Here is a 71666-nt window from a genome sequence, read left to right on the forward strand (position 1 = left end):
ATTGGCTGACGGATGCCTCTGCAAAGACTACTCCCCCATCCGTCAGCCACGCCTTCCCACGTCCGTTGACTGACGGTGCAGTGGGCACGAAGCGTAACGCCTCATGCCCACTGCCTCCGTCCGTTCACTGATCCCCATTGACTTTGAATGGGGACGGACGTGCAATGCATTGTCGATCCGTGCGCTGAAGGCTCCGTCAAAAAGTTGAACAACTTTTTCGGCAGCGATGGATCCGTCATCCAATCAGATTGCACCGTCTGTCAATGGACGTCTGAAGGCGTGGCTGACGGATGGGGGAGCTTTCCAGGGTCGTCAGAGCCCGAGTAGTCTCACAGTGCTTAAATTTGCATACGCAATCTGATTGGATGACGGATCCATCGCTGCCAAAAAAACGTGAACAATTTTCAACTTTTTGACGGAGCAAAAGGCTCCAACGGAGCGCACGGATCCACAATGCATTGCCGTCCCCATTCAAAGTCAATGGGGATCAGTCAACGGACGGAGGCAGTGGGCACGAGGCATTAACTCTTACGCCTCGTGCCCACTGCCTCCGTCCGTTGACTGATCCCCATTGACTTTGAATGGGGACGGACGCGCAATGCATTGTGAATCCGTGCGCTGAAGGCTCCGTCAAAAAGTTGAAAAATTTAACTTTTTCGGCAGCGACGGATCCGTCATCCAATCAGATCACGTATGCAAATGTATGCACTGCGACACTACTCGGACTGTTTCCCAATGTCAAGGAAGCATGCTCAACGGCCGCCTTTTTAAGGACGCTACGTCATAGAACACCGACAAGCACTGTTCCAATGTTGAGGACACTCGAAATTCACGCCATTTTCACGTCTTTTGTTTTTGAGAATTCTGAGATTTTTCAAGGATGCATCGCTGGATCCGAGACGAGCCAAAACGACCCACAATCCTCTGCGTTCACACGCTGCACGGGATATAAAAAATGGCAGAGGGAAAGCAGGGCATGTTCAAATGTAAGTGAAGTTATATTAAAGTTTTCAGAAATATTTTGGGCCGTATCGGTTTTTATAGATTCATCATGTTAATGCAAACAATCAAGCTTAAAGACCTGTGCCACTTTTCAAACGTTTTTGCAACTTATTGATACGTTGCTATATTTTGCATGGACGTAGCTGGTGTTAAACACCACTGTCACCAATGTAAATTTACTCGCTCACAAGATTACATTATTTATGTATAGGCCTACCTATTTATGTTTGTGTTTAATCTTTTTTTTTAGGGTCAGCTCAGCAAACGGAGGCTTTTATGCACCTTAGGGTGGCGCACAAACATGTTGTCAAATAAATGCACCACCAATCATTTGCAATGTTTGAAATTTGTAAAGAACGTATAGAATTGTATTTTATATAATATACTTATGTGTTCAAAGCACTGGGAGATTGTAGGTACATATGAATGAATGAATCAGATCAGTTAAATAATATATCCAAATAAATACTTGTTTATCATCACTTTCTTTGTCTTTTTCCCCCTGCATAATAGTAATCAACCATACTGTAAATGTGATGCATGAATTAAGTTCTCAGACAATTTTACTTAAAATGTAATGGATTTTTTTTTTAATAAAGACGATTCGATCAACCGTAACAAAGCTTTTGTGACTTACTCAAACAGGCTCCATGCGAAGGAGACATGACCGCATTCATAACAGACAAAAGTCAAATAAATATCGATCAGCTTGATTGCTGCCATGTTTTACTCATAAGCGCACATGTATTTACAAGCGGAAACGCAGTATTAAAAAGCGGTAGCGTAACCTCGGCATAACATAGGCTATTTAAGTTTTGGCTAAATGTAAAATGAATATAAATGAACTCACATGTTCTCTTTTATTTGTTCTTCACAGGGTCAGATGGAATGGCAGGCGTAAGAACGCCAAAATTAAATTCAAAATGATTTGAAAAAATATATATCATAAATTGATATTTGTTAGCGTAGGCTACAGCGTAGATTTTGTGGGTTCTATAAAGGGCAAATGAGGACCCCACCATGCAGAATCGACCTAACGTCCTTGCAACGTTAGCATTCTTTTTGAAGAAGGTTGCTACAATGTGGCCAGTATGTCTTTGGGTTGCCACGACTTCGCCAGGACGTGGCGGTCGAGCAACGTCGCCAAGATATTTTGCGGCAACGTGATCGCGTCTTTCAGCCGCACGTATCGGCAACGTTAAAAATTACGTGGGGGCAACGTATGTTTGGTCATAAAGTAACGTAACAACTACGTAGCGGCGACGTAACTGCGTTAGCTGGGGTGATTCTCCAAGTAGGAGGAAGATTGGCCATTGGGACACCGTAAAGTGATGCAGCTGGCCTGGGACCACTTCAACAATGTGGATATCTGACATGTGCCTCTTGAGCTTTTGTTTTGCAAGAGGAACTGGTCGGGCAGTCTTCCCAGAAAGACACAGACATGCCATTAATGGCCTTATTTGCCATGTTCACTGACACATCTCAAGGTGTTTTTTAACTGTGGTTTCAGTGGACGAAAGGTGTACCAGCGCATAGACAATTAACAAACAATATGAATTAATAATTCAAAATAATACGTAGGCCTACATCAATGTAGCAATAATACGTACGTCAATGTATTGCTGTTTGACACTGAATGTAGCAGCCTTGCAAAAAGGTATCTGCTGTTTGGCTTGGTAACACTGACTCCCAGTGGTATATACTGGCAGTTGCTAGCATAGATCTATTTAGCTAAATGCTAAATATTGTTTAAATATTGCCTTACAGAAATCTTTACTGTATTTGTGGAGTAAAAAAAGTACTCAATAGCTTTTTATTTTTATCTTACATGTCTGGAAAAATGTGGTTCATAATCATTGACACTCTGTTAAGGTTGGCAAAGCAAACATCTTCGTATCACTATTAAAATCAGTTTTTAACTCACCCAAAACCCAATTTGAGCAAATCTTTAAAAAATAACGTACCCGGATTGTTTCAGGACATTTTATATTATGATGATATAATATAATATATTTAGGCTTACTGTAGGCCCTATATATGTTCGTTAGTTAGTTAGGTTCTCAATAATTGTATTCAAACGGTCAAGTCAAGTCGGTTTCAGGGTAGCATACATTTGAAAAGACACAACACAGTGTAGCAACACTGTGAGGCACACAGATAACAAATAAACTATTTTCCCACATATACAACAGATAAACCCTCTTCACACATATACCACAGAAAATCATGTAGACAGAAATAAACGTAGAAATAGAATAGACGTAGACAATATATAGTGATGAAAGATCTACATATTTTTGTTCAGTGCTATGATAGCTGAGGGGACATATCCAGTCTAGTACCCTCAGTCTAGTACCAGTCTAGTACCCTATATCTGTATGCAAACTGCTGAGGGTCCAGTTGTGGTCCGACGGTTGGCGGGATGAGGTGAAGCATTATCTTTTCAATGCATTTCATTATTATGGGCGTGAGTGCAACGGGGCGGAGGTTGTTGGGCTCTGACGGGCGGGTTTTTGGGGTATTGGTGCAATGGTTGAGGTACTTCATAGAGTGGGAACTTTAGCTGTTCTGAATTAATCCCAGAAGATGGAGTGGAAGACTGGGGAGAGCTCCATGGATCAGAGCTTTAGCACCCTTGCCAGGATGCCATCCGGCCCCGGTGCCTTGCCAATTTTGCACCAGGCCAGCTGTTGCCTACATCCTCCTGAGTGAAGGGTGGGTGCTGGGGTTCTTCCAGGGGGAGCACCTTGGGTAGCTCTTCACAGGAGGCGGTGTAGTCCTGGGTGTCTAACTGATTGAAGAACCTGTTCAGGGAGTCTACAAAAATATATATATATCAGGCTGATCATTTCCCTTCACCAAAAAGGAGGACATTATGCGCCATATCGTGAGGCAAGAATAACAACATAGGGCTCTGGTCTGCTCCCATCTACAATACAATTTTGTGTGGTTTATAGATGATGTTTGTGTAACTCAATAGGAAAAAATATGAAAAGTCAAAAAGCGTGTGTTCACTGTATTTTATTAATTTTGTTCAATATATTGTGGTGTTCAAAAACTGTCCACTGAGATTTATCTGTGTGGACCACAAAAGTGCCACAAGCACGTGGACTTAAATGTAAAATACAACAGGTAACATAAATAATAAACCAATAAAGTTTTTGTAGCATAAATAACGTTTTTTGTAAACAACAAAGGAGATTGTAAATAGAAAACGTGGTTAAGATTCAACTGCTCAAAAAGTAAAGCATTTCTAAAGTGATTCAGTCTATTGGGGACTTGTCTTCAGTGTCTTCATCTGATTGTGTGTGTGTGTGTGTGTGACTTGTCTTCAGTGTCTTCATCTGATTATGTGTGTGTGTGTGTGTGTGTGTGTGTGTGTGTGTGTGTGTGTGTGTGTGTGTGTGTGTGTGTGTGTGTGTGTGTGTGTGTGTGTGTGTGTGTGTGTGTGTGTGTGTGTGTGTGTGTTTTGTTTCCAATGATCTTCTTGTACACCTCTGTGCAGGGATAAGTGACATCGGCACACACTTGCAGCTCAGCCTTGACACTGTCCACATCCAGACGATTCCTCTCGTTTCTCCATGCAGTTGTAATCATTGAAAAGACACATTCTGTGTGTGCTTTACTGCAAGGGATGGAGAAAATAAAAGTGCTGACCTTCCTGAGATTCAGAAGTGGTACATGTTCTTTGGAAGACAGATTCAAATATCGTTCATCACTGTGGTGACCTTCCATTTCTAGCGAACTGAAGGAACCTTCCACCATGGCATTTTCCTCCTACAGTCCATCCATATCATTGTCCAGATTGCAGGCATGGACAGCATCACTGTAGTCGTAAAATGGCACAGCAGTTGTGAGGCCAAGCTAGATCAATTTGTTATGAAAGCTTGTGTCAGAGAAGTCATATCTTGAGGAGGGTGATCATCAAGCTTCCAAGATGGACAAGTGCTAGCTCTTTGTTTGTGACTGGTAATGTCCCCACCTTTCATGCTGTGTTAAGGAATTTTATGTACAAATTTATGTGTCGACTTCTAGATTCAAAAAACTAACTAATAATTGCACTCACTGACACTAAACAGAGTGATACAAGGTACTCCTCTGGGTTGTGGAAACATTGGAATCTTATATGTATTTTAATCTGTGTGACCTCGTATTTGTATTGTCATGTAATTTGTAAATGGAACTTCGAGTCCGGAATAAAGTATTCATTCATTCATCAAGGAGAACAGCATCTTCTTGTGGTTCTCTTTCTTCTCTATTCTTCTGGGAGTTACAACTCTCCCCTGCTCTTCAACATGATTTTCCGTCTCCCACTTTCTCCCCTGAGTCCAGCGAATATCCCCGTCAGTTCTTAACCCATATGCTCAGATAGTAACCCTTCTCTGTTCTTATTTTTACTCAAATAAAATGTACAGATTGCCTGTTTCTCTATTAAATGTAGCATGTGTAAAGGTAGCAACATTACTTCATGAACTGTAACATATTGCTTATAATAGGCCACAACTTTAACTTGCCCAAAAAATAACTTAGTGTCTGTGCCTCATTTTTTTATTCAGTACAAGGATACATAGAAGATGATCTAGAAGAGACGGCCTCAACGGTTCTTGGAGTTGTTGAGGTGCTAATAGTGCCGATCTTCGGTTGACCTAGTTGGTCATACGTGTATATACGCCTAGGCTGTTTGGCTCTAATGGGTCTTTCAGTCCATGTTTCAGTATCTGCCTGTTCGTCCTCAGATCCAGCAGGAGAAGTTTCTGCCTGTTCTTCCATCTGGTTTTCGTCGTGTCCTTGCTCCTCTTCAGTGTTTACCTCAGGTATGAGCAGCTCCACGGCTCTCTCTCCCGGTGTCGCTCTCTGAGGGCAGAATTGCTGTGCCTCTGGATTAACTGGAAGTTCAGTTCATTTTGCTGCAGCCCAAACATTATATTCCTCCTCATCAGAGCTGTCTGTTTCTAATGGGTAACGGTCATATTTGTCTTTCTTATATTTCTTAACCTTTTGCTTTCTTCTGTTCTCCCTCTCTTTCTCCTTTGGGTTGGGGTCACTGACCTTTTGCTCTTCAACCAGGGAGGGACACGGCAAGATTAGGTTACGATGCAACACTCGTTTTCTCCCTGTTCCTTGTAATGGCTCGACTGAATATACAGGGCTGTCAGGGCCTTTCTTCCCACTGACCACATGGATCGCATCCTCCCAGTTACTATGCAGCTTTCCTGCCCCCCCACCCCCCCCCCATATGTATAATCTCATCTCATCTCATCGTCAACCGCTTATCCGGGGTCGGGTCGCGGGGGGAGCAGCTCAAGCAGGGGGCCCCAGAATTCCCTTTCCCGGGCCACATTGACCAGCTCTGACGGAGGGATCCCGAGGCGTTCCCAGGCCAGTGTTGAGATATAATCTCTCCACCTAGTCCTGGGTCTTCCCCGAGGTCTCCTCCCCACTGGACGTGCCTGAAACACCTCCCACGGGAGGCGCCCAGTGGGCATCCTTGCCAGATGCCAGAACCACCTCAGCTGACTCCTTTCTAAGTAAAGGAGCAGCGGCTCTAATCCGAGTTCCTCACGGATGGCTGAGCTTCTCTCCCTATCCCTAAGGGAGACGCCAGCCACCCTTCTGAGAAAACTCATCTCGGCCGCTTGTACCCGCGATCTCGTCCTTTCGGTCATCACCCAACCCTCATGACCATAGGTGAGGAGGATAGGAACGAAGATCGACCGGTAGATCGAGAGCTTTGCCTTGCGGCTCAGCTCTCTTTTCGTAACAACGGTGCGGTAAAGCGAACGCAATACCGCCCCCGCTGCTCCGATTCTCCGGCCAATCTCACGCTCCATAGTACCCTCACTCACAAACAAGACCCCGAGGTACTTGAACTCCTTCACTTGGGCTAAGGACTCATTTCCTACCCGGAGTAAGCAATCCACCGGTTTCCTGCTAAGAGTCATGGCCTCAGATTTAGCGGTGCTGATCCTCATCCCAGCCGCTTCACACTCGGCCGCCAACCGATCCAGTGAGTGCTGAAGGTCACAGGCCAATGATCCAATGAGGACCACATCATCTGCAAAAAGCAGTGACGAGATCCTCAGACCACCGAACTGCAACCCCTCCCCACCACGACTACGCCTCGATATCCTGTCCATGTATATCACAAACAGGATTGGTGACAAGGCGCAGCCCTGGCGGAGACCAGCACCCACTGAGAACGAAACTGACTGGCTGCCGAGGACGCGAACACAGCTCTCGCTTTGGGAGTACAGAGATTGGATGGCCCTGAGGAGAGACCCCCTTACCCCATACTCCTGCAGCACCTCCCACAGTTTCTCCCGGGGGACCCGGACATACGCCTTCTCCAGATCCACAAAACACATGTAGACCGGATGGGCATACTCCCAGGCCCCCTCCAGGACCAGGATCCTTGCGAGAGTGAAGAGCTGGTCCGTAGTCCCACGTCCGGGGCGAAAACCGCATTGTGAGGTTCGACGATCGGCCGATCCCTCCTTTCCAGCACCTTGGAGTAGACTTTACCAGGGAGGCTGAGAAGTGTGATACCCCGGTAATTGGCACACACTCTCTGGTCCCCCTTTTTGAACAGGGGAACCACCACCCCGGTTTGCCACTCCTTTGGCACTGTACCCGACTCCCACGCGATGTTGAATAGGCGTGTCAACCATGACAGCCCCTCAACACCCAGAGCCTTTAGCATTTCTGGCCGGATCTCATCAATCCCTGGGGCTTTGCCACTGCGGAGATGTTTGACTACCTCAGTGACCTCCACCAGGGAAATTGACGACGAAACACCATCAACCTCGAGCTCTGCCTCCAACATAGAGGGCGTGTTATTCGGATTCAGGAGTTCCTCAAAGTGTTCCTATATGTATAATATGATATTATTTAGATATAGAGCTACAGGACTCCTGCCGGAGCACCCAGAGTGTTCTAGAATATTTACAGAATACGGCTGTGTACAAAGGCTGTGCGCGCCTCGCCATTAAGATACATCCACTGTAAACAGAGTGCATGGTACCGTGGCCGCAAGCTGCTCAGGGCCACACCCCCACCCTCCACCTTGACCCGCCTCTCTCCTCCTCATTTGCATTAAAGCTACAGACACCTAAACAGCGCGTTTGGGGAAAGCTCAATGTGCGACTGGCTCGTAGTGGCTGTAATTCTTTACCACGGCTGAATTTCGGTAACGTCTTCAAATACTGTGTTAAGGGGCCCTCTAATATCTATATTAAAGCATCCATAAAGTAGCATGCCATGGGACCTTTAAGGTTTTAAAGAAAAATATCAAAATAATAAAATTTTCTACATTTAAAAAAGTACTTGTAATTAATTTAAAGGTGACATTATGATGTTTTGCCAACAATTAAACATAGCATATATGAGTTCCAGAAAACATGTCTCTGAAGCTGTTTGCTGGAAATAGTTTTTAGGAATTTTTTTGCCTACCGCTAATCTCCTCTGTTTCAGTCCCTTCAGAATGTGCTGTTTCTGTCTGTTGCTTTAATGCAAATGAGCTGCTGCCCATTGCATACAAATGAGCTGTCAGTGTGAACCGCAGCATGATTGAGGAAAAGTGATTGTTCCAGTTTGTGGACTCCCGGAGCTCTATATCTATATAATATCATATAATAATAATAATAATAATAATAATAATAATAATAATATAATATATAATATTAGATAATATATAGGTATCTATACATTATAATATCTAATATCATGGCCAAAAGCTATGTGTGCCTCCGGAGGACATTCTGAATCATAAAGACTGCGTCTGACGTCTCTGGTACTTCCACCACAAGTAAAGACTCGTAGTGGGAGTTATCTCGGGCATGGTTGAGAAGAATTGGGGGAAAGGAACTTTGGCCTTGACTCTCTGAAGTCCAGATTGACTGCCAGTCCGGCAGCTCCGGCGGGGGAGCTCCGGCGGGGGAGCTCCGCATAAGTCCGGCAGCTCAGCTCCAGGAGTGCAATCCCTTTCTCCTCCATGTCGTGGTTCAATCTGGACTCCAGAGAATCTCCCCGCTTCTGAAATGCGCGAACATCTCCACCCAGCGCTCGTCTGCTGTTCCACAAAATCGTATTTATATTCTGATGGAAGGGGCATGGGGAAGTGGTTGGTAATATTCAAATGTGCCTGCTTTCTACGTAGGAGTCTGCACCGTAACTGCCTCGCTCATTTGGTAACTGTAGGCGGGGTACTTTCAGAATTCATATCTCAGTCAAAAAATCATGACTTATTACAAAGTTAGTCTCGCAAAGCCAGACCAAACTACAGCAAGTAGAATGGTCTGGAGCCACGCTACCTCGAGCCGTCTATCCGTGGGGAAACTGGGCGGGCCTGTTTTTATTTCTTTAAACCAAACAAAATCGTCTAGGGCGGGGCTAAGCCCGGGAAGCAGCAACGGTGTCCATGCAAAATAGAACATCTTTCTTCCTCAGCCAATGCTGCAAGCAAATCTTTTGCAGTTCTTTGCAATTTTCGACGGAAAGAGCCAAACATGCCAACTTTACAGCGCCGTCAAAGTCCTCTTCAAAACTCGCCATACTGCCTAGTTTCCGAGTTTGAGGGGGAGCAACCGGAAGGGGAGGAGTCGCGGCCAAATCCGACGCTAGGCAATAGACGCTGTCCACTTCCGTTCAGCCAGACTATTTCAAAGTTAATTCCAAATCCCAGGAAAAGCGTTCTTTTCATAATATGTCCACTTTAATTTTTTTTATTAATATCTCTGTGTTTTGCCCAGGTTATGCGCCCCCATTTTGCCTCTCTAAGATCTGTCTCTTTAAAGGGCTATTTAATCTTTTTCTTTTTATTTGAAACGTGGTCATTTGTCTTCTATGATGGTCAACGTAATTATCTTTGCCCTTTCGTCACTGTTACAGCACTATGTCAGTGTTTTAGAAAAAACAATAATGAAATCGATCTTTATTCCAATCAGTTTGTGAGCGTTCCGTTCCACACCGAATGCAAGTGGCTCTTTTCGTGACATCTAAATCACTTTGGGTATGCTCTTCAACATCACGGCAAGGAAACACCGATGTTTTCATGGGGATGTGTGGTGCTCCGTCTCGGCAGCAGTTGATTCACTAACTCTTTTTCTCCTGTTGTCTACTTTCTAAATGAGACACATGGGTGCTCATAATCCTGCAACACCCCGCTGTCTCAGGCGCTCTACACCGTTGAGGACTAGTCACAAATCCGGCCTGGGTTCCTCCACCTACGTTCAGAGCCTGCACAGCTTCTGGGCCTGAAGAAGCTTCGGACCACTGGCTTCATGGTGGTCAGCCTGGCACAGTAACTTCGCGCAAATGTACACCTGTACGGATTCTGGCCCTTCAACTAACACCCACACTTTCACTAGCCCCTCACCCACAACACACCCACAATATGACAACAGACAGAGTAATGGGAGGGCTCATGCAATCCCTGTCGAATTACACGTCCAGGGCGTACTGAAAATACACCTGGGGGAGTGTAGGCCATCCAGCAGGTAGGCAGCCCTTCAACTGATTTCATTGGATCATGTCTGGTTCTTAACTGTATTATTCACAAAGATTGCAATATGTGTGGGGACATCAGTGAGCCATGATGTTTTATTTCATATATTTATTCTGTATCGAGATCAAGCCACCACGAATTAGTTATATAATAGGGTAAACTGGGAATGCACTGCACTGAATATGCACTTTTTTCTCTGATATCATACAAAATAGCTTTTGTCTTTTAACATTATGCATAAATAATGCTTTAAAGTACGACATACTATTTTTAATTTTTCTTGGATTGGGATTGTTCAGGCTAAGTTTTGTAAATGGGAGGCCGTTTTATGCCGTGTGTACACAATGTAAATAAATATAAAACTGAATTAACTGAGTTGATTAAAAAACTAAAAAGAATTAAATCATAATTAACAAATGTTTAATACATTGTTTAGGTTAAACATAGTTTTATTTCCTGTGAAAGGACACATTTTGGTATACATTATTAGAAGTTCAGAATAAAAATTATGAGCAATACTATTTTCTAAAGGGGTCCCTCCATATTACTCAAAAATAATAGCCACTTATGCTGTGATAATAGCAAAAAGTGTTAAACTAAAATATATATAAGCAGACAGTTAAAATAGATTAGATTTGTTTGTCAATGAGATAATTCTGGGGCCTTTTTTCTCACTGACATGGGATATTATGGTTGGACAAAGAGATATCTATTAGAATATCATAGAAATGCTCAGACACATTCCGGGCATGTTTTTTGTTGATTTACTCTGATGACGTATTTTGAATCAAACTGGGCTTCGTGTTAGTCGCGAACTGATTTGAATGGTGAACCGTTGAGATTATGTACTTTGATTTTTATGAATTACAAGTAATGTTAAATAATTTGTCTTAAAAGTCTTTCAGAGCCAACCTTGAAATGTTGTCAATGATTATGAACCACCTTTTCCCAAACATTTTTGATACGATTAAAAAGCTATCGAGTGCATTACGCATAACGATTAATCTTCATCCGTATGTCAGTTTGATTTTATCACATTAAGAAAGACAAGTGTTAAGGTTCTGTAGTTGCAAGCTTTAAAAACAACCAAGTTTAAATACTAGCCAATGACATGCACCGTCCTACCTTGTTTCAAAAGCAGTCTAAAAACATGAAGCCACCAAGAACCGGTAGTGAATTATTATTTTTTAAATGTAAATAGGGTGGTTGACTTTGTCGGGAGCACAATCATGATAAAGCCGTTACAAATTGGGCAATCCTCATCTCCTGGGACTGTGGGCACCGTCCTGGGATTGAGGTCCTCCTGGGGTAGTATTTGAGGAATCTGGACCCTGTTCTGGCCTCATTCTAGGTCTGTAGCCCATCAAAAGTAACCCTAGGCTCACATCTGGAGAGCTCTGACCAAAGGTGGCTCTTGGCTTGTATTGAGAATATGGGCCCTAAAAGGAGATCCTAACTTTAGTGCAGTTTACGTCCAATTCGTTAGTTCAGGATTAACATGAGCATTTAAATATACTACCCAAGCATCCATTTTGTTTGTACACACTTTAGAGCCATTCTGAATACATTTAGGATTAAATGTCAATACACCTGCCAGTACTTTAAGGGGCAGCAAAGGTGCCACTCTGAGCTCAGGGCTCCTACCAACATCCATGACCGTAAAACCCACCTATAAATGACTCACTTGCAACAGTTGTCAAAATAGTCTGCAACCAACCAAACAAAAAAGTGCCCTTAAAATGACCCATCTCGGCTCGTCTAGTTTACTGTAGTGATATAACAGAAATATATTTAAAGACTTGGTGAAAGGCAAGTGCTACAGAAACTGGACAGAAAAATACAAATCATGAATGGAGTCAATTTAATGTTTATTTTTTGGGTTTCTTTTCCTCTAGAAGTTTCTGCTCTTCGGTTTGCTGGGCCTTCATTGTCATATTCTTGTACTCAGCCCGGCCTTCAGGCTGGGGGACTTGTGTTTCAGGCTTTGGCAGGTCTGAGGGCACGCTAGGTAGAGGAGTCGCCTTCTGTGCCACATCAGCTGTAGTCACAGCTTCATCATCACCACTGGTCTCATCCTCTTCTGCCATAAAGAAGAATGGTACAACTCATTATAGCAAAAATATTGCTAGTTCCAAAACCTCAATCAGCCCTTTATTTACTGTACCTTGTTTAGTAGTGACATATTTCTCTGCTTTGTTCAACTCCTTGTGGACTCTCTGTTCCAATGACGGCAGCAAGTGCTCAGGTACCAGTCCTTCGTCTAGATCTGCAACAGAAAAATAGATGCAAGGCAATTTGTAGGGCCGAGTTCAAGGTACAACCTCTGTTCATTTGATCTTTCGGATTCTTACCCTTTTGAGACCCCATGCCAATCTTTGGGGCCATGCCACTCCTCCACTGGCTTCCGTGGAAAGCAGAGCTTCCCATTTTGGAGATGATGGAAGGGACATCCTCTTTAGGGATGGAGCCACTTTTCTTGGTTGGCAACACCAGGATGGGACCCACACGTTCTTCATCGTCATACACTGGACAAATACCCAAATGAATAGTTTCAGAACCATATGTAAAGTTTAATCAGAAGCTTTTTGTAGAAAAGCATGTTTTATACCTTGTTCTTTCAAGCCACTCTTCCAGGAGCTGGACGCTGCAGAGTTTGCATGACTAAGAGGACGAAAAGCACCATAGCTCCGGGGTTGACCGATCTCATTCTGCCCACCACAAGCGCCGCATAAGTAGTCATTGCCATCAGCAGAGCGCCATCTTAAAAAAAGCAAAACATTTTACAATCTTTTTACTTTTTTAAGTGCACAGTATACAGCGGGCAACGGGATCAGATTAGGCTTGCCTTCCGTTCATGTAAGTGCACGCCTTGGTTTGCAGCATTGGTTTCTCAGCATCAACAGTTACGGGTGTAGCAGTTAGCTGGCATGTAATGTAGAGCTGTGGAGAGTAGTCAATTACTGGAGAGATTAACATTTGCAAACTACCAAGACTTAATTTAGCATGCTAAATGTTTGACGTCTTACTTCTCCCTGTTCTTCCTGGTGAAATCTGAAGGCATCGATGACCATGCGAAGCTTGTTATCCTGGGTCCTGGGGAGGAACTGGGAGTGGGCCCCCTGCAGCTGAGAGTCCATCAGGCACCTAAGACCGACCACGATCTCCAGTCATGAGTTGATTCTCTGGGTGTCGTTTTAAAGTTCAAGATTGAAAGTTCTCAGGCACACTCACCCGTTGTTTTCAATGAAGTCGTATCGGGGAGTGGATTCCCTGGAGGGGTACAGCGTGGCCACACAGCTGCTCATGAACACCCTGAGGTCCATGTGATTGCCCACCCTGATGGATGCCTCCAGGCAGATGGGCTCGCTGAGGTGGAACACGTTGGAGCTCCTCTCATGCAGCCAGTCACCTACAAACACAAGTAAACTTACGAGGGCTGACAAAGACCAAGTGGGATAGGATAATGTAGGGGCTAGGCTGTTTGCCTCCTAATGAAATTAGTACTGGTTAGATATCCCCGAGCAATGGTACTTGAGGAAGCCTGACCTAACGACTAAAGCGTTCCTTAATGACATGGATCTCAAGTCAAGTCTTTTTGTAAAAGACTACAGAATAGTAAACAGCAGCCAACCATGACATTTATATAAAATGACACCCAAAAGAACACACTTGTCATGATCCTGAGGTTGAAGTCAAGGGTTTCCACAGCTGATTGAGTGGCGATGAACGGGATCCAGGTAGGTTGGAGAGGTGAACTGGATAAGCTGTACTTCCTGGGGAATCAGAACAAAGAAATGCCTTTACAGGGTAGGCCTACAACATGTTAGCTAATGAGTCATGGTAGAGGAGTAGAGATGTAGACCTTTTATAGTGGCACTCAATTGGAATAACTGCCTCCTCCATTCGGATCAGACCGTCTTCAGACGTCGCAGGAGTGTAGATGAGAAGGTTTGTGTAGACCAGGGAACTCTCAGTCATCTGTGGGAAGCCAAGAAAGTTATTCATTGTATGTGCCCATTACAAAAACGAACACGTTCATACATTTAAGTATATGCTAACCCAGTGCTTGGTTCCGCAGTCTGAAAGTCCAACGACAATTTTGTACTCTTCCTTGGATGTCTCCAGAGCGCTGCAGGCATGGCTATAGACCACGCCGAGACGCAGCTCAGCCGACTGAATTGGAGCTCCGATTTCAAACATGTCAGCTTTCACGGTGATTTCCATTAATTCCGGATAGCACGACACTGCAACAGTTTCAACATGTTCACCTTTTCCGTTGAACGTTTCTTGCTGGGTGAACGTTTGTTTGCCCTGCAGAGGTTGAAGGGCAAGAGACGGTGGTATGCAGATTGCAGAGGACAGTAAAGTAAGGAGCAAGAAAGGTGTGGCGGTCTTCATCCTGTAAATCAAACTTAACACTTAAGTTAACAGTTAAGCTGCTTGAAGTTGGGGACCAGACACTCTTCTGCAACCTACTTGATTTAAGTATCCACTGCTCAGGCTATTTAAACTGAACAATCAGACAAGATGACAGTGGCAGGCTTTCAATTGCACACCTGAACTTACTTAGCATTAATCAGTCACACACACAAACACACACACACACACACACACACACACACACACACACACACACACACACACACACACACACACACACACACACACACACACACACACACACACACACACACACACACATTATGTAAAGCGCTTGGGCTGTCTTGGAAAGCGCTAAATTATTAATATTTGGCCTATATCAACTTAGAACCGTATAAATATTGTGCCACTGTTGAGGAATATAAACGTTTACAAAGAAAGAAAATGAATGAATCAATGTTTATTTAATGTTTAATTCAGTAAATCAATGTTCAATAAAAACAATGGTTTCAATCAATTGGAATATAAACATTTGAAGTTCAATCAACAGCCTCTGAAGAGCACTCCTACAAGCTGACCAACGGTTGATTGCTGGATCGTACGTTACTCTAGACTTGGTAGCCCTGCAAATTCGGCCGGCGATTTGAGTTCGCCCTGCAGAAGGGTCTGGAGAAGAGCAATACATTTCTTTCTGCTTCTGATACGTTTTTGACGCAGCCAATCACCAAGCTGGCTTTTCCCCCTGGCGCGGTATTGGCTTGTTTAACACAATGACGACAGGGAAGACATTTCCCTTAAATAGAACCTGTAGAAAAGCTGTAACTTATTGAGAAAGCTAATATATTCACATCCAGTGTTGGGAACGTTACTTTAAAAAACGAATTAGTTATAGTTACTCACTACTTGTTCCAAAAAGTAACTGAGTTGGTAACTATATTACTATATAAATAAAGTAACTATTTGCGTTACTGTAAAAAAAAAGTTGCTATATATAGCAACTTTTTTTTACACAAATTCTTTGACATATATGTCAAAGAATTTGTGGTGGTGGGTATCGGTGTTTTTGGCCACTAGCTTTGTAGATGCGTGTGTCATTGTGAGATGCTTCATTAAATTTGAGTTGTTTACATCCACGTTCTTGCCTTTGACCTCAATGAATTTGAAGTAGTGCTTATATCTCCACCTTGAAAATGCCAACTTTTCATCGGACTCGCCATTTCTGCTGCTTCATCGAAGCACGTGTGTGTGTGTGTGTGTGTGTGTGTGTGTGTGTGTGTGTGTGTGTGTGTGTGTGTGAAGCGCGCGTGTCCTGGCTTGTGTGTAAAAACACTGGCTCCGATTGGACAATCATAATTGCTTATCTCGTTGTTAACCCACCCGGTCTCCTCAGTAGCAGTTTGTGTGTGGAGCCAGGGTTGGTGTTTTTATTCAATCAATTCATAGTAATGCACCGCATTTAACATTCAGTAACGGTAACGGCGTTGTGATGACGGAAACAGTAATTAGTTAGATTACCCGTTACTGAAAAAATAACAGCGTTACCTAACGCTGTTCTTTTAAACAGCGTTATTACAAACACTGTCTATATCAGATCACAAGGCGTCAAAAGGATACCAGCACCAAGGCTTCATTTACTTATTTTCTTTCATTTTCGTGACATCGGAAAGTTCTCGTGAACGACACCTCATGACGCTGTTATGATTCTACTACCGTTGAACCTTTGTGGTATGGTCATCTCGGGCAAGGCATGACTCGGAGAGTGGTAAATGTTAAAAACGTGGTTTATTCTAACAGAGACACAAGGTAAACAAGCTTGCGTTCTGGACGTGGTTCATGAAGAACACAGGTAAACAAACTGTTTATATCGGGAGTGGGCGGAATGGTAAATAAGCCCCACCTACATGTTCTAATTTAACAAGGTTAACCTATTGTCTTGGCTTTAGCGAAAATTGCAAAGTGGCCATGTTTGTAGTCTTCAACTTATCTACAAAATCATAAAACCTTATATGGTGTTGTTCATTATGTGGAGAAGAAACCATTCATAACTGCGAAACATGTCATCAGAAATAGCATAGACTAAAATAATTAACATCAATGGCGGAACATGAAAGTTTTACTTAATATAAAAGAATCAACCATCATATCACATACTTTACTATTGATTGACGTTGTAACCGTGTGCATATATTCCCAAAGCAGTGCACATGAACGGTCGCTGTCATCACTGACGAGGCGTCTCGTTATCACCAGGACCATGAACGCGCCTTTACTGAAGACTGAAACTGAATATTGCGTGAGATAATAATTATCTATACTTTTCTGCACATCTTGGAGTGGATAAGAATTAAAAGAGTATATTTAAGTGTATTTAAATTCCTAAAACATTGCGCTTCACGAATGTCAATTATCCATGCAAATGTTTGTGGTGGAACCAATGACTACAGTCAATATTACAGTCGGACACTGTGATCGAGACATTAAGACGCATGCGCGGACCGTATCCTCTGCAAAACATCACAGTCTATTTACTAAGAGATGCACTAGTGTCGTAATTATATCGACAAAACTCACGTAGACAGCTCATTCATAATTGAGCACGTTTCACCTGTCAGTTAAGACGTAATTTAACAGCGTACTTGTTAGCCAAATCCAGCAATGTTTACGTCTCAGACCTCTTCCTTCCAAGATTCAATTGATGTAGAGGAGCGAGATGACTTTGACAGCGATGACATTGCAGGCTATAACCAGAAGACACAGCTGAACTGTTACTATGCCATCTATCTATATCAAGGCACCAGGTAACCGTTAAAATTCAAGATTTTTTTTTACATAAGCATAATGCAGATTTTGTGCTCGAATGCATTCCAACAACACAGTGGATGTCTTTGATCACGTCGTTTAGCTGTACAATACTATCCAAGGCAGGGTTTGCCTTGCTTTTCTGCTTGCTGTTAGTGAGGAGCACATGTGCACACACGTTTTACATGTTTTGGGCCTACATTTCAACATATTTGACCCACAGAACAATCCACACATTGCAATCTACAATGTTATTCAATCGACTGTGAAATAACTGAATTGTCTTAGATCTGAGACATCTGAGGAAAGTGTTGCATGGAACAAGAGAAGAGCAGACTCCACCACCAGTCAGGACGACTTTAGGTAACCAAGGAAACCACCGACTGGTTTTCCTCGCTGTCCATGGTCGTTCCGTGGTCTATACATGCTGCTACCACAGGAAACCAATCAAGATTGGAATCATCCATTCTGTTTGTCAAGCTGATTGTTTTGCCTCCTAATTTGACGTCATGGCTGTGCTTGTTTGTTTTTTCTACACTACTATGCTACCACGCTCTCATAATATTTCCAAGAGCTCGTCCAGTCTGTGTGACTTCTCCATTAGACTCCATAATGTGTGACTTGTGAAAACGATGCCTTTGTGTCTGTGCCTTGCAGCAAAAATGAACATCCAATCACACACACATCTTAATGATGATGTCATTATTAGGAACACATTGGGGACACAAGGGCTGTGCGGGTCTCAGTCATTACATGTGTTATCGTTCCGTGTGTAATCGTTCCGTGTTATGGTATGGTATCGTCACCTTGGTGTGCTTGTGAATTGGTCTTCCATTCTCGTCCGCCTCGTCGTTTGACTTGACTGGCTGCGAAAATTGCTCATACTGCTCCCGGTTCGTCACCAAGCGCTGGCTTGCCGTAACCATAGTAACATAATACCGTCTTATGTCCCGCCCCAAACACGCAGCTTGAGCCTGGTGGACAGCAGCCTGCCGCCGGAGGCGGAGCCTGAGCTCCGCTGCTACATCTCCAGGAGGCTGAGCAAGGGGGCCCTGCTGGAGGGCATGGGCAACATAGCCACTGTGGATATCAGGTGACCTCGATTGGTTTCTTGGTTTGTTTATTAGAGGATCCCCATTGGCTGAAAACGCTCTTAAGGGCCAATCCCATTTATACCCCTTACCCCTTCCCCTTCCCCTTACCCTTACCCCTCCCCCTTGTTTTGAAGTGGTAAGGGGAAGGGGGAAGGGGAAGGGGAAGGCGTAAGGGGAAGGGGTTAGGGGTAGAAATGGGATTGGACCTTAGTCTTTCTGCCCGGGATCCACATGTAACAGAAGACGAAAAGATCGTTCACTGAATTCAATATCATCCGATGAAAGGAAGTGCGCACAAAGGCGAAATAGAATAGGTTGCGCAATAAAAAAAGATGAGCATGGTTTGATTGGCGTCACATAACACAGGACAAAGGCCAACAATCAAGCCTTAATTATTTCATTCCACAGTCCTCTCATATCATCTCTTTTACTTAAAAGTGTAAGAACTGGGCTTACTATCTAGTCGAATATAGTTAGCTATTTGGTCCGATAGAGTCTGAAGGAGGAAAAATTCCAAGTTTCAATCACATTCAGATCTTAGTCCCCACAAAGATTACATCTGAATGCGATCGAAATTATGAAATTGTTTTGAGTGCTGAAAATAAATACCCTGGGCACAATCTACAGACTGTGGACTCTCACTTGCCTCACTTGCCTCACACCGGCCCCTGCGTAACACTAGATGTGTGTGTAATATCTCCTTCTTTCTGTTTTTATGGCCAGCGTCCCAGAGCAGAATGTGGGCTGCTATTGCTGTCTCCTGGAGCAGGAGCACTCCCCAGATCAGCCTGACGCCGAAGGCAATGGCTATGTCATCTGCTTCATGGGGGGTTCAGAGAAGGGGCTCAATCTATATCCTTGCCACATTGTTTTGTGTCTGCTCGTGCATGCGCCTGTAATATTAGCGTTCACTTGCTTGTAACTACTGTGAGACGTCTTGTCTTGCCTTGCATGCATCAAGTATTGACTTGTCAAACACACGTAGGCTTCCTTTTCTTGACCTAACAAACATTTAGACAAGAGCTGGATAAGTATGTCCAAGGCCTACAAAGCTGCCTACAAACCCCTGAGGTATGGAAACGCATCAGATTTGTAAAAAAAAAAGGCTGCACGGAGCACTGTAAATAATCGGAACCTCCCAGGTGACGATTTATGGTTGATGATTGTTATTTCTCTTTATTTCTCTGATGGGATCAGCTAACTAACCTGGAGACAGAGATCCGTCCGTATCTCAGTAAGTGGTACGAAGAGTCGGTGCTGCACATCCATCGTGTGGTCCAGCTGGTCCAGAGCAGTATCAGCTTCCTGCTTCACGCTGTGAGTCCCCAGGCCTCCCTCTACAATATTCCATCACGACCCACAACCACAGTCTTTTCTTTCTCGCTATTCCAATTGGGTTCCCAGAATGTAACTGTCAATCATGGATAGCCGCATCACTCTGACTCGTGTAGAGAAGGTCAGAATGTTGGCAGTTGCTTTGGATGGGATTAAAACAATCGATTCTCATTGACGGTTTTTAGGGGATACCTCAGAGTTGGGCCCCGTAACGTCGAAAAGATACAACTTTTAGAATGTATCGCAGTAAGAGGGATTTCTGAGATTATCACGGGAATGCATTTAATTTTGTACCATACCTTCGCCCACTCCTACTTATCATTACATAATATTCGTTGCATTCAAATGTTCCTGCTGTATTCAGGCTTTGAGTCACACCCATGTTGAGGTCAAATCAGATGAAAGGACGAAGAAGGACATCGCCAGGTGAGTTAGTTGACACTTTACACTTTAAATTATTAAACATTCAGTTATATTTATGTGAGTTTCTGAGTATTATAATATAGTCAATAACCATACAGGGTTAGCTATATCAGGTGTAGTTAGAAAAGTTAATTTATTTTGTTAGTTACAGTAATTGTCAAAGAAACTAAATCACCATTGCAAAATATCAAAAAACAAAGGATAACAACATTATGATGAAAAACCAAGCAGTAAAATAGTACTACTATAATAGAGTAATAACTACAACCAGAATGTGAATGGGAGGCATCAGGGGTACAGTAGTGATGTCATCTTAAATATTTAATGAACAAATAAGTGTTCCTAGTCAATTATGAAGGACCAATGTCAAACATTTGCTGCTTATATTATAACTATTATTAATTGATTTCTTGGCGGCCAGTCGTATAAAGCAAGCACATTTAAGACATAACGTTTTCGGACCTTCGAAAAATACCACAGAGTCAATACTTCGTTCAACACAGTCCTAACACATACCCAAAAATAATCACAAGAGTCCTTCCCTTTTCTCTTTCTGCATTTTAAACCTGCGTGCTCTCAAATTATTATTCTCCCATGATGGGCCCCCGACCTGTTGGTCTGTGGTGGATCTGTTGTTGAGCCGTAAGACAGAAGAAGGGACTTTTGAGGTTGGAGACAGAGGTCTGGCAGGGACGAGGATGAGAACAGGATGAAGTGCACATAAATTGTTCGATCAACTCCTCGTGAGCAGTGGATAGATAGAGACCTATGTTTGGCAGGGAGGGGTTGATAACAGGATGAATGTGAATACACATAAACAACTAAAAGTGGGGGTCAGAGACAGGGCTCTGGCAGGGTAACGGCATGAGGCGAAAACATATCTAACTGTTTAAGCAATTATTATTAATGCTATTTATTTTGGGGCGGGGGGGGGGGGGGGGGTTAATGTGGAAAAAAAGAATGGTTATATATAATCAACTATGAAGATAATGGTGAGTGGCAGTCCAACCTTGGTTCCTCCCTGCCTTCCCCCTCAGGTTCATTAAGGCGGCCAGCTTGCAGGGGCTCTCCCAGCAAGAGGCCACAACGTCCCTGTGTAAGGCCATGTCTGAGGAGCCCCCAGCCGACCTGGTCATCGACTGCTCCACCACCCCCCCCACACTATCAAACACGGGTAGGCAGCAGCAGCCGTCAGATCACCTCCACAAGCATCCTCATCCAGTGCTCTGACTCAGAGGGAAAAAGCCTTTTGTTCCTTTGTTGAAAAGCATTCAAAGCAGATTTTGTATAGTGATAATTATTAATGCTGGAAATATTGTTTGAACTGTTTTGGTATTTTTTGATCAATGTATCAAAACTGTACCATGACAGAATCATACTGTGAACTGTTTCACACATTTTGTATACATCTATTCAAATCACAACGATATATATTTTACTGTTTGTGTGCACTATAAATAATTGTAACTATTTTTATTGTCCTCAGTATTATATACATCTCAGATTGTTGCTCTCTTCTCCAGTTAGCAACCGCTTCTGTGATGACTGGATCCAGGCATTCCTTAACGCTGCGGAGAGTTGTAATCCCTTCCTTCTCAGACAGATACTTGAGAACTTCAAACTCAAGGTGGGATCACTTTCATTTTGAGTTCATTTTTGTGAATTATAAAGTTAAAAAAGTTACTTCATAAATGTTTCACTTAAATACATTTCTTAATAATAACTTCTAACATTATCGTGCCAAATCTTCTGTAAGGTATCAAAGCTAACAGGGAGGGTTGGTATAAATCCTTCTGGTTGATGTCCTTAGACCTTCAGCTCTGTTGAGGCTAGGCAGTCCAGCGTCCTATGATCAAGGTAAATTAGACCACATTCGCCGTTCGGGCGCAGTGTTTAGAGAACTAGTTTTAATATGTTCCACAGTTTGTTGTTGGTCTACGGACTGGTATTTGGCGCTGTCCGCGATACCCCACTTCATTGCTTCCCCGAAGCGTCCCACATCTGGCCTCAGGCGGTCTACTGCTTTCGGGGCAGGTGCTGGCCAGAAACGTCTGTGAGGGGAGATGGTTCCGCTGACTTCCAATGATCCCTCCATTTCGCCTTGACCCGGGCAGCCTTGGAGGTGTCGGCTGGTGTTGTGCGGAGCAGTTCTTGGGCGTTTGAAGCAAAGGGGTGCCAAAATCTCTGTTGCGAATTTGTGTAGTAGGTTGGATTCACTTGCCTGTGCTTTCGGGCGAGGGCAAGCATGGCTCCTTCTCGCCTGACCTCTGCAGGAGCGATTCCTCAGAGAAGGGCAGTTGGTTGGTTGGAGTGGCTCGTAGGCATCCGGAGACAGTCTGTAGGGCGGTGTTATGGGCAGTTTCCAGCTTGTTGACGTGACGGCTACAGCACCAGACCGGAGCACAGTATTCAACACTTGTATGCAGTGGAAATGCGTAGTGTCTTTGTCTAGGCTCGCCATGTGGTGCCAGCTAGACGCCGTATTAGCTCGGCACAGGAGGTTGTCTATGCCTCGGCCGTATCCAGGTTTTGTCTGAATGACAGTGTTCTATCAAGCTTCATGCCAAGTATTGTGAGGAAGGGCTGGTACTGTAGTGGGGTTTTGTCAACCATGATGTTCATTTTTCTGGTAGGTCGTGGATGTAGATGTTGAACCGCATAGGTGCCAGCATTGAGCCTTGTGGGACACCGTTCTTGAGCTTTCTCACCCTCCTGCTTACGCCATTGCAGGTGTGTAGCCGAAAGCTGCGGTTACTCAGCATCTCCATTAGGAAGCTCACAATGTGCTTGTCTGGGATGGTTTCAAGGAGCTTCATATGTAGTCCGCGCAGCCAGACAGTTATGCCGCGTTTCCACTGCAGGGTGCGGCACGGTTCGGTTCGCCTCAGTCCGGTAGGGAGGGGGGCGGTATAGCCCCGCTCAGTTCCGAGGTCGCGTTTCCACCGCCGACAGTACCCTTTAGGCCGGATGTCGTTCTGGCAATGTCCTTGTCTGCATTAGGGAAGCGGCCATTACTTATCGGGAGTGACGTGATGGAGCGGTGATTGGACATTGTGCTGGGGTTGTTTACCTTCCGTTCAGCTTGTTCATGGTCTGCCACGCCCGGCGTTTGTGAAGTCGATTGATTCCACAGTCTCTGTCCATCGTTGCCCACGTTTCTCGTTTAGCCTGCAGAGTAGATAGTCTGCTGCTTTGTCCCTATATACACTGGCTTTTCTTCTACATGGGTGTGGGATGTTCTTCTTAGCGGCGGCTATTCGCATCTTGCAGAACGAGTCGTAGGCATAATATAGGTTATTGTGGCATGGGTGTGGTAGGCCAGTAGCTGCCTTTTTCACTAGTGTCGTGAAGCCTGCCCAGTTTGCCTTGCGAAAGTTCCACCTCTTGCATCCCTCCCTTGCACTGGTTGGAACAGGGATGGGACAGTCGATGGTGTCACCGGGGGAACATGTCCAGGATGTGTCTGAAAGGAGTTGTTGTGCCATTTTGCATATGCCAGCTCTGGATTGGAGGTGCTGTTCCATCGTGCAGAGTAGAAAGTTCCAGAGTAGAAGGCTCCTTCGGATCTCATAGGAGTGTTGGAGCTCTTACATACTTGTAGGGGAGGCCACATAGACGCTGAATCCTTAGACGTGGATCTACATTCAACTGTTCAGACTGAGCACAAGGTCCCTGTGTAAAGCTGTACTCCCCCCCCCCCCCCCCCCCCCCTTTACACCTCTGCAGGCCATTCAAGACATGAACAGCCTGAAGCGCTTCATCCGGCAAGCGGAGATGAGCCATTATGCCCTTTTCCGTTGCTGCCAGTTCCTCCAGGGCTGCGGCAACGGTGACGTGCTGCTGCAGAACGCCAAGGCGGAACACAGCGACCTGCCTGAGGCCTGCAGGATCATCGCTGTCCTGGAGGAGTTCCTCATGGAACCGTCCCAGGCCCACACCTAGTTTCCTCCCAGTGCTGGTGGAGACAGCTGCTGGTGACAGCTGCAGACAAAATGGGCAGTGTACGATGATACATTTTGAATATGAAGATAGAGTCCACTCTGTTGGCAAAGCCATCATCTTTTACATTTTACACTAATAAGCTAACATGTATGTTAATTTTGTGTAAGGATTTGAGGATTATATGGATGAAAAACAATATTGTTCTGGTGAAATGAGCACTCTTGTCATTATATACTTCATATTATGACCAAAATTGTATATATGTTATGTATGTATGTATGGTAAATATTAGAGTTCCTTCCTGGATCTTGCACAATCCCAATTCCCCTCCCTCCTCAATGCTAATGTTTTGATGTTGACCGAATTTTGTTAATTTTTTTCAGTTTTTATTCATTACTTACACTACAAACCAAAAAGCTGATATTCTTTAACTATTAGGTTGCTAAACTGACCAAGCTTTAAGTTATAATTAAATTGTAAAATGTCATGCATTTTAGTTTTTTTTGTTGTTTAATTGGGAATGCACAATTACATTTTTGCTAATTTCAAATATCACTACAGATATGTGGACTATATGTGTAAACTTTTTTTCCGAATTCTAATGGCAATATTGTGTAAGTGAAGTGTCTAGAAAGTATTCTAAGTTTCACCATTCCAGTAGCTCTCTGTTGTGACATGAGAAACATTTTGCATAGCGTCTGTGCTAGGATATATTTAATAACATGGGTGAGGATCTGTTAACTGTGTTATAATTGTAAATATGTTTAAACCAAGATGATAAGATGACCATTGCCACGATCCCCCAATAGCCATCTTGGTTCTTATGATTGGGAACTGCATTCAGGTCCCCGAACACAGCTGCTGTTTGGAACCAAGTTGGCCACTAGCAGGATTAAGGCCCATGATGTCTAGGGTCATCTGTTTCAAGTATCCAACGCTGAAGAGCGTTGGATACTACAAGATTTCCTGCCAAGCCTTGTTCAAGACTTGGTGGCAGCAATTTTGCCCTTTTAACCAGTCGTAATGGTGTGTAGTCTATTTCAGATCTGTGACATGTGAGCTAAGTATAATATGTGTGTTAGTATGTGCTTGTGTGAATCATATTTCACATATGGACACACAAAGTATGTGATATTCCCCTTCTCTATATGATGTGCAAGTGGTAATTGTTGGTCTTATGCATTGTGGTTGAATAAATAAAGAACTTATTACAGCCATTACAACAACAGATATTTTTGTGACATACGATAGGAAGATTGAGATTGTCGTGGCCACACACAAACCCCCCCCCCACCCAATGGTCTGTGAGTCTGTGAATCTGGTGATGTAAACATAAAAAGTAGCCGTGCCCTGGTGCATTAAAGTAGTAGAACCATCATTTATGTAATGAGTCTGGGTTTGTCCTAGAATGACAACTCTTTGAAATGTATCTATTCTTACTATGTATCAAGCCATTCCACCTTTAAAACATCTGTCTCTGCCGCCTACAGGGGGAGATAAAGTGACAACAAGAAAGCAAAATACTGCTGCAACAAGGCACAGATTGGTCCGTTGGGGGCCCATGGTTGGGTGTTGAATCCGACCAGCACATACTGTAGATGACTATAGTTGGGCTCATCATTCCCATTGGGCATGATGAGCTCAAATATCAAGCGATGGGCGTCATCTCTCCATACCTCTCTCACGGAATGCAGCTATCCCGGTACAGGAGTTATTAGAATGATATGAGTATGATCATATGGGTATTTAAGGTATAACGTATTTTGTCTTTCCTTTTCTTAAGAAAGCTCTCAAAAAATAACTTTTTTGTCAACATAATCCAATTCAAAGACAAGCACTGCTGCCTGTTCAGTTTCGATAAACCAGTGTTGGGGGAACATTGTTTGAGATTTTTGAACATTTATTAAAAATATAAAGAGAACAATCACTTGCAAGTATTCATAGCCTTTGTGATCAAGGTCAAAATGGAGCTCAAATACATTCTGTTTCCACTGATAAGCCTTGAGTTGTCTCTGCTCCAAAGCACTCTTGACCTCAGACTGGGGCGACGGTTCATCTTTCATGCGACGACCCTAAGCATACAACCAAGATATTGAAGGAGTGGCTTCGGGACAACTCTGAATGTCCTAGAGTGGCCCAGCCAGAGCCCAGACTTGAATCCCATTGAACATCTCTGGAGGGATCTGAAAATTGCTGTGCACCGACACTCCCCTCCAGCCTGATGGAGCTCGAGAGGTTCTGTAAAGAGGAATGGGCAAAACTGGCCATAGATAGATGTGCCAGGCTTGTGGCTTCAAATCCCAAAATAATTGAGGCTGTAATTGCTGCCAAAGGTGCCACAAAAAGTTTTGAGCAAAGGCTGTGAATACTTATGTACATATTACATTTGAGTTCTTTATTTCTAATAAATTTGAAAGCATTTAACAAAAAACTTTTTTCATGTTGCGTTTATGGGGTATATTGTGTGTAGAATTTTGAGAAAAATATGAATTGACTCAAGCCTTATTCCAGGCTGTAACATAACGAAATGTGGAAAAAGTAAAGTGCTGTAAATACTTTCTGAATGCACTGTACAAATCAGTCACTTCCCATTCATTGACGGGCACTTCTATGTTCCAGCACTGGACCCAGTTGTAAACATAAAGTAGGTGTAATGAGTGAATCTGAGGGGCCAGCTTGGCTCTATTAGTAAACTTAACGTTTATCAATCAGCACCCATTTTAAGACTCAGAATAAAATACACAAGGCAGTATCAGATCAAACTCACATATTTATTGTACCTATATTGTAAGTGCTGGAAAAGTCCATACGAATAAACAGTTCCATAGCTTTATGGGAGGGGGGGGGGGGTATTAGATCATTGTGTAGAATAAAATAATTTTAGTTAAGTTAATGAGAACAGAAAAAAGTTGTATTTTAGAAACAGAAAAGGCGCACGAGATTCTCAATATAAACAATCATTGATAATACTTAAAATACACCGAAATGTAATTCCCTCCATCTTTTCCATGTGGCACTGAGCAAAACACTCTTTACAGACCCCAAATAAACGGAACCAAAAATAAAGTAAATGGAAAGAAAATAATTTAATATAAACAAGAAAAGTGCATTACACAATTTTCTGAAGATAGAAATTGCTTTGTTTGGATGACAGTCACATCAACCTTGCCATTTTCTTCTGGGTTAAATTCTCTGGGGAGGTGCTCAATCCTAAAATGTATATGTTGATATGCGTGCATGTGTAATTAAAAGTTTAAAACATGACTACCTTATGTATAGCCTGGAATAGAATAGGATGATCCTAGATTGGCTGCAGCTAAACTGCGCCCAAATCTCTCAAGATTTCTAAAATAAACCATTTCCAATTCCACTCAACAAAAAGAAAAAAAACACCCTTTATTTTCAAATATATATATTTATAAAATGCATCAATCTGGCCATCCACTTGTTCTTCTTGAGACACGTACACAGGGTTGGTGATGATGATGCAGCGAGGCCCGGTAGTTTGGCGGGAGTAGTCTTTAGTCTGTCAGGAATAAGGCGGCCATTATGGCATGAGAAGGAGCAGGGGGACGGGGGATTTGATGTCTCATGCATGCGCCCGGTGACGGCGAATCATCGCTGCTTCAGCAGTGCTCTGTACATGGCGAAGCCCAGCACGGCGAATACGGTGGCCCCCAGACTCGCCCGGAGCCAGAACGTGGAGTTCTTTGAGTCCACCTGCGCCAGGTGCCTGGAAGAGGAACAACAAGGGAGCTTAGATGTCAATGTGGAGGGTATGGGTCGGGGTGCGTGTGTGTGGGTGTTTGTGTGGGTGTGTGGGTGGTTGTGTGGGTGTGTGGGTGTTTGTGTGGGTGTGTGGGTGGTTGTGTGGGTGTGTGGGTGTTTGTGTGGGTGTGTGGGTGGTTGTGTGGGTGTGTGGGTGTTTGTGTGGGTGTGTGGGTGTGTGGGTGTTTGTGTGGGTGTGTGGGTGTGTGGGTGTTTGTGTGGGTGTGTGGGTGTGTGGGTGTTTGTGTGGGTGTGTGGGTGGTTGTGTGGGTGTGTGGGTGTGTGGGTGTTTGTGTGGGTGTGTGGGTGTTTGTGTGGGTGTTTGTGTGGGTGGTTGTGTGGGTGTGTGGGTGTTTGTGTGGGTGGTTGTGTGGGTGTGTGGGTGTTTGTGTGGGTGTGTGGGTGTTTGTGTGGGTGGTTGTGTGGGTGGTTGTGTGGGTGTGTGGGTGTTTGTGTGGGTGGTTGTGTGGGTGTGTGGGTGTTTGTGTGGGTGTGTGGGTGTTTGTGTGGGTGGTTGTGTGGGTGGTTGTGTGGGTGTGTGGGTGTTTGTGTGGGTGGTTGTGTGGGTGTGTGGGTGGTTGTGTGGGTGTGTGGGTGGTTGTGTGAGTGTGTGGGTGTGTGGGTGGTTGTGTGGGTGTGTGGGTGTTTGTGTGGGTGTGTGGGTGGTTGGTTCTGGTCCACCAACATCTATATCCTCTGGCCAAATGACGAAACAAAGGATCTCTTTTCCTGGGTACTTCTTGTACTTATCGTTTATGCCTTGGTTTATATTTGCACAAACCACATTAGTTTTCACATTGTCGTTTTGATATTTGTCGGAACACCAACTGGGACCCAGAAAATGTACCTAGAAGAAGACTTACAGCAAGCCTGGATAAATACAGTTAATCTAATAAATGGTTTTTTCTGGTTTCTATCCCATGGATATTGAGTTGGTATCAAAATCAAACAATGTACTGTTCACAACAGACAGGCTTCATTTCGTCATTTGGCTCCAGAGAGGGACTGAAAGACAGTAATGGAGAAAGATAGAGTACTAGTTTTAAGAGTTATTTTAGAAAACGAAACAGCTAGGTTAGGACACCAACATTGCTGCTGACACTTAAAAAGGTAGAATGAGGAATAAATCAAGCACTGCTTGTGGAAAATACTTCCTGCCATGTAGTGGCAAAACATACAAACAGCTGCTTTAGCGTGAGGCAAACGCATTCTGGACTATACCTGGAGGCTCATTAAGGGAGCATTGATAGGAAGCTGAGGGGGGAAAAAAAGGATTTAAGAGGGTTAAACGCTCAGACCAAAGTAACCAAATCAACCTATAGACACACACCCACACCTCCACCATTCAATCTCCAGTGAACGCCAGTCACCAAAATACCCCCAAAACCTTCTACCCCCTTCTCCAAGCATTGGCCCCGGGCCGAGCTATAGACCCTCCTCCTGGCAGCAAAAGGAAAGACTTGTTCAGTTGGAATCCATTGGGAGTCATAATATAAACGACAAACCGAAAACTGCAAGGGTTGTGGTTGTGGAACTCATCCCCATGCATGGAACAGAACCATTTTACCTTCCTCCCCTGATGCGACCATCGAGTGTTTCCATGAAACGTGAGGAGGCGAGTGTGTGTACAACGGTGACTCACGAAGAAGAGCACATATGCCCGCACGCACCTTTCTGGCTGCAGTCTCCAGCCTTTGCACGTCTGTGTAGATTTCAACAGTGGGGTCCTCCACGGTGAAGAGGGATCACATGACTGCCCTCTTCATTACAAGCACACATACACACACACCGACACACAACCCACCCAACCAGAACCACAACCTTAACTCCACCTACACAAAGTGCAAGCAAAACCCCAAAGTTTTACGCAGAGTGCAATCAACACACACAATGCATGAGTTTACACACACACACATACCACATGAAAGCCGGGTTTGGTAGTTTAGTGTAAAGGTGGAGTGAATACACATTTGCACAACCTATTGACCGGATACTATTATATTATAATATTTATATAGCAATATTATCAATTTACGTCAAATGTAGAGACCTTAAATCACAGTTAAAATATCAAAGGGCTTCACAAGACCACATTATACTACATCCCCTGACCAAAATAGGATAAACTAATTCAACAAAACAAACGTATTACTATCTGTTGCTCACTATTTCAGATAGGATCTTACACAACAGCAAAAAAGGTTTGTCCTTAAAGTCAACTTGATAGCCAAAAGTCTTGGTAGGTCTTTTAAGCATGAGATATAAACAACCAAGCCCAGGTTGCAGGGAATATACAGCTGAAAATCTAAAGATTAGAATATTGTGCATAAGTTAATTTATTTCAGTAATTGAACTTAAAAAAAGGTGAAACTAATATATTATATACTCAATACATGGAAAATGAGATATTTCAAGCCTTTATTTGTTATCATTTTGCTGATTATACCTTACAGCTTATTAAAACACCAAATTCAAAATCTCAGATTAGAATATTGTGAAAGGGCTTAATGTTGTAGGCTCAAAGTGTCACATTCTAATCAGCTAATTAATCCAAAACACCGGCAAAGGGTTCCTAAGCCTTTAAATGGTCTATCAAAAGAAAGATTGTCATCCCCCCGTTTTCCTTGGCATGTGGCAGGAATTTTCCGTAATGATGGACTCGTATCTAAACGCATCTAGCTGTAGAAACGCTGTAGTACATGTGCCAGGTAGTAGTAGAATTCACAACCTTTTTTTTTATTGATTGCATGTATTATTCAAATTTTGCGGAGATTTTGAATTTGGGGTTTTCGTAAACGGTAAGCCATAATCATATAAATTATAACAAATAAAGGCTTCAAATATCTCACTATCCATGTAATGAGTCAATATAATATATTAGTTTCACCTAGAATTACTGAAATAAATGAACTTTTGCACGATATTCAAGTTCACCTGTACTGTACTCAAATACCTTTAATAATTTGGTATGCTCAATTCCATATAGTCCATGGAAGTATAGGCACATAAACTGAGTGCCAGGGTACACTAATTACATTGAAGCAGGCAATCTAGCCAAGTCCTCTGATGGGGTCCAGTAAAACGCCATTCCACTCTTTCAGCCAACACAAACCCTGTAACATGCTTTTAACAACAAATGTGCAGTGCAACAGAGACCCCTTAAAACCATACGGTTTTAACTAACCATACAGGAGCGAACCACATGGGCATTATGACAACCGAATGGGATACTCAGTGCTAGATGCAGTAATTGTTCCCTGCCACCACTAGAGGGGGATGTTGTGCTTATTGACCAGGGCAGGCATTAGCAGCTCAGGGCAGATAAAGGCAGGGTAGGGTTATTAGGGTTAGGGCAAATAAATCAGCAAAGAGTGAAGACGTGCAAGAGGAAGAGGAACAACGGGAGCCAGAGATATGTAGATAAAGACCTAGAGGATGTGGAAGAGAGAGAGAGATAGAGGGGCCAGAGGGAGAGGACAGGACAGTAGCATGAAATAATAAATTACATTGGTAGTAATCACTTGACAAACTTAAACTGAAAATAATTTCATTTGATTAGATCCCCTCAGCATACTGTTTGGTATTAGTGAATAACAAAAATATAGAAAACCAATACATTAAAAAATCTGTTTCAATCTTCCACACTTCATTCGGTTATCAATCGAGGGCATATGGGTGACATGAACATGGGTTACATCCGTCACACTCATGCAAATAACAAACAACCAAACCAACTCTACGTTCCACTTTGCATATCCACTACATGAGAACAAATATAGGAGGGCATGCTATGGTTAAATCCTTAAATCCTAAATCAAGAATTTCAGCAGTGTAGAATCTAGAATCTCAACTGCTCAGTTTCCGGCAAAAGTTGATCGTTATGAAATAATTACGAATCAATTATTATAACAATGGAGGCATAAATCACATATCTGCCACTACTTACTCTATGTCATATGTATACTATATAAAAAAATAAAATCACCAGAGATGTAGCAATATGTTAAGGATGAAGAGATATGCATTCAATTTAACGCTTTAGCATATCTAGACTGACTTTGCTATACCACCGGAATTAGTCGCACCTCCATCCTATTTCAGCTACAGTACACACCCTGGTTATACCTTATAAGTTATAACTTCGCATCGCAGTGGGGAACAAATGCAATGTTAAAGGTTGGGTATGGAATTCTCTTTTTTGGCAATTTTTGCAAAATTACTTGAAATCCTTATCATAACCCACAAGCCACTGAGTTAGAAGTACTGACATGGAAATTAAACAAGTCAATCATCTGTGAAACAGGCAGGGCTTGAAAAACTCCAGCCAATGATTTCCAGAACCACTGAGTGGCATTGGACAGTAAGTACGTCAATCAAACGGTCGTACTGCACTGATGGATACATGGCCCCCGATATAATGCTCAGTTCAAATTTAGAGTCTGAAAAATGTGCCCCGACACTCAGACCAGGCAAGAAGACAAGTGGTGGGAAACTCCAGGTCCGGACTTGCCAGTCACAATTGTTAGGTCCCGGTTAAACCCGGTTGGAAGGACCACAGTGCTTTATTTCCGGGTCATGAGCGGGTGTGACAGGACATTAACTCGTGGTACTCGACACCTTTAGAAGTTTCTCTGCACATGCAGTACATAGTTCTATGCTGGCCATTGTAAACTGTTAAGATAAGTTATGCCAGTTTACAAACAGTGCTACATCTACAGGGAACTTTAACTCGTATCACCCACACACACACCTACATTTGCTCTCCTTGCGGTGAATATGCAAGGTCGATTGGGTAGCTGGGAAATGGGAAAAGGTCACTATAGACAGTACTTGAGGGTTAGTGTTAAAGAGGGTTTCCCCTGCCCACCCTACCACCTACTAGCTAGTGAGGAGGAGGATATTGGAGGTAAAGGAGCGGACGATAATGTTAATAGCCACCAGAGTTGATCTACTGTTTATGGACCTGTGGAGCGCCACCCGGCGGAGCTGAGCCTTAACACTGCGCAGGAGTCCCAGCGTCAAGAGCTTCTGACACAGGCAATACGCGCACCTTTTGCTGGCACACGTGCAGCGGAGATGGGCGTGGCTGCGGAGAGATACACAACAGTGTGGAGGGAGACACAAATGGAAAATGTTGCTCACAACACATACACTGAGGCCCCGCCAACATAGCTGCACTACACATGGGGCAGTGGGAATGATGGTGTAGAGGTAGCTTTGGTGGAGGGTTTGACTCCCAGTCAGATAGATATGGAAAGTATTTGGCTCGGGTTCACGCGGACACACAGAGAGAGAGAGAGAGACACACACACACACACACACACACACACACACAGGGTTTGCAAAATAAGACCCGTGTATTGATTCTCGGCCATGTTGGAAAAGGAATTGGGGAAGAAACGTTGGCTTTGACTCTCTGAAGTCCAGATTGAACTGCAACTTCAGATTGATGTGGAAGGACCAGAGACATCGGAGAACCCGATGCAGTCGTTTATTCATAAAATCATCCAGACTCGCACACAGCTTTTGGCAGTGATATTATATATTAGTATATGCTAGACGTGAACCTCCTAAGATGGAGCAATTTGATTGGTTCGCCATCTCGGGATATTGGGCAATATCCCGAGATTGAGATCTCAAACTCGGGATATTGTTTAATCCAAAACTTAGTCTCGTCACGCATTAAAAACAAATATATCCCAGCAAAAAGTATTATCCTGTTTATTTTATGAGTCAAATGGGTGAAGTGTCCCTTTAAGATAAGTCCCTAACACTGGCAAGAGAAGAGCTTCATTGGTCTACTCTATTAAATAGCAAAACACTAGCCTGATTCAGACTTCGTTTTGTATCTTAAGATCTATATTGTGCTTCCCCCATCATCTAAATCTTTGAAGCCACAATTTTTATAAATGCCTCTTGAGGGCTAAAACCAATTGTTTCAGTCACGGACTAAAGGATCTTCTTAAATGGAGATTTAGCAGGGAAGGGGATTACTAGGATTTTTATCTTCTTGAAAGGCTTATCTGAATCCTGAAAGATCCACTTTACATTAACGGGTCAATTGAGTCGCAGAAAGTAAAGTCCCTTAAATTCAGATCAGAGATTTGCGATGAAACTGAGCCAGCCGAAACATGAGCCGTCTTTTGCTACTAAATCAGCAAAGACAGGCTGCTCACGCCAATGTTATGCCAGGAGGGGGAAGTTGGCGAGGCACTGGTTCGTCCAAAAAGAAAACACAAACTTCAGCGACTGAAGATATGGATGCTGCAGTTCTCGGCAACTGATGGGATACTAAATAGCAGCCCGGTGATATTTCCACTAATTGCATTGTTATAATTTCAACTGTAAAAATAAGTCACTCTGATTTAAAGGTGCTAAACAATCTACACCGCTTCAACTTTAAGACCAATGCAACTCTCTGCCGCGTTCTAGAAATCGCTCGTCACAAAGCTTTGATCTGAACTGAATTTTTACAGACCAATAAGAGGGTAGAGTACACGCTGTGATGTGTGTAGGGGAGTCTTGATTGATCGATTTCAATACTTGGACGACCCTAGTACAGTCAATTTACATTGTCGACAATGTTCTCTTGGGCAAAATAAGCAAAACATTTTTAATAAAAAGCTTAACTTCCTAAATTCATCCCCACCATTACAATCCACACAAAGCAGCCCTATAGCCAGACAAACTCTGGAAGGGCAAAGGGATCTGAACAGTTTGGTACGAAGGCAAGGAGCATCAGCAGGAAAGAGGAGGTGAAGGCAAAGGGAAGATCTCTGGAGGTGGAGGAGGGGATGGGGGGGGGGGGGGGGGAACTGAGTCAAATACTCAGAGGAGCAGAAAGGAGGGTAGAGGAGAGGAAGGAGGCCAGAGTTGTACTCACGGGTACATAGCCATGGTGGTGAGTTTGGTGTAGAGGTCTTTGATGGGCACGTCACTGGTGTTGCAGGTGAAGGGCTGGGGCGGGTGGAGCTTGTGTCGGCGGCAGAACTCAAGCGGGGTCAGGCTGTAGTGCTGTCGGATCTCGTGCAGGTCCGACTTGGCTGCAATCAGCATGCAGGGCGTCTTGCTGTCCATGAAGTGTTTCTGCCAGAAGAAAATGTTGCAGTTGCTCACCAAGCTATTTATTTTTACAATGGAAGACAATGGGGAGCTGACTTCAACCGTTACAAAGGCAAACAACTGAGGGTTGTTAAAGTTGGTACAGACGTATAGAAGCAGTCCACCGAAAAGTAAAGGACCTCTTTTGCAACAGGGGGCGCCATAACTCACATCCAATCAAATATATATATTTTTTTCTTCCTCCAGTGTACACAATGTAGTGCATGTCACTCAATCATTTAGGCCAGCAGATATTTTAGATTTAATAAGAAAAAAAAAGTACAGAAAAGTCGATCAAGGAAATCGTACATTTCAGTCAAGATGAGAAGCAGAGTATCTGTAGATGGAATTCACAGGCAAACTCATGTGTCTAGTTTGCTAAGAAACAATATCAGTCATGAAAGATTTAAACTTAAGTCGCCACTACAACTACGTTTACAACTATCCAAAATCTTTTCAACAAGGTTAGAAGTAACATCTCGATAGAGCTGGGTGATATAGAATATTTGGACGAGTGGTCCAGCTGTAATATGATGCCGTACATGTAAGTTAACATGTAAGTGCATTATCTGAATAAAGAGTGGATACTGCAGTCCAAATGCTTACAAACTAGCCTCATGCCCTAAAGACATACAGCAGATAATTTAGAAGAAGCACTGCACAATAAAATGAATGACTGGAAACTACAGGAGAAAAAAATTGCCTGTATAACTTCCGACAATGGGGCGAATATTGTTTCAGCCATCCGGCAGTAGAAATTGCCATGGTTAAGTTGCTTTGGGCACAACTTGAACCTGGCAATGAACAACTCGCTTGCGAAACAGAGGGCCAGCACAGACCGAGCTTTCGGGCTTTAACGCACAGTCAACACTGCGTTTTCGCACAGCTGGCTAAAGCAACATGAGCTGCGGAAAGTGGAAAGGAGGGTGAAGTTTAAACTCCCTGAGCACTCATTGATCATGGTAAGTTTGCGAAACACACAACTTGAATAACTTATTTTTTCCAGTTTAGGCTACGGGGTTCATTATCTAGGCAACAACTTAAAAGGTCATAATTAATAGCCCTGTCTCTTACAGGACTGTGCAACACGATGGGGTTCATAACAGCACAGGGTGGAGAGAATTCTGGAGCAGGCGCAAGCCATCAAACATGTGTTTGCTAAAGACAAAAGCCGCCGACACCCCCAGCTGACATGCTAGGACATAAGTGTTCAGGAATCTGTGAACAATACGCTGAAGCCAGTATTGGACTTCACAGCCATTCTCTCTGGAGAAAACTACGTAATGGTGTCCTCCATGCTGCCCATGTTGGCCCATTTAGAAGGTGTGCTGGAGGAGTCAGATGATGATTCCAAAATGAAGGCCCAACTGAAGCGTGTCATCCTGGAGCAGATGGCAGCAGGAAGATATGGTGAGGACACCATCCAGAGGATGACGTGTTGAGCGATGTTTTCTTTCCCATGCAAGTTTTGTACTTTATTAATGCATATTAATTAAGTACAAAAAAAAAATATATATATATATATATATCTTTTCTTTTTTTCAATACATTGGTATTCAAGGCGGGGCCCTATTGTTGTCTGCCTTAACCATACAGTGCTGGGGAAGCACTGTTTTTTCAATTAGGATATTGATGCTCTGCGCCTCCTCGTTGCAACAGAATTAGTTTAAGATATAAAACCATTTAATTTAACATACAAACTAAAACAGATATTTTAGTTTTTAAATAAATATTTGGAAACGAAAGTTCATGTTTTCCGCAGTGTGCCTCGCTGGTATTGAGCAGGTATGCAGGATCGCACCCTGCACAACCCAGTCCGTAAAAAGGTAAACGTCAGGGTCACGTACGACTCTTTAGTCAATGCTGTCCAGGTGGCAACTTTCTTCTCTGAACATTTTCTCCAGCCACACATAGTTTGGGAACATGGCACTGTGCAATCTGGAGAAATGCGATTGTGGAACCTTTTCCCCGCGACGACGCTTACGGGCAGCATATCTTACAATTTAAAAATGTAATTCCTATGAATTTGTTATATTCTCAATTTAATTTACAGAGCAATCCTTACAAAAATGTTAGGTTTACTAAGAGACTAGGATTAATGTGTCTGACGGGGGGGGGGGGGGGCATCACGATGGTGGCTCTCCATCATGATAGGACAAGCAATTAATCATCCGATAGTATGACCAACACAACATTAGAAACAGTCAACATATAAACTGCTCTTTCCTTTAGGCCAGGCCTATGTGTTGAGATGAATTGATGCATGAATTGATATAATCTTTATTTAACTATTGAATTGTAAACTAAAAATAGAGTTAGGGTTAGCTAACCCTTTATTAAAAAATAATAAACACAGTCTTGGCGATTTACAACTCGTGTTCCATTATATCGCGATGTCGGTTTGAATTCGATTAATCGATCACCCCTAGCAAATACCCTGCTCTTTCGGACAACACTGTGCTTTCTCCTGCGACCATATACATGCGAGAAAGGCTTCTCTTTACTTAATAAAAATAATAAGTAATAAAAATCAAAAACAGAAGCAGGATGGATGCTGAGCCGCACCTGAGACTGAAGCTGACCTTGATTGATCCAGACATCGCAGGACTGTGTTTGTAGAGGCAGGCGCACCCTTCTCATTAGGCTTATGGAAGTTCAGTTATCAACACGCTGGCCAACTTTTAATATTATTTGCATTTAGCCTTCCATTTTCCAACAGGTTGTTGGTATATATTTTTATTCTTAATGTCACTTGCTGTGTGTATGTGTGAGCCTAAAAGAATAAAATCAAGTGAAATCTCTCTCTCACACACACACACACACACACACACACACACACACACACACACACACACACACACACACACACACACACACACACACACACACACACACACACACACACACCTTGTAGACCTTGGCACAGTATTCAAATGACTGTGGATTGTTGACATCGTACACCAGGCAGACAACGTCGCATGATAGGTCGGCCTCATCGGGACCGAGGAAGTCAAACTCTGGCATCACCTCATGCAGCTGAGAGGATTAGAGGTAAAGAAGACACATTAGAAATCATCACCATCCATCAATAGTGACAAATAGTACAATAGCTAGTTAGGAACTAAATTAAACGCTAAATGTAGGATTGTCTTATTTTGTTGAAGAGGTTTTTCGAGGCCATGAGACTTTGTAACGGTGACCTTTGAAACAAGTTTGCCCTCAGTTGTGTAGGGGGTGAGCTAGGTCATGTCTTGTGGATAGATCTTTACTTTCAATGGGAAAAGTCGTACTCTATGAATTGATAGGATGACTAATCCTGCTGGATTAGACAACATTTACATAAATAAAGAGAGCAAGATATTTAGAGAGGGAGAACTAACAGACACAGATGGAATAAGGATGAGTGGTACCCATATTTTATAACGGGGAGATTACGCAACACTAATCCAGACTACACGCGACCTGGTTCCCGTGGAACCAGGAAAGCCATGCTTACCAGAAGGTATTTCTCCTGTCCATAGACGTACGTAGTGCTGATGGCATACAGGGACTTGTGGTCCTCCCTGATCGTCCTCTGTCGCTGAGGTGGAACGACAACACCATCATATAAATGCATTGATGCCTAGCCATGCCAGGCAGTCAATTTGCATCAAGACTGTACATTTCTCATGAATTTAAATTTAAATGAATCAAGTGAATACGCATAATAACTTATTGCAATGTCATTTTTGCCTGATTATATTTTTGTGAAAGGTTGATGCAGCATGTGTATCCTTGATGCACAGCAACACAATGGTCATGTGTAGCATCACTGATTGGCAAATCTCTTGCACTAACCCTAGGAAATTACCCTTAATTGGACATTAAGTGTAATGATATGTTGTGTAGGCATGTACAACTTTATGCAACATTGTGGCTTTGCATGTGTGCGAAGGATAAGCCAGGCAGAGACATGTTGAGGTGAAAGAGGCTGCTTATTAGGGCTTTGACTTTTGGCCAAAAATCATATTCGAAGTTCGTTTGAATATATTTGAATATTTATTAATAATATTTTGACCATTAAATGCCTTCAGTAATACCTGGGCTGAATCCGAATACTTAGTACATACTATTTATGTTCAGTGTCTACTACTTGTCTACAGCTATGCGTAGAACGCCTAGAACGGTCTACAGCTATGCGTAGAACGCCTCTGAACTCTTCCGAACACCGCCGTAACTCCACCGGATGTTTGGAGATGACGTATCTCCCCTCAGATGCCGGCAAAATTACCTTGATAAGTTACCTGTTTTCCGTCTTGTCATCGTTGCTATTAAACAACGATTTAATAAATTACTTTTTACTTAATTACTTACTTTACTTTTTTACTCTTTTTAATGTCTCTTTTGTCGCCGCTTTCTATGACGTCTTTCTAAGCCGCTGTTGGTAGTGTCGGGTCAGCCATCTCTTCTTCGTCCGTTACCAGACTCGTAGTCTGGTAACGTAGTGACCTACCGTTGTATACTGTGGCGGTAGTACGCATTCGGAAACGTTTTCCGTACTACACAATGCACACTGAGCATTCGGACGCGCTATATTTGTGGCGTACTACAAAATGCATACTATAAGTATGAGTATTCGGATTCAGCCCTGAATTGGGCTTTGCGAGGTTTGTTTACAGGCGTTGCTATGGTTACCGGTCTTGCGTGTTCCAACGGTTTATTGTGTTTCTAATAAATCGCTGTCTAATCAATACTTCATTCACTGCCTCTTCTGTGGTCATTACAATATTATGAATAGACTGCATGGGTTCTCCGACGTCTCTCCCTCTTGGCCTGCCCATAACAGGTTCGAATATTAAGGGCTGCCTAATATTCGTTCGAATTTTGATTTATTTTTTTGATATTCGAATTATATTCGAATCACGAAGTTCGAAGTCAAAGCCCTACTGCTTATGGGAGTGGGTATCCTCAACTCACCTGCAGACTGCGGCCCAGGAAGGCCTGCAGGAAGCCGCTCTTGCCGCTCCCCTGCGACCCAACCACGTTGCAGCGGAAAACGCTGCGCTGTGTCTGCTTCTTCTGCAGGTCGATGCGCTTGTTCCGCGTCACTGAGGAGATGACATGCATTTTCAGATTAAATGCTACCTCATTAACATTGATTGTCATTTTGCAGATATTTGTATCAAAAGAGATGAGATAGAGATAGAGAAAGATATATATATATATATATATATATATATATATATATATATATATATATATATATATATATATATATATATATATATATATATATGCGAAGTCGGAAACGATCAAAGCATATCATCGAAACCTTGGACAGTGGAAAGTGCAAAGTATAAATAGTATATAAATAGAGGACAAGATAAGTAGAATTATATTACAATGTCTGTGTATTGTTTCTAGTGCAAAAAGTTGCATTTTCTGAATGATTATGTTATCATGTCCTTTCATGTAAACGCCAATGGGAAAAGTGTAATTTCCGGAGCACTTTTCCTCTCACCTGTCATGGCGGCAGCTTGAGACTCCTGCTCGTAGATGATGGAGTAGCCCAGGTATCCCAGGTACTCCAGACTGCGCTGCACGTCCAGGTACGTTGTTAACCTGACAGCAAGAGCAGCCATGAGCAACGTAAAGAGTGACATGTGGGAGTGGAACAACCGGTTTCTATTTAGTCATTTAGCAGATGTTTTAATCCAATGCAATTAACCGTAAAACATTTTAATACATATCCTTAATTAGGTGGTAGTTTGTTGATCAAATTATACGTACAGATAGACTGCGGATATTCGGGTCTATGTTTGTCGTGGAACTATTATTCATAAATATGATTGACAATTATATAAATATATGAACCTTGTCTAAACCTAACTAGTACATTTAAAAGGAACTGTTTACATTCTCCTTGGACCTAGAAACGCCTCCCTTCCTCTCTCGGACTAAGAGGTGTTCAGAGAGTTGACATTTGCATTCCCGCTGGAGCCACGCAGTCTGATGCTAAGGCCCTGTCCACATGTGTGGCAGAGAGAAGGACCCTTGACAAACTGCTGTCCATCCTGGACAACACCCACCACCCTCTGCATGACACCTTCACCAGGCAGAGGAGTGTTTTCAGTGGCCGACTGCTGTCCCAGTCCAGCTCCACTAATAGACTAAAAAACTCTTTCGTCCCCCTGGCCATCAGACTGTACAACAGCTCCCAGTAAAGGCAGGGAGGACAATAGATTACAACAATGGACATTTTATTTATTTATATTTATTTATATCTGTATTTTTGCACATCCATCTGCACTGTTTTTATGTGTGTTTTCGGCTGCTACTGGATACTTGAATTTCCCCCGGGATTAATAAAGTATATATCTATCTATCTATGGCTCAGAGTTTTGTGTAAAAACACGTAAATCGTGCACGTTTGGGCCGATTTCTGCGGGCCGTTTTCGGTACACGCACTCTTTCGAAACCAGGTCCCAGGGTGAAAAAGAGAAAAATTCCCCCCCTGCGTCTTTCTTTTAGGATTCACGAGAACCCCAGATACGCAAATGACGTAATTGCACCACCCACCAGCAATGTTAGATTTCCGTCAAATATTTTGTTTTTTTGTTTGATTAGCATAATTTCCGTAGCTTTATATACAGTCCCTTGGTAAATATAAAAACTAATTGTACAGTCAAGTCATTGTACAGACTTGCAGACATACCCACTTCCCCCATAGTGTTGGTGTGTTCGAGATGCATCGTAGACCCCCCACACGAGTTGCAAAGTGGGAAATATCCCAGCTTTCTTGCGACATTACACCAAGGCACGCCCAATTTTGGTCGTATCCACTCAGGATTCTGAGTCCACCGAGTTGAGGGAGGATAACTGTACAACACGACAAACATAATGTGATGTATTTTCTTTGTATTTGTACTACGTTGGTCGTTTAATTGTCGATTTCAAATGCTCTTACACACATGAATACATTGCTGCCTTAAACCGGTCACCAATTTATGAATTGCATGGTCTTTCTGTGCGTGCAATACAATGTTAAGTTTTGTTGTTTGTTTCCGAGCTGCTTTGCTAAAGTGGCAAATGTAGCTGACAATAACAATGACTAGGGTTGGGTATCGTTTGGGTTTTATCCGATACCGGTGCCTACTCTGTACTTTTCAAACGGTTCCGGTGCTAAAACGGTTCTCGAACCGGTACTTAAAAAAACGAAACTGCACACACTTGCATACATGCACGACTTGTTATGAGTAATAATAATAATAATAATATTAATTACTTGCTGAAAGCAGGCAGGCACGCATCATGGCGCAACATTATTGCCAAAGTCATATTAAGTAACATAACTCAGGTGCGCAAGGCAGCCACAGGAGACGCCAACATTGTTTTCAACCGCTCGTATTTGAAGCGAATAACGACTGTTTTTGATTGAAACTTTCTGTTTATTTGGTTTTGAACAGAAAGTTTTGGATGCATGCATCGGCTTTGAGTTTGTTTGTTTGTTCCTTTAAAATTACATTCGCTCGCAACACACACACGTTCATTCACGTTCACCCACTACAACCTGCCGATCACTACAACCTGCCGATCACTACAACCTGCCGATCGTCCGTCCCGAGTCTCGAGGAGCCCATAGGCTTTATGGTTTATATGTTTGAAAGCCGTGACACACTCTTTTACCAGTTGGCCTGAAATACCACGCCTCGCAGTCATGGACCTATAAAGAAAGTCGTAGTCGTACCATGCGTGTTTAGCGCAACATTGAAAAGGGTCCCGTCTGAAACAGTGTCGCGCAGCGCTGCGTTCCGAACGTTGTGTAATCAAATACACCGGTATGGCGGTATATAACAAAAGCATTTCCTAACGAAAATACACACCGTTATTCAGTGTGAACCGGTATAGCACCCAGCACTAACGCAAGTTGACGCCGCAACACCATGGGGGCGGGGCAGGGGGCGTTAAAAAACGCCAGGCACCGTTATGAGGAACCGAAATGTGCGTTCTTATTCGATCTCGTTACAACCGTTTACGTCGGAACCGGTTCCCTACTGGAACCGAGTTTCGGTGCTCAACCCTAACAATGACTAGCCAATAACATACTCCTCATGTAGACATTAGGGCCCGACCGATTCATCGGCCTGCCGATTTAATCGGCCGATTATAGCCTGTTAATTTGTTATACTGTAGACTCTAACGGTGAGACCATACTGCTCAGCACGCACGTGTTAGTCACTGGCAGTTATTTATTTTACATTTTACATTACACTCATTTTTGACTGTAAATGTATTCTAAAACACTCAAAGGTTCTGCATCATGTTTTATATGCTTTTTTTTGTTTTGTTTTTAATCGGCCGATTAAATCGTAATTGTAATTTTTCTCTGAAAATAATCGGCATCGGCACTCAAAAATCAATATCGGTCGGGCCCTAGTAGCGATGCCCACAAAGACAAACGGGAATGCTATAAGTGCTACAAGCCAGGAAATAACGTCACAAGAGCAACTTGTGCGGGTGGTTTACGATGCATCTCGAACACACCATGTATTCCAGTTTAACTTGGCCTCTATCGCCATGGCTAACTTCAGCCAAGACCAATCATATACTCTCCACGATGGTCACTCCCATTAACCTTTGTTACCTTTGCATTAACTACCCAAAATTAGGGCTGCACGATTATGGCAAAAATCATTATCACGATTATTTTGATCAATTTTGATATCTCGATTATTTACCACGATTATTCAATTGATTGACGAATATATTTTTATTGAACGGTCACGTAAACATAACCGTGCTTTAACATCCGTGATCCATTATGCTACATTCCTGCTAATGTACAAATCTTTGCATTCATAAGACCAACTTAATTCAACAGGGGACAGATTTTACAATGTTTAAATTGTAAAAGATTTGTTAAACTTGTAAATTAGATGTTTATAATAAAATAAAGGACTAAAAAATAAATATGCCATAACAGAATGCAACAGATTCAGAACAATTCAATGCAGGACTGCAGAAAAGGCATCGCCTTAGTGCCCAAGTCCCAGACGTTTTACATACAGCACAGGTAATGCCAATATGGAAAATAATTGTGCGAGTGGATAACATACTTTTGTCAAGTAGGCTATGTTAACCCTTTCCTTGAAGACTTCATTACTGACGGTGTTTATTGGACACATATCTTTGGCCAAATGGAATGTGATTGCATTGGTGATTTCGGGGTGTCTTTGTGACCTGGATGGATACGGTGCCGCAATGTACGGGCTTGCTTTTATGGATGTCTGAGTTGACGTGAGACAACTCGCGTCAATAGCCGATGCAACACTTTGAGCCTTCATGCATTCCTCATACTCCATTTGTGTTGTGTTTTCAGGTGACTAAATAAGTTGTGTTGCGGCGCTGACACCTCTCTACGGCACTATTTGCATATAGTTTGTTTCTGGTTAATATTGCTTGAGCTAAATCCAAAGTAATTCCACATAACAGACGATGATCCGTGACGAACACACACGCACAGAGACAAGCGGGCATTCATTCAAGTGGTGCGCGGGTACAGTTATAAACAGCAGATTCACCCGCTCCTCCTCTCAACGCGCCTATCAAAGGAAAACCCGAAGCAGCGGTATTTTTGGCACAGAGAAGACGGTCGGCGACCGTTTTACCAGAGTCGAGCATGATAAACTGTGCTGAAAAGCACCTAGCCAAAATTATTGTTAACTCAGAAAAAAATAGGATGCGATTGATATGAAACACGGCCGTCAGAACCCCCCCCCACACACACACGCCCCGTCAGGACAACTCGTCACAACACTGTCTACCGGTCACACCGGTCTCACGCTAACGTCAAAATCCATACTGTAGCGCAAATTCCCACCGTTGTACTTTCTATACCGTACACCCCTATGAGAGAGTGAGTGAGTTTTTAACGTACGTCCACTGAGAGAGGTATCCCTGGTAGGTGATCCAGCCCTTGTCGTTGGTGCAGACGGTGTTGTTGACATCAGGGCCCCAGGGCATGTAGGGGAACACCTTGAACAGGTCCTTAACCTCTTCTGGCGACAGGGCACAGTCTCTGTCCTGGGGATACAATGGGACCAATCAACAATAATCCTAATCCTATTTTTTTTTTTTTCTTTGGAAGCAACACAAACGGCAAGACCAATCAAGACCACTTCCTTAACCACAAGACTATTTAAGCCTTTGCTTTGAAAGAAATATAGATTTTTTTATCCATTCCACTCACTTTGTCGTGCTTGTCGAAGACGCTCTGGAGGAACAGGTAAGCGTTGTGGTTCAGCTCGGTGGTGCAGTCTGGGGGGATCTTTATCCTGGACAGACAAATAAAAGGTTTTGAAATAACAGCAGAAGAACAGCCTTAGTGGGGTAAACATTAACACAGCTGCGGACAAGAGTTTGTGATTAACTACAGAGCCAAGAAAAGTGAATTAAATACAATATGCTTCCAGAGTTCGCTATAGTTCCCAATCTCCTCGTTCTGTGTGTTAAATAGCAGCAGGCGAGCACTCACAAGGGGAACAGGTACTCCTGAGTGAGCTCCAAATCGTCGTCATAGCCGAACCTCCGGAGAACCGTCCAGGTGGTCTCGTGCCGCCCCCTCTGGATGAAGAGTGTGTGCAGGAACAGGAAGCCTGCAGCCATGGACAAATCAGAGCCGAGTCAAGTGAGCAGGTGAGAGAGCTGCTATAGCCAATATTTATACATTTGTGGATAGAGAAATAGTTGATACTCCAAATTAACGTGGTTGTAAAGCAACCAAACTTTTATTCTTCAGCCTGATTTTCAGGAATTATCACCTACAGTTTGAGGGATCAACACAAAACCAATACCAGTACCTTATTTTATTTTAAAAAAGACTGTTTTCCAAGTCTGTACCTTACCGGTAGGTCCATGTTTCCAGGAATTCAGCATAAGTCGGTTACCGGCTACCGTAAATAATATAAGAGGCGACAACCAATTTAAAACAGCCAAGTATCAAGAGGGGTGATTTTTTTAGTTCAATTAGTTGGCGCTTCTATTATATTATTTACGGTAGCCAGTAATCGACTTGTTTTTAATAAACTCCCGGTACGCTAACTAAGTTGTTGAGGATTTGTTTTATGTGTAGGGACCCTAATCATGCTACTGCCGAGGTTTGGTGCTATTTTGGGCAATATTAGTGGTTAAAAAATGCCGATTGGAAGCGTTCCCTGTGACCCTAACCAATAACATGGAAAAAAAAGTGTCTGGAGGGCTTATTTTATGTGTTTTCATGCCGAAAAAGACCCTGGGTTCAATTTTCGCCGGAATTACACTTTAAGATTTTTAATTTAAAAAGTTGATTGAGTAAAAAAAATGTTTTCCTCAGTTACCGTTTCATTTACAAAATGCCAAATAAAAACACGACAGGAATGGTACTTCGCTACGATACTTGATTAGGTACATCACCGAACACCACTAACCACTCGATGAGTTTCACATTTCTGAAAACAAAAGTTTAGGGGTGTTTTAGAATGCACATACCCAGCCATTGTGAAGCAGGCAGGGGCGATTAGAAATTAATTAAATACTCGAGACAGGAACAATATTAAAATATTAAAAATGTCGGTGTTAACCACTGTATATCATCCTAGACAAACCAGAAAGGGGACTCAATGTTCAGAATACCAGAATTGTCCTTAATTGCTAGCAATGCTCATAAGCTAAATTACGACCTGGGCTAAGGAGGTCCTTTAAGCATCGCTCAAGGAAAAATGCCCAAGAGGGAGAGAACTAGGGATGTGAATAACTCCAATTTTTCATGGTTGAATAATCGATGGGTGGTAGGAACGAATAATCGATTATTCGATGTGTGCCGACATTCACGAAGGCAGCCATGGATCATCGGCAAGAAATCACTTAATATCTTAAACGCAAAAAAACAACTACCTGCTAAGTAGTTCTAGTCAAATTGTCTGTTCAGCCCTAAAAACGAGAGCTGGTAAATTGTGAAAAATGCATTTAACTGTAATCCGAAAACGCGGTTATATGCTATAGTCCCTATAGTATCTGTGGTATAAAGGCTGAATCGCGACGGTCTATACTTTCAACATAAAGAGTACGTATTTAGAATTTGAAATTCGTCCCAGCCTTTATACCAGATACTATAGGGTCTATAGCATGTAACCGGGTTTTCTGATCACAGTTTAATGTAACAGTAAGCTGACAACATCGCTAGTTAACACCGCAACTGCAAATTAATCACACAGAGATAACCATGGCAACCGGTCAAACAAATTTTCTTATGCCGATAATTCTGCGTGCACATCCGCCGTGTTGATAAAAAAAGAATCCCCCTATAAATGAATGGTCTTCATTTACTTTCTATGGCAAGTGACCATGGTATAAGCGGGATAATGCCCTTGGACACCTGTCCAACATTAGTTCAGTCCGTTAATTCTTGTTTATTTGAATGGGAAAAAATGTTAACTGTCCAAATGTTAAAAATCGACTTTGACCCTCGGCAACGAATAATCGAATAATCGAATATTCTGTCTCATCCCTAGAGAGAACCGGAGGGAAAAGGTTGACTGACCTTTCAGTGTCAGTCCGTTGTCCTGGACGCCATCTGTCATGTTCCTCCTAACAACGTTCTTCACGTCCTCCAATGCCTGGGGCGCCAGCGGTGTGTTGAAGCATGTCCTCTACAAAAACACACACACACACACACACACACACACACGTTACATCTGAGGCAACATAAAATAAAGTATAATACAGATCAAATACATTACTTCTAAAGCGAGTTTGTGATCGCCAAACAACATTGGATTCGTTAGGCTCTTAACAAAAGCAATTAACCCTATTATTTACCAATAGCGAAACGTTACGTTGCAGAAACTCGCTAAATATTGTTTTTATTTCAGACATACTATTGATTCATGTTTCAAATTTAATTTGTGAGAAATGTAGAACGGAGTACCTGAAAGAAATTGAGTTCATTGTCGTTGAGGATGCCGTCGTTGTCCAGGTCAGACACTTTAAATATACGTGTTAAGGCCTTTACACAGGAAGGCTTCATCTGAAACAAAGGAAGGCATTTGTTTATTCAAACAGAGAAACCTTAAATGTTCTGATGTAAAAGTGAAGCAACTAGATGGAAAGGTAAAACATTTTTAAGAAACTTATATGTTAATGTACACCTAAGTGTACATTAAATAATCTGACACATGTTTAATCAAGTATCTCTCCCGTTTCTAGATATACCAATGTTATATGGCCAGTATCTAAACAACTTCTGAGTGTTCCTATGCCAAATGTCAAAGTAACCGTAATTACCAACTTCTAAGTGGGAGAAGGTGTTCATGTCACCCTCCGAGTTCTATTTCTGTGTCCGATTTTATGGAACTTTCAGAACGATCTGATAACTGACTCCACAGAACTGATCGTAACAAGATGGTGTCAAATTAAAACATTTTACACAACAGGGTTAATGCGGAACCTGTTTGTTCCCGCACCAAGATAGTGTTGAAAACCAAGATGGCCACTATCCGGTGCATAAGGCCCATAGGTACACGCTGGATCCACCACCTCCTCTCACCTCCTTCTCCTCTGGACAGTAGAGGGGTCCGGTAGGGTGGAGCACAGCCTTCTGGGCGTAGTAGAATAGCTCAGAGATGTTCTTCAGGTTCTTAGCAGAACACTGACAGAAAGAGAAGCACAGGAAAGTGTAAATGCTGTGTATAAAGACAAAAAGATTATACACTTGTTATTAGTGTTCACTGTGTCAATAATCTGCAATAAACCTCAGCAAAATAAGGAAAACTGTGTGTGTGTGTGTGTGTGTGTGTGTGTGTGTGTGTGTGTGTGTGTGTGTGTGTGTGTGTGTGTGTGTGTGTGTGTGTGTGTGTGTGTGTGTGTGTGTGTGTGTGTGTGTGTGTGTGATATACCACTTATAGCTTGGAAACTGATCCGGCAGGCTAGTGGTCGGGACCGCTTTGAACTAGGGCCCGACCGATTCAACGGCCTGCCGATTTAATCGGCCGATTATAGCCTTTTTGAAAATAATCGACATCTGCCAAAAAGACGCTGATTACAACCGATTTTAATTTTTTTTTATTTTTTTAGAAATGTTATTGCGCTTAGTATCCTGCAGATTGTGCTCCTACTCGCCTTGCTAACTAACAACTTTAGCTGGAGTAAAAAAGAGGATATTGAATTTTACCGTACAACATGAAAGCACGCTCGCTCAGGCAGCTGCGCGCTCACCTCACCAATGTACACAAGACGCGTTGTTTGAGAATGTTGTGGCTGTTTTTCTTTAGGTCCCAGGCCATGTTAATTTGTTATACTGTAGACTCTAACGGTGAGACCATACTGCTCAGCACGCACGTGTTAGTCACTGCTCACGAGCGCAGCACATTGGGAGTTAGTTATTTATTTTACATTTTACATTCCACTCATTTTTGACTGTAAATGTATTCTAAAACACTCAAAGGTTCTGCATTCAATTCACATATTCGTCAAAAGTGTTTAAAGTATATTTAAGGTATCAAAAAGATTATGTTTTATAGGCTTTTTTTTGTTTTGCTTTTAATCGGCCGATTAAATCGTAATCGTAATTTTTCTCTTAAAATAATCGGCATCAGCATCGGCACTCAAAAATCAATATCGGTCGGGCCCTACTTTGAACAGAACAAATGTTGGACCTTATAGTGGGTCAGGTGGTGTACTGCTGGGACAGTCCATTAACTACTCTGATGGGTCAGTCCACGCAGCAGACCACTGAAGTGGGCCCAGATTAGGGCTTTGACTCCATACTTCTTTATTCGAATATCATTCGAATATCAAAAAATAAATCAAAATTCAAACTAATATTGTGCAGCCCTTAATATTCAAACCTGTTATGGGCAGGCCAAGAGGGAGAGACGTCGGAAAACCCGACGCAGTCTATTCATAATATTGTAATGACCACGGAAGAGGCATTGAAGTATTGATTAGACAGCGATTTATTAGAAACCTAATAAACCATTGGAACACGCAAGACCGGTAACCATAGCAACGACGGTAAACAAACCTCGCGAAGCCCAATCCAGGTCTTACTGAAGGCATTTAATGGTCAAAATATTATTAATAAATATTCGAATATATTCAAATATTAATAAACAAACGAACTTCGAATATGATTTTTGGGCAAAAGTCAAAGCCCTAGCCCAGACCCAAGAACAACCTTGACTTGCCAGTTAAACGTTCACTAATGCCATTTCAGACATATCACAGATCTACATTTTAAGTGATAAGTTGGATATCATAGATCTATAATCATATCAATCACATCAATCAAAGTGATCATCTTGACCATTTGACCCATTGATGCATGTTGGATGTCTCTCTCATAGAGAATCATTGATGAGATGTCAAGCCATACCAATATAATAGTCATCAAAATGGTTACATTACTAATGGTGGATGTTTCTAGGGTTGGTCAAAGTCTGCTCTCATATTTATGAGACTTATACAGAACATATTCATCCTAGATGTTTGAATGAGATGAAAGAATTGAAAATTCAGCCTTGCTTTTTGACTTTCCTTGAGCATGTACTGTACATTATGGATGAAGACGCATAGACACCTTCTAGTCTGATTGGTGCAACTCTTACATGACTAATGTTTGTAGCGTCATGGACTGGCAATGACACTAGAAATCTTTCAGCACAGGCTAAGGGAGGGGAACCCTCCCTTCTTTGGCTATCTTTAAATGCTAATGAGGAGGAGAGAGGCCGGTCAAGGAGGAGGGTGGGGGTGTGGCCCTGGGCAGCTTGCAGCCATGGAGGAGAAAGGGATTGTTGCCCGGGATTGTCTCCTGCCGGAGCACCGGTGTCAGGGCACCGGCGCAGGGGCACCACGTCCACCGGGGTTGGAGACAATCACGGGCAACAAACCCAGGCAATAGCAATCGTGGTTCAGCCTCGACTTCAGGGAGTCAAAGCCAAAGTTCCTTTCCCCCCCAATTCCTTCTCAACCATGGCCGAGATGACCCCCACTACGAGTCTCGTTGTTGAAGTACCTGAGACGTCAGAGAACCCGACGCACTCTAGTCTTTACACCAAATGGGAGCATTACGCAAGTTTGTGTTATTGTGTTGCGTGTTATGCGCCATAACAACAACAGCAGAACGGTTCTCCAAATAACAAAGAAGTGTACAACACTTGCGTTATAGTGGGTGCATTCACACACACATTTGACACTCGCATGTTCGTAGCTCTCGGTTCGGGCCCAATATTCTCGGCAGGCAAAGCAGAGGAAGGGGAGGTAACCTGGCCCGTATGAGCTTTCGTTTTTTCAAAGGCGGAGCAGGATAGAGTTATAATTTTACACCTAACGCCATTTCTAGCTACTGGGGGACCATAGGCAGCCTAGGGGGACTCATATTATTGTTAGAAAACCTCATAAAGTGGAATTTCCTTTAATATAACACAGCAGTCCCCCAATGAATTTACTCGGCGGCAACTATGGCAAGTAGATGGATGTCTACATTGCTGGAAAGTGTGTGTGTGCGTGTGGATAGACTCCTTTCAAGCAACTAGACTCCTTTCATATTTGGTACCACATAATTGAATGAGCTGTTGGGCTCCATAGTGCTTTGATCTCAATATAACCTCCAAGGATAAATTTGAATACATATATAATAATATAAATGCATCACCTCGACACAGGTCTCGATGTCCTGGTACTGGTTCATGATGGGCAGGATGGTCTCCATACTGCTGTGTTCCACCAGGTCAGACTTGTTGCCAACCAGGATCAATGGAACCCTGATCAATAAAAAAACAATGAGCACAGGAATTAATATTGGAAGAAGAATACTTTGGTTTGTGGAGCTTTAAAATACCGACCCACCTCGAGAGATATTTTAAGCCAAGGATCCACCTTTTTTTTTTTTCTGTACATTGGTATTACCAAGTCAAAAAAGTGATTTATATTGTTCATCAATACAGAATTGCTATTTTTCTCTTCTATCCTCGTTTTGTATGTTTAAAAAAAGAAAAGTATACAAGAATATTGTTTTTGTTCATCCCCTTCAACCCGATACACAATATTGGGTTTGAAGATTCGATATTATAATGATATTTTGAACAAAACTTGAATGAAGAAAATGTATGACTGAAAAAATAGTTTATTTTAAAGACACAAAATTTGCAAACAATGCCATTTGCCCTATATATTTCCAATGTTATGAAATTGTAAACAAGTTGTGTTATAGTAACATGGCACAGACTAATCATCTTGTCATATATGGCAATAAACAAAAAGTGCAAACTTAGGTCCATAAATAAACGATGTAAAAAAAAAAGTGTATCTACACATTATATCGCAAACCATTTTTTCATCGCATTTCATCACGTTACATCGTGGCACAAAATATCGTCACAACCCTAGTCACATACATTCCTAGCCCGGAGGGTCGAATATACGCAAACTGATCAAATGTCTTTGGCGGATATTACATTGGTACAAATTATATCCCATATTAGTTCAGCTCAGGGATTGAGTGCTAGCTACTATGCTTGACCAGTTAACAGGACAGACTGGAAGACTGAAGAACGATTATATAATTTGGAATATGCCACTACTGACCCTTAGTATGCTGGTTCCAAATAGGTAACACTATCGGTTTGGAGGGAGGCTCTCACACAGACACACTATAAAACACACCTGCTGTCCTTGTCTGTTCTGTCATTTATGAGGGGAATCCAATGGCTCGTCACCTAGGCAGGGGGGACATATAAAACAAAAATCAAACGAAACAGCCAGGAACATACGTGCATGTCACCCCAAACCGACAGAACACAGTGAAAGGCCTTCTCAAAACACTCACCTTCTCTATGGACTTCTTGTTGTTGACGGAATACACTATGCAGATAACATTTGCCTAAAAAGACAAATTATTAAAGTTTGCCGGACAAGATAAATACTAGGTGTAGTAATAAGAACCATGAAGATGGAATTTAATTTTAGTTGTAACAATCAAACCTTTGATATTTCTTGATAGAGCTGTTCATCTGACTGCTCAGCCTCTAAAGGATTAAACATGTATGCAAGGAGTGAGAGGTTACAGTATCATCATTTATTGTTTTATTCACCAATATTGTATTAAACAGTTTAGAAGCGATGTGGATCCTATTTAAATTACAATACGTGTATTCATTATTACACAAAATTATACAATGACCTCTGATGCGGATATTATGGAACTTTCAACGATTTTGTGTGTGTACATAATCAGGACAACTTGTCAATCTGTTAAAAGCACTGCCCGGGATGTCAGAATCAAGGCTTACCTGAGTAGTCCACTATGTGTGTGGGGACCCTCTCCGGCGTGACGTCGGCTGGAATGGTTATCTCCTCGGCTCGAAGGGGAACCTGGACCATGATGGACAATAAGAGTGATCCACCAATTCCAGAGCAGTTAGTCCTTGCTAGGGCCAGGTGTTGCATTGTATGTCTTTTAGCTAGCCACATACAGATCTGATGCACAATTAATTTGTATGGCAAATGGTTTAGGCAATGATGTCTTTTGAGAAACGACAACGTGCGGTTATATAATATTACAGTTTGCATGTGAATGATTCAGCAAAACTTTTTGGCCGTATCTTCATTCAATAGGCTTCAGTTAAGTCTGTCATGATGCAAGTGGGTCTTTTATTAAGCATTTGTCATGGTCTGGAGATGCATACCTCATCAGGAAACTCCTCGCTGACCAGGGACATAATCAGCGACGTCTTCCCTACCTTGGCTGTATGGACACATGGAAGAAAATAAAGGTGTAGGATATTGGATTATGACCTCGACTTGGTGTCACAATGTTGGTCTGCTGAACAACAGGGCAAAGATAAGGGTGGCAACCTCCATGTAGGCATAATCAAGTGTTGGAATCCCTGCACTTTATTAAGGCCACCACAGTACAGAGCCGCAGAAAAGAGCTTTCCTTTAACATTTTAGACACAACATAACCAATTGGCCAGACAGTGAAAATCACCTATGCCCCTTATAACATTGGTTCTTTTTTTCTATATGAACACCACCAAAAGAAACGAGAAGAACAACCAAAATCACGACAAATTATATTCACACCATTGATTCAATATGTATAACATTAACTATATATATATATATATATATATATATATATATATATATATATATATATATATATATATATATATATATAAGGCATTCAGTACATATCGAATGGGTGATTTGCAAAAGGTGCATTGTAAATTATCCAACATGTCAAATCACTGTTTCCTTTGCTGCAGTGGTATAAACCTGCTAGGCAGGACTGTTAGCATCTTGCTAGCAAGCTAGGATATCAGTCCAACAACCTAGGGATTTGGGAAGATTTGCCACTTACGTTCCCCGACGAGTAGTATCCGCACGTCCTTCCTCATATTTGAGTTGTCTTTATTTGACGAGCGAGAAGAGAAGAGTCTTAATTTGTCATAGATAGTTTAAGATGCAAGTGATTTGCCTAACGTCAGGCCTGCGAAGTGCACTCCTGTCGCTGTCAAACTATCCGCGCCTTTGTAGGACAAAACGGTCGTACAAATTATGTATTCAGTTTTGTTCACTATGTCCTTTATTTTGGCTTCGGCGAATTATCTGCCCATTAGCCAGACCGTTTTTGAAACTAGTCATGGGAATTCATCCTATTATACCTGGTTATTTTACTCTTCTTGTAACATTTCGATATAATGTTACGAACACGCCTGACCTCCGATACCCGGCAAATACAGCAAGCCCTTGAGGACAAACTTCAATTCAAATATAAAACGCACACCAGCGCTCTCTGGAGTCAGAATCAGTTACTGCAGGTTGAAGAAATGTGCTATGAACTGCCTATTCAAAAATATAAACCATAATAATCTGTATAATATATAATGAATTAATCAGACATAAGACATATATCTTCATTTAAAAAATAACATTTATAATTGTAATTGCGTACTAATTCTACTCAAATACGCTGGTATTAAACATGAAATAACAGTTGACAGTTGCATAGTATTATTGGGCATCAGCAATTGAGACAGAAAGCCATTTTAATTGAGAGGTTTCCTGATATAGCCATTGTCACTTAGAGGTAGTGCAGTCTAAACTTGCCTACAATGTAGTTGGATTCTTTCGGAGGGTTTTTGTGTCTGTTCATTGACTATACGGCTTTCATTGGGTGTCATTGTCGCTCCCCAACATTTTGGCCAACCATTTGCCATTTCATTGCCAGCCTCTTTAAAATATGCTTTTGCCGTAGAGTTCCTTATTTTGCTTTGTCTTATTACCAGCACCATGTTTCGATGTGGTAACACAACTAAACCACAGCATGGAAAGCCTCAGCAGTGTGTTGTTGTTTCTGTTGTTGTTGTGTGTTAAGTAGGTCAACTTTCATGGAAATCCTGAGCATGAGCTGTTATCACTTCTGCACACTCCAGAGAATTGATTACAGTAGAGCCAGGTACATTTGCAGTGATGCAGTCAGCAGCTAAATGTCTGCCAGCTGTCACTTAACTGTGGCTTAGACCTCGTACAGCTCATCTTTGCCTTCTTTGAATGTTCACAACTAAAACAAGAATTGCAATATCACACGTTTAACATTTGACATCATACCAGCATTAACAATTTACAAAATCAACAACAGAATGACATTTTTTTTAATAGTTTAATTGTATATAGGCTATAATATAGTCATTAGTCATTATTAAACCTTTTACCCATAAGTAACTTGACTCAGTAAAATAAAACCCTTTGCTCTTTATAAATCATTTCTTGATACACCTGCCCACGACACGCTTATTTTAGTCACTGGTACGGATGTGGAAACCCATTTCAAAATATACCTTGATGTTTTGCAAACCCATAGAAGTGTATATTCTGTACATATTTAAACTAGGAGTTTGGGAGAAAGAAAGGTCCCCGCCCCTACATTCCAATTAAACCATCAGCTGCACAACTCAACTCTATAAAATACAGCTCATCTCTTGTGGTTTACCGGTGTAATCCTGGGGGTCCATGGGCCTGGATTATACCTGTCTGAAGGCCTCCAGCCACTGCTTTTGCTTCCGCTCCCGCTCACACATGAACAAAAACACCCTCTGAGGCGTCTCCGGCAGAATACTGCACTTCCACTTATACCCACAAGGGCTCTTCGGAGTGATCTCCTTTGCAGTGTAGCCATTCCTTGCTATTCCAATGAAAATGGTGCCTTGTTCCTCTGAGTTCTGCCATCAGAATAAAATGGAAAGCACAACAGGGATGTATGAGAATGAAGGGGTGGAGCAAGGTGTGTATGTGGGTTTCTGGGGGTCGGTCCTCACCAAGCGGCCTATGTAGTAAAGCTGCTTCCTGTCCTGGGTGTCCAAGCAGAACCACCTCTTCTTGAACGGTTCCAGTTGCTGTTCAGAATAGACGTGTTGGGTTTTGTGGTTTTTTTTGTGTGTAGGCCTATTTTCAAGTTTATGGCTATAGGCCAATTGTTCATATTTTGACATTTGGGCAGCCTTCTTTCTTTTTACAAAATTTCTCAAGTATACCTGTTTCATGAAGTAGAAATTTCAGTTTTGTCTATTCTCAACTAATGGCCAGGGACGAATATTACACCACTACAAAGGGAGCCATGGGCATTATCGAAGCAGTGCAGGCCTCATCTGTATTCACAAAGATTTTTTGGAAAACTTTTCAAACCCAAGCAATGTCCTCTGAAAGAACATTGAAAAGAACATTTAAAGTTCAATAGTTGTGACCATAAAACATTTGATTCAAGGCAAAAAATAATATGGAAAACAGAAGAAAAGGCAAAGGTACAAGACTGTGTACATTATATTTCATCCCATACTACAACCCAATAGTTTAGTCCATTTCTTGCAATATCCTTTGTCGTTATTATATTGTTTATTGATAAAAGTTGTGTCATATATTATGTGTGTGTGTGTATGTGTGTGTGTGTGTGTGTGTGTGTGTGTGTGTGTGTGTGTGTGTGTGTGTGTGTGTGTGTGTGTGTGTGTGTGTGTGTGTGTGTGTGTGTGTGTGTGTGTGTGTGTGTGTGTGCGTGTGTTTGTGTAAGGTTTATAGCGTTGTCATCAACATGACCGCATAATAACGTTACTTGTTTATAATACCTGTGAATTCAGTCTTGTATTCCAGTCACGTATTCATTCAACATTTTGTACTCCTAGCTTTAATACCACCAAAATTACTCAAAAGTGTGCTATACTTTTATAGCACTACTGCTAGTGCTATATCATATATTTTTACTTTTATTTTTTATCATACATTCTATATCAACATATTTTCAACATGCACAGCTAATTAGTTGAGTGCTGCATGCAGCGCTCATCTATTGTTCTTCTTAAAGGAGAAATCCGGTGTAAGATGGATTTGGGATATGTTTGGTATGATAACGAGTTGGAATGTTAGTTTTGGAGCAAAAAAGCACCGATTGACGCATTCTTAAGTTGGCTGTTTTTAGGCAATTCTATCAAAACGCTATAAACTTGGAACGATAGGGGCATGTCTCGTGGTTAAAACTAAATCGCTATTTTAAACCACTTACAAGGCTAGAAGTAGATCGACACTTATTTGGTGGTATAATAAGGGTCTTAACATATAAAACAAGGCATTGATAACTTTGTAAGTGTACAGATTGTTTATTAAAAAGGACATTTCATACACACGATACCATCAGTAGTTCACCCGTCAAAGCCATCTTGTTTTTAATACTCGATAGGTAGATTGACGAACACAGAGATTGTGACATCCGTCGACAACACGCAAGCTCTGTGTACTGATGTTATGGCTTGCATCGAGGCATCAGGGCGTGTGTCGAGTATGTCGGCTCCTCCCACAGCGAAGCTCCGCTTCGAGTAGGATTCCCATTGGCGAAATGACAGCATGTGTCGTTCGAGGCTTTGCCTCGGACTACTGCTTCGAAATATGGGTTCAGTATCGGCGGGACATTTAGACTATAAAGATTTCCCGCATACAAATACAAACTCATTGCATTTGCTAAAGTTTGTATTTTGCTAAAAGTTTGCTAAAAAAATAAGGTTTTCCCCTGTTTCGGAGCACTTTGATCTAATTTCTCCCAATATGGTTTGCCTATTCATACTGCTATTCATTTTGAAGCATGGTTTGGCAAGTAGTAGCATAATGTTTTTTAATGTTGTCTTTTGCATTGGTTGTTTTAATTTTTACAGGTGAAATGCCTTATCTGCAACAAGCTTCTCGGTTATAATAACAATACATCTTCCATGTTGAGGCATTACCGTGCCCTTCATGAGAAAGCGGAGACACCCACAGCACCTGCTGGGACTTGCACAGGTGCGGTGCGTTTTTTTTATTGATGATGCATTATAAGAGGGCTATAGCATTAGGTTACTGCTTGTTGTCTCTTTCCAGGAAAGGGGTGCTGGACGAGGCCTTGGGGGACATGGTGGTGGAGGATTGCCAGCCTTTTACTGTGGTCAACGACCAGGGATTCAGAGGGCTGGTAAAATTACTTGACACTTGAACACATATGTTCTGCCCACCAGACAGGTATATAATATATTATTATGTTATCGTTCATTAACCTACATTATATATATCTTTAAAAGTCATGCTCGAAAGCGTTCTTGTTTTCTCAGGTTTTAAAGGCCATGGTGGAGGACCGCTATACCACCAAGGCAGAAGGGAGGCCAAGGCCCTTGTTCGGCAGGCTACTGCATTCAGTCTTACATCTGACATAAAGATAAAAGATAAAGATAAAGCTAGACTTTATTGTCATTGTACAGTCGCCTATACAACGAAATTGGGAGTGCCAACTGAAGGTGCATTACACATACAAAATAAATAAACAAATAAATAAACAAGCAATTTAAGTAAAAAAAATGCAAAAAAAAACAAAACAAGACAGAAATAAGAAAAACATTTGGAACAAGACAAGGACAGGTGATGTCAGAATAAATATAAAGGCCGTAAGCATATTGCACTATATAGAAAGTGAGGAATCTGTGTTTCAAGTTTTATGAGTGTTAAGTGTCCTGATTGCCCAAGGAAAGAAGCTTTTGTTCAGTCTGTTGGTTCTGCACTTCAGGCTCCTGTACCGCCTACCAGAGGGCAGTAGGCTGAGCAGGTGGTGGCCGGGATGGAGGTGGTCACGGATGATCTTTCTTGATCTTGAGATGCATCGTGAGCTGGCAATGTCATCCAAGGAGGGCAAAGGAGAGCCAATAGTTCTATGTGGCCTATCTTGCTGTCACCTGCCACTTTTTTGCAGATGGTGTGCTGAAGACCACACTGCTTGGGGTTCAGCATTTCCCCCCTACAGCCCATAACTTGGCTGAAGCTAAGGGTACCATTATGGAGAAGTGGGGCATCAGGCACAAGGTGACTTGTCCTGTTACTGATACAACTTCGAACATGCTTGCATGTGGCAGGGAGCTGCATTTAAAACAAGCTGTCTGCATTGCTCATGCCATCAACCTGATGGTAAGGAAATCCTTGGATGACACCCCTGGACTTGAGCATCTGCGTACAAGTGCCAGAAGAATTGTAAGACTCTTTCGGTCCATATTCTTTGTTTGGAACATCACTTCTCTTTACTATATCATTATCCTGCCGTGACTGTTGTAGCGCTGTCCAACTAATACGTTCTTTTCTGTGTAAAGGAAAGTCTAGCCCAGGATCAGCAACGCATGGGAAGACCATTGCGTAAGCTGCTGAAGGAGGTTGAGACAAGGTGGAACAGCACCTACATAATGTTGGAGAGGCTGCACTCAGAGAGAGAAGCTGTAAGTGCAGCTAAGGCTTCTCACCCTTCTGAAGTCGACATGTTGACGCCAATGGAGTTTACCATAATTAAGGAGTGACTTGGTGTGCTTGGCCAATTTAATGAGGCTACAATTGAATTGTCAGAGGAAAAGAGGGTGTCAGCCTCTAAGATTCATCAATTATTGAAAATGGTCTCACTAACCCTCGGTGAACAGCTTGGGTCCGTCCACACTGACATGGCCAAACGTCTCAACAAATCCATACAACTGATGTTAATGGAATCCCTTAAACACTGGCAAAAGACCAGTATCCTGACCCTCCCTACTCTCCTGGACCCACGTTTTAAAACTCTCGGCTTCCTCACTCCATCCAAGGCTGATGAAGCTGTGAAAAGGCTCACCACTGAGTGTGGTCAAGTGATAAGTGATATACAGGTACAATCATCTCCACTTGCATCAGCAGCGATCCATGAAGATGAAGTCCCTTCCACCTCCTGTTGTGTTTATTTTGTTATGATATTTAATCAAGTTTCTGTCTATTGGGCCCCCCTAAGCCTGTCCACCTTACACCCCCAATCCGTCTGCCCTGATTATTAGTACTGTAGCTGATAAGACATTCTCTTTTGCCAAATTATTTATTTTCTAGTAGGAGCTCTGGAGATATTTATGAATGGCACACCCACACACATGTATCACGGAAATGACTTCAATTCTCAAATGGTTTATGTTGTATCGGCACATGAATCAAAAATCACATTTTGGGTATGGAATGACTGGAAACGCGTTCATCATAATTTCTTTCACCACTAGGTGTCCCTAGAGTGCTCATTTGAAGCTTCGAGCACGAACCACTTTGGTGGTTCAGCTGGCCGAGAGGCTTTGACGTTTCATGAGGCATCATATCGGCACCACTAGCTCTGTGCCGAGGCAATTCCCATAGTGAAACACTTCACTCTGTTATATAAGAACCAGGGATTACGTCAAGTTACCCAAAGTTTGACAAGGAAAGAAACATGTTTATGGAGCAAGTATAGGGTTAGGCATCATCACTTTGGGGAAATCAAACACAGTACTTTATGGCTGGGGCGTCGAACACTCTATAGCTACTTTGCTATTTGTCCCCTACATTTTGACTAAGTTAATGATATTGTGCACTTTACTGCCTTTGCTTTGTTCGATTTTTAGTGATTTGCTAAGGGATGACATAATTTAATTTGTTAAAGTTTTTTTAAATTCAATAATGGATTATGAACTAACATTATCATTCTAAATGATTGCAATTTAGGTCTAAACATAAATTCTAAACATATTTGTTACGGCAATTGAACATAATGTGCTGTTAGTCGACTGAGAAGATTATTTTAATAGTTTGCGCCATATAATGTGATTATTGCTCGACAAATATAATCATAATTCAAAATGCGTTTCGTCCTAACGAACTGCGAGAGTGTGCTTGCTAAAATGCCGCAGATGGTAAACCGCCCAATCTGTCAAAACCTCCTGCACATCCTCCGCGCTCCAACTTCAGCGTAAATCAATGAGATATGAAACTTAAACTGTGATTCTGAATAAAGTATAGATGATATCGAAATGCTGTTTAAATATTATTGAAGACACAAGTGTCTAGATATGTTAAATGGTTTGAAAGAAGGTAAACGGTTGAACATTTATTTAGTAACGATGTCCGGTGTTATGGTATCCATCCGCCCATTGACTTTCATTATAAAAAAAAAAGAGCCGAAAAAGCGTAATGGACGTTTTGATAGTTGAATGTTTTTTTTAGCTGAAAGTATGCAGGAGCAGTTAGCTTCACAAAATAAAGGCAAACGGAATAAAGAAAACTTCACAGTAGATGTGCTTGGAGTAGCAACCACACTAATAAATCCTACATTTATTACACGGCTCTTCTCAATGCCGTGGAACACTCCGTTCACTTGCATGGGCCCGTCACTTTTCTGGCGGTGAATTATATTTGATAATTCAACGTTTGCTAAGTATAATTGACTGCTGTCAAGGTAAGTGGATTTTTTTTTGCCATCTTTCGTATCACTCCGCAACTAGTCCGGTTACTTATAAACCTCAGCGTACTCGGTTGCTAAGAAACGTCAACGTCTTTGGCCGACTATTTCTCTGCTGATCAACACTATGAATGCTGGTAACAAATAAATTGTAAAAAAGACACACTGTGTGATGTTACCAAGCCCGGCCAGATCAGTGGCTTCCTGTCCACCGTGCCAGACCTCTTTAAGGTTTTTCGTGGCAAGCATCAACCTCATATCCCTTGTGACGATCCAGTCGGGTCTTTGACCCCGGCCCTGCTGTGTGTATGCCCTTGTTTCTCTCCCTCCTAATTAGGAGATTGTTGGCAGGTGTGGGATTGATTGACCAGTACTGCAGTGTATAGAGCTCGTATGTCCGCCCCTTCCCCCCATGGGAGAGCAGCAAAGAGCTGTAGTTCACAAAGCAGCCTCGCACAAAAACTAACATTACCACACTTCTTAGCGGAAATGTTTAGTTTTCTTTGCATGAAAAATTATCATTTGAATCCATAAACAAGATATGTGTAATCCAGGGCATATAAAGACTGGGACCAGAAAATAATGACTTTCTCTCCATTGAAACCCATTCATATTTTTCCCATGGGCTCTACCGGAATGGGCGTGACTTCGCCACTCTATAGAGCCTGCCGAGACAACAAACAGGGCTTCTCCCTCCTCCCAGCATTTGATTGCCTTCGTTCCTTTGTTTGTAACACATGGACTGATATTCACATGACCTTTGTGGCACATACAATGAAGATATGCCGATGACATGATGATCTGATATTGAATTTTTAATAAGGTGTACTCAGTGTGGCTTGTACTCAGTGTGGCACCTATTTTAAGGTGTACTCAGTGTGGCTTGTACTCAGTGTGGCACCTATTTCCTTATAGACTGACTCAACCTGATTCGCGCTCCGTTTTCTCTGCATTGTTTACCAATGTGTGTTTAGGTGCAGAAACCCTGAAGGGTGGAATGCATGTTCTCAGGTTCTCCTGTCTAACCCGTTATAAATATGTGTTAATTAAAGCAATACTGTGTCAAGTTATGCATTGATAGCAAACCCAACGAAAGCAAAAGCAAAAAGAGATTTTACTACATCTTGAGTATATCAAATGTAGCTATAAACTTTAGTCAATCATTTGTGTAAATCATTCTGTAATTAGTCAGACCTCGACCTTAAAAAGCTCCACCGTAGTCACAATATTAAGCAACATAATCTGAGGGGGAAACACAAATACATTCACATCCTCCTCATCTTTATCTTCCATTTTTTTCCTTCTCCCTTCCACCATCAACCCGGCACTCCCCAATCCTTCATACCTAATCCAGAAAAGCACTACAAGTAATACTGAACAGTAGGGATGCACTGGCGTTATTTTATTTTTTATTTTGTTTTACCTCAGTTAGGTTTATTTGGCGACTGTGCCTTAGCTACTATGCAGATAAGCATCTCAACATGTCTAAAGCTCGGGGACCAGAGTCCATCATGTGCTGTTACGTAGCCATAAAAGGAGGGGCGACCATAAATGACACAGATAAGAACACACAGAGGCTATCTTTGTTCGGGATGAGTACACGCCATCAGGTTTCCATTCCGGCACACCTTTCCTCAACACGACGAGTCTTAAGAAAGAACTAAGAAAAGTAATCGAGGACAGGACAGGAGCTGGATGAGTACCCGCAGGGATATGAGGAGTTTGGAGTTCCATGTGGAATGAAGATATGTTAGAAGACACCTGAGGGAGAGACTAGATCTACAGAGACAGTGTAGAGGGGAGAGCTCAATACAAGGTCAGCGCATTCGCTTGGGACATCAACGAGCAGCTGACGATGAACGTGTCGGTGCGGTCGCTCACTGATCCGGTGGGTATTTTGCGCATTGTGGCGCTCGTCCTGACCTGCATGTCCTTTGGACTCGTGGCATCAGTTGGGGTCACTGCGTCGGAGTCTTCCTACTGGGCCTGGTGCATGTTTACCTGGTCCTTTTGTTGCTTTTTCACCCTCGCCATCCTCATCTTAGAGTTCACTACGCTCAGTGACAAGGTGCCGGTGTCCTGGGAGGACTTCACCACCGCCTTCGCCATGCTGGCCGCCCTGATGTGCCTGGCAGCGTCTGCCATCTACCCCGCCTTCTTCACCTGCAGCACCTGCCCCCGGCAGATAGGCGCCACCGTCACCTCATGGTTCTGTTTCTTAACATACGGCGCCGAGGTGGTGCTGACCCGCTTGCGGCCCCGCGGGCAGATCAGCGGCTTCCTGTCCACCGTTTCAGGTCTCCTGAAGATCCTGGAGACCTTTGTGGCCTGCATAATCTTCACCTCTCTGGACCCCGCAAAGTTCTCCGGGTCTCCGGGCCTGCAGTGGTGCGTGGCGGTCTACTGTATGTGCTTCATATGGTCTCTGCTCATCATCCTGCTGACCATTGGACGGCTGCTCTCGTACTTCCCGGTGTCCTTCGAGATGGTGGTGACTGTGTCCAACGTGCTGGCGGCGATGATGTACATGACTGCCATGGTGATCTGGCCCTTGTACGGCTTTCAAGGGAATCTCAACAACAGTGCCCTGTGGAACAAGCTGCTCGTGGTCACCTTTATGTCCATTTTTAACTTCATTGTCTACACCGTCGACAGTGTTTTCTCCATACGCATGGTGTTCTGGCCTCAAGCCTCAAGTTAGGACGGAATACACCATTCATCAAACACATGGGGGACACCTGACATGGTACACAACCTTTGAAGGTAGTCCTCGGGCCATGGACATTTCTCGTTATTTATTCTTAATACTATAATTCAAAATACTAACACAAAAATGTTAGATTGCTTTAGCTATTTTATGAACTTGGAGCACTTTTATTTTTAAATGATGCAGACAATAGAGACACTTCGACAATGATTCTCTCTGCCAATTTATTATCAATGTACCAATTAACCTTTGAATTGATGCAGACGACATACCGACCGATGAAGGTGTATCCCAAGAACGCTGAGTGCATTGTAATGTTTGAACCTGATACACCAGAACTGTTCCATTCTGATGCCTTGATTTAGTTAATACAGCTCGTCCTATTCCAGGGTGACCAAATCATATGAATTACTTCCTGTGTGTCTTGAAAAGGATCCATTTAAAACCCACTTAGTATCAAATATTAACATTTGTATAGAAATAGCTTGCTTGTAAAAGTTGGTAGCTATCTACATAACGGTATTCTATTCGTTCCTTTAATCATAGCTTGTCTCAGTGCTTTTCAAACACTGTGTGATTGAATACATTTGACCAATAAATAAATAATGAATTGAACGCATTCCATCCCTCATTTTATTTGGCCAGGGCAGCAGATTATAGAAGGGTGACAAGCATTAAAACTGTACCGTGTGAGAGAAAAACCTAAATAAAAAAATAAAAAAAACGAAATAATGAAGGTGGGGGGGGAGACACCCTCTGCTGCCATAGATCAGAGTTTTAATGTCACAAAAATGGGAGTGTATGACAGTGTGCTCGAAATGAAAAGGCTTCAATATCTTTTGTCTGTCAAAATTATTTATAAATTCATTCGATGTAAAATTATAATTAACCATCGCAATTTCTTTCTCTGCAACGTTGCCAAAAGTGGCAAAATTGCATTTGAATAATTTGTATTTGTATGAAAAGTGATTGCACACATCCAAGATAACACTGATGAACCCTGGTTACTTGTCCTGACAGAAGTATGTTAAAGGTGAAACCAAGCACCTCCAAGTGGAGGATTGTAGCGTTTAATTTAATTTGCGTTGTTGTTAGTGGCCGAAGAGGGAAACAAATTCCACAAACCTTGCAACATCATGGTCGTTGGTAGATGTAAAAAGCTCTTCTCATCTCGCTCTGTACACCTCATCATGACAAATATTGTCAAACCATGGATACAGTTGGATAAGACAGCTGTGGCTTGTAACATTAACTACCTACCACAATGCAGTATTGTAAAACCGGATGGATGTGATGGCTCAATAAACTGATGGATGGATGATGGATGGCTGGATGAATGGTAAGCCAGGAAAATACATGGATGGTTTAAAGATTATAGGATGGATGGGTGGATGGATGAAGTGATAGATGGAGGAATGGATCGATGGAAGGAAGAACGGATGGATGAACTAATGGAAGGATGGATGGATGGATGGTGAGACAGGTAGACAGAAAGATGAATGGATGATATATGAAAGTCTTGTTCAATTTATGAATTATTATTATTATTATTATAACTTTATTCAAGACACAGAAGGTCCATATAGACAGCACACTACATATACATACACATATATATATACGCATATAAATACACACACACACACACACACACACACACACACACACACACACATATATATAAAACAATATAAAACATTTAAGAAGGAATGCAAATGAGGCATTATCAATTATAATACACACATAATTAAAATTAAAACACATACAAGCTTCGGGTCCAATGTTTCCAGTAGCAAGATGTGTACCTTGTGTCACTCTGAGAGATATCAATTAGAGACACAATAATCGTGTTCATAGACCCAGTCAATCTGCCCATGAATCTATACATAAAATTTCTCAGAACAGCATTGAAAGTGGGCACATTGTTTGTCACGAACATTTCACTGGCACTACCCCCCCTTGGAATTTTAAGCAAAATTCTCAGAGCATCATTATATGCCACATGAAGTTTTTTCATTTTCGCTTTACTGTAATTACACCACAGGTGGGCAGTATACATTGGAGTGCAATACGCTTTGAAGAGCGATATTTTAACATCAGTAGTACACATGTAGAATTTGCGCGCCAGCATGTTTGCCTGCCCATACAGTATACCACACTGACGCTGCACATCATCATCATCACAGAGGTCATCTCTTATCACATGTCCCAGATATTTAACCTTCTTTACAACCACTAGCGGTTCACCTGCCAGTGAGAAAGAAGGAAAGACAAGCCTCCTATCCTCCTTGGTTCTAGCAATCAGTACCACACTCTTCATTGAGTTAAATTTGATATCAAACATTAAGCCATATTGAGAGCATATTCTAAGAAGCTGCTGCTGGCCAGCACTGGAGGGAGACAGTACCACCAAATCATCAGCGTAAAGCATATGATTAATGAGGCTATCCCCCACCAAACAGCCAGTTCTACACTCCTTTAGTTCTTCAGATAGATGATCCATGTACAGATTGAATAGTAGCGGGGACAGAATTCCGCCCTGCCGCACTCCATTGGAGACATAGAAGGGTGTGGATATTAATTGATGGATGGGTGAAGATAAATGTCCCACGGTGACACAAAGTCTTGAGGACTTTTTGTCACTGGGCCCCCAGATAATTTAATCTGCCGGCTTTTACAATAAACTGTAACACACTAATTGCCAAAACGACATTACAGGTGACAGCTAAGCTGCCGTCAATTGTTTTGTTTTTGGTGTAAACTTTGGTCTGCTAGCTAGGAAATAGACACTTATTCTAAGGTGAGCCAGACAGAACAGTGCCTCACCAAGTACCGCCGAGGCAATAAACCCCTCATGTGTGAGGTTATTCCTAATGCCCAGTGTGTATTGACTATTGACTTCTGTTGTTGAGTGCAATGATCATGGCAAGTTGCATATTTATAGGAATCAGGAATAGAGAACCAGATTAATAGTTTTAAATTCCAGTTACCACGGCCCACAGCCAGGTCACCCGTTTTGGTCGAGTGGGGCCTGTTGTACTTAGCCTTGTCCTGCCAGACTCTCGTACTTCATTTCATTTGCACAGAGAGTCTGGACCCACTCAATTGACAAACGTTAACTCACTTGAAGGCGGGTGTCTGTTGAAGTTTAAAACTATTGGATCTGCTCAGTGCCACTCTGGATCTGCCATTACCAATCGCTATCGTTTGGCCGGGAATCATGTTACGCACAGGCTGTAAACAAAGAAAACACTGTGCGTGAAGATGTCCGTCAACGAGAGAGTCAAAAATCGGTCAAAATTTGGATGGAGAAAACCCAATAATATACCGCAGACCCAGACATAGTACTGAAGGGAAATTAAAATTGAGCGGAAGTAGTTAGGCGGGCGGTTATGTTGTAGTTATGTTGTACTCCTATTTATCACTTTATATGAATGAGGGGATTCAAATCTACTAGAATGATATTGTGGGGGGACGTGCGGCGTCTGGCCTGCAGGGGGAGTATGGGCAGGTTGGGAGCGGCTGGGGGTATTGGGCCTGATTGATCACGCACCGGTGCAGCTGCCCTACGGCGGGATAGGCCAAGTCCGGCGCCGAGGGCGAGAGGGGGGGTCCCCGTTCCGGAGCGGGCACATGAATCACCTCCCACCCCCACTCTTCAGATGGCAGGGGAGGGGTGTTGGCGGTGCGGGCGGCCTGGTCACTTCCGGCGGGATTGCCCTATGATGGAGGTGGGCCAGGTCGTCCGCGTCCCCGGTGCCCCGTCTCCTCCCCACGGTCCCGGTGAGGCGTACCGTATCCCGGTGAGGATACAGCGGGGTACGTAGCAGGCGCTTTTGGACTCGGGCTGCATACAGACCATGATCCATCAGCGCCTGGTGCGGTCCGAGGCATTGGTGGAGGCGTCAAGCGTTTCGGTGAGGTGTATACACAGGGATGTGCACGAGTATCCTTTTGTCCCCATCGAAATTCGTTATGGGGGGAGAAAATATAGTGTCAAGGTTAGCTCGAGCCTCACTCCCCTGATTCTTGGGTTGGATTGGGCGGGGTTTCCACAGGTTGTTAGGGGGACTACGGGGATGCAGACACGACCGGTAGGGACATGTAAGTCGTTTGCTGTGTTCTGAGCCAAGGCGGGGGCGTCCGACGCTGCTCAGGGATCGGGGGAGGCGGGGGATCCTCAACCCGAGGTCCCAGCGCCGAGGTTCCCACCTGTGGAGGATTTCCCCCTAGAGCAGTCTCGTGATGCTACCCTAAGCTCAGCCTACGACCAGGTGATAGTAATTGATGGGAGTCGGGTCCGGCCAGAGGCATTGCTGACTTACCCACACTTTATGGTGGTTAGGGATAGGCTTTATCGGGTGAGTCGTGACACCCAGAGTGAGGAGGTTATCACCCAGAGGCTGGTACCCAGGAGCCGCCGGGAAATAGTTTTCCAGGCGGCGCATTATAACCCAATGGCGGGCCATTTGGGGTACGATAAATCACTTAACCGGATAATGGCCCGGTTCCATTGGCCAGGGATTCTGGCGGAGGTGCGCAGGTGGTGCGCATCCTGCCCCGAGTACCAGCTGGTGAATCCCCCGGCCGTCCCCAGGGCTCCCTTGCGGCCCCTTCCCCTGGTGGAAGCACCCTTCGACCGCATTGGCATGGACATTATCTGGCCATTAGAACGTTCCGCACACGGGTATCGATTTGTGTTAGTCCTGATCGACTACGCAACCCGATACCCGGAAGCAATTCCGTTGCGCAACTTCTCCGCGAAGAGCGTTGCGCAGGCGTTGTTTCATGCCATATCGGCCTCGGCGGCACTCTGGGAGGTGCTGCTTTATTTATGGCAACAACACAATTTACGACAGCTCAACTGCCACACAGCTATAGAGCGTAGCAGTGTCCACCTTTTTTAACAGCTCTGGTTTCGGAATTAAATTTCCCCATCATTTTCAGCGTTTACTTTTTCGTAAAATCGTTATATAAAGAGTTTTAAGCCTGGAACCAAGCCTTCGTCATGGTAGTCGTGACAATTAAAAGTTTGATTCAGGGCAAACAATTATTTGGGAAACTGAAGAAAAGGCAAAGATACAAAACTGTGTAAATATTTTTTGTGAGCGAGTGAAGGAACAACTCAACCCATAAACCATTGCGAACCATTTCACAATGGTTCCAACCCAATAGTTTAGCACGTTTCTTGCATCTTATTACCTTTGTCATTATCATATTGTTAATACATGTTGTGTGTGTATGCATAGTGTTCCATATAGTGTATAGGGTTATCATCGAGATGGTATGTTCCTTCGTTCCTGGAATCCTGACTGCGGTCACTGCGTAAATGTGAATTCAGGCTCATTAATTAATTTAAATGCATTATGTATTCCTAGCATCTTTTTTTCAATCATATATTATATATCAACATATTTTTCAACATGTATAGCTCATTTCCTCTACAGCTTTTAGAAACAACTCTTTAACTTCAAAATCAAAATCTGTATGGTGAAAATGAATGGAATTTTTACTCTTGTGCTCTATTGTTTGGAATAAATGCCGGCTAAATCATTTATATTTAAATTAGAAATGACTGAAGTGCACTATATAGGTGATACTTCTTCTTCTAGATTTGTGTAAATTACACTTCACAAGGAACTCATAAACTTGTTTGCATTGTGCACTGTTCTTAGACTAAATTTTTCTAAATTTTGACTCCCGCCATGATCAAAGCATGTCGCCCAGTGTCAATCGGGCCGCTGATCAACTGGTTTTTATTGATTTTATGTTTTTTACGACGGTATGCATCGGCCAACCAGGAAAATGCCCGGTATGCCCGATGGCATACCGAGTCCGTCCCTGGGCCCCAGACTTCCCTTTCCTGGGCGGCTGAGCTCCAACTACGGCTGATGACGGACAAGGGCTATTCGCACACCGCTGCCTTTGGCTTTACGGAAACCTGGCTTCACTCCAACATCCCTGACACAGCGATGGCCCTGCCCGGCTATCAGCTCTTTAGAGCGGACCGCGATGCGACATCCACCGGGAAAACTAAAGGCGGAGGTGTCTGCTTCTATGTGAGTAACGAGTGGTGCAGCGATTCAACTGTCATCTCTGTATTATGCTCCCCCGACCTGGAATTACTGGCGATACACTGCAAACCCTTCTACTCACCTAGAGAAATTACATCAATTATCCTTGCGTGTGTCTATGTCCAGCCGCAGGCGCACGCTGACACCGCACAGCAACTTTTAGCAGATCAGATCACGGAGGTGGAGAACAAGTTCCCTAACTCCACTTTATTTGTAATGGGTGACTTTAACCACACTGATCTTAGAGCTGAACTTCCAAAATACCATCAGCTGGTGCACTGTGCAACCAGGGGAGAACGGACTCTTGATCATTGCTATTCCACCATCAAAGACGCATATCGCGTGTGCGCACCACTAGGCAATAGCGATCATGCTGTGGTTAAACTCATCCCCACATACCGGTCCCTACTCAAGAAACATAAACCCATCAAGAGGTCTGTACAGAGACGAACACCCGAGGCAATTGAATCACTGCAGGCCTGTTTTGACATTACTGACTGGGCAGCTATCAAGCTGGCATGCAATAACATTGATGAGTATGCAGACACATGTTCATCCTATGTCTACTTTTGTGAGGATCTCTGCATCCCCAGACATTCCATTGTCACTTTTGGAAACAACAAACCATGGTTCAATAAGGAGGTGAGGCTATTGAAGAGAGAGAAGGAGGCGGCCCACAGGAGCAGAGACAAGGAGGCGTACACCAAAGCCAAATATGCCCTCAGCAAAGCCATCCAGCATGCTAAAGGGGTGTATA

General features: G+C 42.7%; 4 protein-coding genes across 8 annotated transcripts; 2 read left to right on the plus strand and 2 right to left on the minus strand.

The window, feature by feature from the left end:
- Positions 1-12355: 12355 nt before the first annotated feature.
- LOC132449035 (zona pellucida sperm-binding protein 3-like) lies at positions 12356-14992 on the minus strand. Its single transcript, XM_060040618.1, has 10 exons — positions 14564-14992; positions 14367-14482; positions 14174-14277; positions 13736-13913; positions 13531-13648; positions 13350-13444; positions 13113-13264; positions 12856-13029; positions 12669-12770; positions 12356-12584 (listed from the first exon to the last, which is right to left on the minus strand). The coding sequence occupies exons 1-10, from the start codon at positions 14900-14902 to the stop codon at positions 12373-12375; spliced, it is 1590 nt and encodes a 529-aa protein (XP_059896601.1). The 5' UTR covers positions 14903-14992; the 3' UTR covers positions 12356-12372.
- Positions 14993-17331: 2339 nt separating this feature from the next.
- Positions 17332-25694, plus strand: c2h17orf75 (chromosome 2 C17orf75 homolog). Of its 2 annotated transcripts, XM_060040627.1 has the most exons (10): positions 17332-17682; positions 17972-18046; positions 18651-18776; positions 19501-19629; positions 19788-19848; positions 19975-20094; positions 20477-20538; positions 21573-21709; positions 22059-22162; positions 24262-25694. In XM_060040627.1, exons 1-10 carry the CDS (start codon positions 17540-17542, stop codon positions 24475-24477), a joined length of 1173 nt encoding a protein of 390 aa, XP_059896610.1. In that variant the 5' UTR covers positions 17332-17539; the 3' UTR covers positions 24478-25694. The 2 variants fall into 2 exon arrangements, with proteins under 2 accessions (XP_059896610.1, XP_059896618.1); XM_060040635.1 differs by lacking the exon at positions 17972-18046 and having other exon boundaries at positions 17333-17682.
- A 1535-nt stretch (positions 25695-27229) lies between these two features.
- On the minus strand, positions 27230-55157 carry rhot1a (ras homolog family member T1a). 4 transcript variants are annotated; one of them, XR_009523491.1, is made up of 22 exons: positions 54722-55115; positions 54045-54103; positions 53649-53730; positions 53341-53384; positions 53186-53239; positions 53023-53075; positions 52013-52121; positions 48908-49009; positions 48290-48388; positions 47903-48011; positions 45860-45980; positions 45575-45659; positions 45263-45408; positions 40847-40947; positions 40303-40433; positions 38843-38926; positions 38254-38382; positions 35129-35331; positions 33209-33331; positions 29916-31673; positions 29467-29499; positions 27230-28210 (listed from the first exon to the last, which is right to left on the minus strand). XR_009523491.1 is itself a non-coding variant. In XM_060040598.1 (20 exons), exons 1-20 carry the CDS (start codon positions 54756-54758, stop codon positions 28093-28095), a joined length of 1989 nt encoding a protein of 662 aa, XP_059896581.1. In that variant the 5' UTR covers positions 54759-55115; the 3' UTR covers positions 27230-28092. The 4 variants fall into 4 exon arrangements, 2 of the variants coding, with proteins under 2 accessions (XP_059896581.1, XP_059896592.1); XR_009523489.1 differs by lacking the exon at positions 29467-29499; XM_060040598.1 differs by lacking the exons at positions 29467-29499; positions 29916-31673.
- Positions 55158-63767: 8610 nt separating this feature from the next.
- On the plus strand, positions 63768-65450 carry LOC132449056 (myeloid-associated differentiation marker homolog). Its single transcript, XM_060040648.1, has one exon. The coding sequence runs from the start codon at positions 63984-63986 to the stop codon at positions 64827-64829; it is 846 nt and encodes a 281-aa protein (XP_059896631.1). The 5' UTR covers positions 63768-63983; the 3' UTR covers positions 64830-65450.
- The last annotated feature ends 6216 nt before the right edge of the window (positions 65451-71666 follow it).

This window comes from Gadus macrocephalus, chromosome 2 (genome assembly GCF_031168955.1).
Source record: "Gadus macrocephalus chromosome 2, ASM3116895v1".
Classification (NCBI taxonomy): domain Eukaryota; kingdom Metazoa; phylum Chordata; class Actinopteri; order Gadiformes; family Gadidae; genus Gadus; species Gadus macrocephalus.

What these genes read in the sequence shown, in the direction of transcription:
- rhot1a (XM_060040598.1), bottom strand. Translation starts at nt 54,758, where the DNA reads ATGAGGAAGGACGTGCGGATACTACTCGTCGGGGAAC. An exon ending in TCTATCAAGAAATATCAAAG is followed by an intron (nt 53,240 to 53,340) that starts GTTTGATTGTTA and finishes TTGTCTTTTTAG; the next exon opens with GCAAATGTTATCTGCATAGT. An exon ending in ATGAACTCAATTTCTTTCAG is followed by an intron (nt 48,012 to 48,289) that starts GTACTCCGTTCT and finishes GTGTTTTTGTAG; the next exon opens with AGGACATGCTTCAACACACC.
- LOC132449056 (XM_060040648.1), top strand. Translation starts at nt 63,984, where the DNA reads ATGAACGTGTCGGTGCGGTCGCTCACTGATCCGGTGGGTATTTTGCGC.
- c2h17orf75 (XM_060040627.1), top strand. Translation starts at nt 17,540, where the DNA reads ATGTTTACGTCTCAGACCTCTTCCTTCCAAGATTCAATTGATGTAGAG. An exon ending in ATAGCCACTGTGGATATCAG is followed by an intron (nt 18,777 to 19,500) that starts GTGACCTCGATT and finishes TTTTATGGCCAG; the next exon opens with CGTCCCAGAGCAGAATGTGG. An exon ending in CCCCACACTATCAAACACGG is followed by an intron (nt 21,710 to 22,058) that starts GTAGGCAGCAGC and finishes TCTCTTCTCCAG; the next exon opens with TTAGCAACCGCTTCTGTGAT.
- LOC132449035 (XM_060040618.1), bottom strand. Translation starts at nt 14,902, where the DNA reads ATGAAGACCGCCACACCTTTCTTGCTCCTTACTTTACTGTCCTCTGCA. An exon ending in ACTGCGGAACCAAGCACTGG is followed by an intron (nt 14,483 to 14,563) that starts GTTAGCATATAC and finishes GGCTTCCCACAG; the next exon opens with ATGACTGAGAGTTCCCTGGT. An exon ending in TGGCATGGGGTCTCAAAAGG is followed by an intron (nt 12,771 to 12,855) that starts GTAAGAATCCGA and finishes TTTCTGTTGCAG; the next exon opens with ATCTAGACGAAGGACTGGTA.